This window comes from Vicia villosa, linkage group LG5 (assembly GCF_029867415.1).
Source record: "Vicia villosa cultivar HV-30 ecotype Madison, WI linkage group LG5, Vvil1.0, whole genome shotgun sequence".
NCBI classification, from domain to species: Eukaryota; Viridiplantae; Streptophyta; class Magnoliopsida; order Fabales; family Fabaceae; genus Vicia; species Vicia villosa.
The window spans coordinates 136,881,890-136,953,978 of NC_081184.1; the positions used below are offsets into that span (position 1 = coordinate 136,881,890).

Genomic DNA, 72,089 nt, shown 5'->3' on the forward strand with positions numbered 1-72,089 from the left:
ACCACTCGTTTCGACAATTAACGGTGTCTAAACTTTTGAAGAAAAGCCACTAAGGGCGAAAGATATTTTTAAGAAAAAGGTTTTGAAAAGATTGCAAACATAAGAATATTTTGGAAAAAGGGAGAAGATTTTGAAAATTTAAGAATGGGAGGAGATGAAGAGGCTAACCTAATGCATAAAATAAAAGCTAAGGAAAGAAACGGTCTAACCAAATAAGATGCCAACACTTGACATTAAGAGCCAAGGTAGTTCTCCCATCCTTTGGATTTATCATTACCAACACATTAACACTTGGGGATCCAGATGAACTTATTGTCTTAGCACCATTTTTGCATTAAACACATTAAGATTCTGACGAAAATTGGGCAGAGTAACGGCTGTTTTCGGGTAAAATCCTTATATCAATGCCTTGGAATTAACCATCAAGGGCTTTCAAGGAAATACCTGCACACATAAACATACAACAGAACAATGCCAGACAGACAGAACAATCACAGGATAGTAATAGAATGAGTCCAGAGGTACTAGGTCCATAAGTCCGAATCTCCAAAGCGCTAGGGATAGTAACCGATAGTCCAAAGAGAGCCTTATGTATTTTTTAGATTTTGGTTATTTATTAGTGTTTTAGCGAAAAAATAAAGTATGGTCCAAGTGGACAAAAGAAAAATAACAGAAGCATAAACATATGTCCAAGTGGACAAAGAGAAAATGACGGAAAGTAAATATGATGAAATGATAAAGTAAAGCGATAAAGCGAGAAATATAAAGAGCGGTAATATAAAGAGCGGTATAGTAAAGGTGCGGAAATTAAAGTTAGTTGTTAAATGTTAAAGATAACCATCTTGAAACTTGTCAAGTATGTTATCAAAGTTAGTAGGAAGATCTATGGTGAGTGAATGATGTACTCGGATTTAAAGTCAATGGGGCTTATCAGAAGCTTGATAAAATCATAGCGACTACACGATAAAAACCTCCACAAGTCTTAAATCAACCGCATACAATTCTCTTCCATGTTTGATCTTTTTGATTCGGGACACGAAATAATGCGCTATGTTAAGCAGATCGCCAAGTGATTTATGTAGAAATCACCCTACAACGAGGCCGGTCAAAACTTTATGTGCTAATGTATGCGAGAAGAACGATATGTAGATCGCCTTCCGAAAGCAATACCGCACGAAAAGAAAATAGGTAACGATCTAGTCTTCACTAAGAATCCATAAGAATTCTCAAAGTATTAAGACTTTCATCGATCAAAAGAAAAAAAAAGGAGAAGAAGAAGATAAAATGCATAAAGATAATCAACTCACACTATCATTAATATCATTCATCTAATATTATGGATTTGGTTCTTTCAAACCTATCAACATCCTAGATCCAATGATATTAATGAAATGGAGGAAGAAGAATAAAATTCACAAAAGATAATCAACTCACACTATCATTAATATCATTCATCTAATATTATGGATTAGGTCATTTCAAACCTATCAACATCCTAGATCCAATGATATTAATGAAATGGAGGAAGTAGGAAACCAAAACAAGCATAAAAAGGCAAAAAAACCACATTCTGCCAGCAGGAAATCGATTTCATGCAGAGGGAAATCGATTTCCATAGTGCAGTTTTCAAAAAAAACAAGTCACGCTCAGCAGGAAATCGATTTCAGCCTTAAGGAAATCGATTTCCTCAGTGTAAAAATCAGCAAAAACAGCATTTAGAGGCATAAAACTTGACTTGAACAAATGTACAAACACCTTATGATCAAACATCAATTGGAGCACGAATTTTCCATCAAATCACCATCAAATAGCACCAATATAGCATCAAAGATGCATCACACACAAGCAACAAAGATCTACATCATGATATACAAAAAGGATGAAGAAAATTTACCAAATCTTGAACAAAACTTGGATCTACTTCAAGAATCACCAACACAAATCTTGATCTCTAAACAATTGAAGAAAAAAAATGAAATGGATGGTGGTTTAGCTCAAAGTTTGTGAGGTTCAAGATGTAACTCACAAACTTTATGAAAGAATGGAGAGCTTTGGTGAATTTGGTAGGAATGAGGAGAGAAATTGCAAGAGGTTTTTTGGCTCTCAAAAGCTTGAGAAATGAAAGAGTAGTGGGCTCTATTTATAGGATGAGAGCAAGAGTAGTGGTAATTTGGTCTTTTTGCATTTGGTAATTAGCTTGTGTTTAATTGGTGATTAAAGTGGCAATTAAATGGTAAAAAGTGGTAAAATGGGGTTTAATGAAGAGAATTATTTTGATGAGGTGGGAAATTGGTAAAATGACAAAAATGGTCAAAGAAAATAGGTGCCAAAATCAAATCAAGCTTCCCTCTCTATTTTTTTTGAATTTCGCCTGAAGGAAATCGATTTCCCCAGGAGTGAAATCGATTTCACTCTGTTCCAGAAGAGAATTTGGCGCAAAATACACTAGGGAAATCGATTTACCCAGGAGGGAAATCGATTTCATGCTGTCCAGAATGTGATTTTGTTGAAGATTGCTGCAGGGAAATCGATTTACCCAGTAGGGAAATCGATTTCATCAGTCAAAAATGTGAAAAATGCCTTGCTTAATGCATGTCTTGGCTTGGTACCTACAAAACAAAAGCCTACAAAGAAACAAAGCAATATTTTTGGTATTTGGGTTAGTATAATATGCATAAAAGATAAACAATCATTGGTGCTTGATGGTCCCTCTCATTGATGAGGTGAGTGCAACACCATAAACAAACTTCCAAGTGAAGCTCTTGATTAGTGATTGGGATATGAATGATATAGGATCTTAGGGTCAAAAATTGGGGTATGACAGATGCCCCTATTTAAGTTTCTTCGATTTGGAAATACGATGATTGGAAATCTTCGTTTTGACAAAAATCGAAGAGACTTAAATGTATAAAACACAATTTTTGATCCTAAGATGCAATGCAATGTTAATGAATGCATGTGATGATAATAAAGCATGACAACATTGGGGAGTAACAAGTGATCCACTGGGGAAAACAAATGTCTTGCAAGTAGAGACTCCACTGGGGAAAGCAGGACTTTGTTGGAGAGACGGAACTTTGGTGGGAAAAGAAACTTCTCTGGGGAAAACACTTCGCGTCAGAGAGGTTATAGAATCCTCTTTCACTGGGGATGAGAAAAGGGGAACATCCTCTTTCACTGGGGATGAGAAAGTATGCATCCTGAATCAGAACGCCAATCTTCCGTTAACAGAAATCACACCATCGTACCACTGATGATTGAAGAGATGTTCCGCCGTACCACTGACGATAACACATACCAACGTTCCACTAAAGGCATGAAGAGATATATACCACCATACCACTGATGATATAGAAAGAGATGATTCATCGACGTACCACTGACGATGAAAGAGATGTACCACCGTACCACTGACGATGAAGATAACAAAATACACCAACATTCCACTGAAGGTGAACTACCAACGTCCCACTGGAGGTAGAAAGAGATGTATCGCCGTACCACTAACGATAACATATACCAACGTTCCACTGAAGGTAAGCTACCAACTCAATAGTTGAAGGTAGAAGAGAATTGAATTACCGCCTCAATGGTTGACGATAGGCTACCAACTCAATAGTTGAAGGTAGAAGAGAATTGAATTACCGCCTCAATGGTTGACGATAGGCTACCAACTCAATAGTTGAAGGTAGAAGAGAATTGAATTACCGCCTCAATGGTTGACGATAGGCTACCAACTCAATAGTTGAAGGTAGAAGAGAATTGAATTACCGCCTCAATAGTTGACGATAAACTACCAACTCAATAGTTGAAGGTAGAAGGAAGTTGAATTATCGCCTCAATGGTTGACGATAAACTACCAACTCAATAGTTGAAGGTAGAAGAAGATCGAATTACCGCCTCAATGGTTGACGATAAGCTACCAACTCAATAGTTGAAGGTAGAAGAAAATTGAATTACCGCCTCAATGGTTGACGATAAGCTGCTGAGAACAATGAGTTGCCGCTGAGAATAGGGATCAACTTCTTCTTTAATCAAGGACATGGCTTGAGAAAAGGAACTGGATGCAAACTGTCACTTACACTGAAGCGACTTACCATTAGCTGACTTTGCTGAGGAATCTTTAAGCAAAACGAACTGTCTTCGTGAAGAAGGCTGCCATTCGTTATCTCAAAGGGAACAAACTGTCTTCTGTTGAAAGAAACTGCCATTTGCCGACCCTGTCGAGAAATCCTTAAGCGGAACGAACTGTCTTCTGCTGAAAGAGACTGCCATTCGTTGACCCATCTTAGGAAAAAGTGAGCAAACTGTCTTCTAATGGAGGAGACTGCCATTTGCTGACTTTAAAATTAGAATTCTTAAACGAACTGTCTTCATGAAGAAGACTGCCATCCGTTATCTCAAAGGGAAACAAACTGTCTTCTGCTGAAAGAGACTGCCATTTGCCGATCCTGTCGAGAAATCCTTAAGCGGAACGAACTATCTTCTGCTGAAAGAGACTGCCATTCGTTGACCCATCTTAGGAAAAAGTGAGCAAACTGTCTTCTAATGGAGGAGACTGCCATTTGCTGACTTTAAAATTAGAATTCTTAAACGAACTGTCTTCATGAAGAAGACTGCCATCCGTTATCTCAAAGGGAACAAACTGTCTTCTGCTGAAAGAGACTGCCATTTGCCGACCCTGTCGAGAAATCCTTAAGCGGAACGAACTGTCTTCTGCTGAAAGAGACTGCCATTCGTTGACCCATCTTAGGAAAAAGTGAGCAAACTGTCTTCTAATGGAGGAGACTGCCATTTGCTGACTTTAAAATTAGAATTCTTAAACGAACTGTCTTCATGAAGAAGACTGCCATCCGTTATCCCAAAGGGAACAAACTGTCTTCTGCTGAAAGAGACTGCCATTTGCCGACCCTGTCGAGAAATCCTTAAGCGGAACGAACTGTCTTCTGCTGAAAGAGACTGCCATTCGTTGAGCTTCTTCCATTTGGAATCAAGAAGTTCATAAAGTATGAGAGATTATCACTTGATTTGAAGATAAGATTGATATGTGGAGACGCACAAACTTGCTCAAATAAAGAGGCTTCAATTTGTTGTCAACCAAAGCATGATGGGGATAACACAAGTTGCTCAAAGTCAAAACCTGCCCCTTGCTTTCAAGCACAAATTCCAAGGGAGTGCAATAACATCACTGCCGGAAAATAAATCTTTCGATATCTGATAGGAACATCAATCACAAACAAGTTCTCCATTATAGAGGAAAGCATAATCCTCAAGAGGTGCAAAATAAATGCCTTCTCAATCTAGGTTTCCCAGCCTAGAGAGGTTCAAAATAGTATTGTAAGAGACCAAAGTTCAACTCCAAGAACAAGCTGGATAGAAACGGTCAAACAAAGCTTTGCCCCTTGAGGAATAAACTCAATTGGGGATTAGTTCCATCCTGACAAATGAGCTGAGGAGGAACACTGAAGAAAAATTCTTCCACGAAGAACAAACTCAGTGGGGATTATCAATTTCTGCGAGGAATTTACAGATAATCTTCTTCTTATCAAAAAGGTTGGACAACACATCAAGCTCTATTAGGGGGAATCAGAGAAAATTTCTTTGGAGAAAATCTCCATTCTGAACTTGCAGAGGAAATAAGAAGTTAACATCAAAGCAAACAAGTTAACATGCGGGGGATTTTAGTTCAAAACTCAACACAAGGTGAGAAAGAAAACCCAACAGTCAACCATTGTCTCAAAACTTCTTGGTAGAGAGTGACATACTCTGGACTAATCATGGCAACAACCTTTGTACTTCAAGCTAATGAGGTGATCAAGGTAACTTCTGATTCACAACTTGCCCCAGACTACATAGTCTATGAAAGGAAACTACCTCAAAAAGGTTCATAGAGATCCTTGGCATCATGAAGACTTGGAATAATCTGCCCCAGATCAACAGATTCTTGGAGAGATTTGTCAAATCTCGACGTAGCTGCCCCAGATTGACTAAACTTGGCACATTCTTTTACTCGACAAAGTCTTCGAGATTTGCCCCATGATGGTAATCAAACTTGCAAAAGCATTATACTGGGAAAACAACATGCCCCTGGCAATGTTTTAGTTTTCTACTGAAGATCAGATGTAAACTTCCTGGATGTCAAACAAATGTTTACAAGCAGAAAAATGTTTATTCTGAGAATGATAATGAAAATGCAACAATTATGTAAGTCTTGAAGTTTTATTGAAAAGATGTCACAAAACCTTGTGAATGAATCACTGGTTAAGAGATGACATTGATTTTTTGTATGCATATGATACCAACACAAGTTTTCAGCATAACCGATAGGAGTCAGGAACGCTTTCTTGTTTAAGTATGCTTTCGAAATAAACCCTGCTTCAATTAGGACTTTTGAGGGTTGTAACGTGGCCTGGTTCACGGTTTTCAGAAAAAAAAAGATTTTTAGGCTCAAAGTTTATTTAGCCCATCCCAACTTCGTGATGTTCTCCAGTCCTATGTTCAGTCAACTCAACATGAGTATTCATCTCTCAAAAGGATTTTGTGCCATTGATGATCCAATGAAGCTTTCTTGGAGCTAGCAGTCACCCTTTTGTCTTCGTTTTTGTATTCACACAGATTTGTTCATTTTGGAAGACTTTTGCTTTGTAGACCTTTCTTTTCACTTTTCACTCTTTTCTCTTTTTTTATTTATTTTCCCTAACTTTTGCCTGGACTGATTCTTTTGAATTGGTCGTCCAGCGGGATGCTCTAACTTTTGCCTAAGTCACTTGTTTTCAAGTTTTTGACTTAGCGAGCTTTTTTCTTCTTCTTCTTTTTTTCTTCTCTTTTTTTTTTTATTGTTTTGATTTGAACAAATCATGTGATATTGACTTTGTCTTGACTTATTGAGAGGGTTGTGACTGCCTCATTTCTTGGCGGATGAAGGATAACCATTGTGGTTTCACATTTTCCAGCCTTTTGATGCGCGGGGAATAACCATTGTGGTTTCCCATGATCCATCCTTTGATGTGGATATGACGTGCTTGACCTTTGGATGCACAATCCTTTTTGAAATATGAACACTTGGTCAAATCAACTGAACACTACCCTGCCCCAGGTTAAAAATTAGGGTTTTTTTTTCATTTAGAAAACAAACTCCTACTTCAAGGCTCAAAGGGGTTAACAAAGGATTATCTTCCTTATATCTCCGGTGTTTGGGAATTTGAAACAATGCCTGTACATCATCAGCAGGGTCTTATTCAAAAGCATACAACCAGAAATTTTGCGTTTTCAGATCATCATCCTCCCTCCAATCTTTGCATAAGCAAGAGTTTGGCAAAAGCAATTGGTATCATAATGCATAAAAACAAATAAGCATGAGTGAAACGAATGGATTACTTCAAGACAAACATTATTATTGTGTTAGCATTAACATTCAAAAATAAACAAGTTTCTACATGCAAACAATGCATTGAAAAACAAGAAATATTACAAATGGAAATCAATAAGAATACTAAAAACTGAGAAAAACTCTCTCCATCTGGGCATATGCTGAACGAAACATCTTTCGAGCTTCAGGCTACCATCAATAGTGATTCAATCACGCTTTGGCAAAGCATTGGCTTGAACATCATAACCAACATCTTGGAAAGTCAAAATACCAGCACGGATTAATCTTTGAACTTCATTTTTTAGAGGCCAACAATTCTCTAAGTCATGTCCAGGAGCATTCTGATGAAAAGCACAAGTGACGTTAGCATTGTACCACCAAGGGATCTTCTCGGGAATTGGAGGTGGTGACCTTGTCTGAACCAAATTCTTATGAACTAGAGCAGGGAACAATTCTGCGTAAGTCATGGGGATAGGATCAAAATTCCCCTTTTGAGGTTGATTTTGCTCGTTCGGTGGAGAATCTTGTTGACGAGTGCTCTGCTGATAATCTGGGATTGCATGAACTGAATTGGATACAGGAATGACATAGGAAACATTCTGATGTTGATGATGATTGTTTCCTCCCTTGATTATCTTCTTTGAAAAGTCATTACCAAACTTCTTCACACTACCAGCTGAGTTACCTTCTTCAAGCAAACATTCCTTTCAGACATCTTTTTCTAGAAGCACTTTCATATCCACCTCTCCATGGGAGTCAGTAGGTGTACGGACTACTATCCCCTCAGGAAAGGATGAGTTCAGAGTTTCAAGAAAGACCTTTGCCATCCTTTCTTCCATCATAGAAGGATTGACTTGGGCAGCAACTAGAGCCTCGACCAGAGCAGTCAGATGCTCCATACCAGCCTTCAGAGTAACCACCTCTTCACGGAGCTCAAGAATCTCTTGTTTGATGCTTTCCATTTCTTCTTAGTAAGAGTGTTGTACTGATGATACCAGGAGAAAGGAAATAAGGCTCTGGAGAATTTCTTTAGAAAGCAGGACCAAATGCAGAATGATGCATGCAATGCAAATGATTTGTTTGTTTGTTTTTTATTTTTGAGTTTCAAGGAACTTAAGATATTAACTTGTAAACACTCAACATTGGACTAAAGCTTCGATTAAGTTATCATCAAAATCAATCATCCATTTTGGTGGATTAGAGTTTTTACCCCATCAACACCCAAGATCCATTGAGTTTGATGAAACTTATGATGTTTACAAGGAAAAACCTCTAAGTTCCTTGAAAACTAAAAGAAAAAGAGTTTTCATGGATGCATGAATGCATGGTTTATGCATCAACCACAACCAAGAGCACGCAAGGTCACATAAGATCATAGTTCAAAGGTTCGACGTCACGAGCATGGAGCCATGGGTCTAACCATCCCAAAAGGTATGATCTAAGGAATTTTGTACCTGCCGATCGGGTTCTACAAAGGTTCCCAGAGTTTTCAATCTTCTATCGGATATTACCGGCACGCACAATTGCTCATGGGCGCCAATAATATGCCTAAAAAGACCTCGTCTGAGCGTAGTATCGCATGACAACAAGCTCAAATTGGTACTTGATCTTGTTTCTGCACTACATCCTAAAAAGGCTTAGATGTGTTAAAAAGGTTCTAGGCCATTCAGCTTCTACGGACACTCACTATTGAAAGTAATAGCGTTATCACGATGGTTCGTAACAACCTCTACTACCTTCCATGAGGCCTCCACTGATTGGGGTTCCACCATATGACGCTCATGGTAAGGATTGCTCCTGACATGCGACTATTGGTATTACCACCTCGTATCTCAAGTTGCTCACCAAAGTTCGGGTTAGAACTTTATCTCATCACAGAGGAACCATCGAGCACCAAAAAGAAAAAAAGAAAATAAACATACAAAGCACACAACAATATATACAGATAAAAACACACAGATAAACAAAAATAGGCTTAACACACTTAAAATTGGGTCCCCAGTGAAGTCGCCATTTTTCTGTAGCGGGGAAAATCTGACATCGAAGCCATGGTATTGACTCGAATCAATATTCCGTTTTGAAATCGCCACCACGCTTTATTTTTTCAAAGGAAAAGGGAAAAGAACGTAAAACCCAAAGTTTTGTTTTTAAAACAAGGAAGAGAACTCAGGTTCGGGTGTTGATTATATGAGGGGAAGGTTTGAAGCACCCCTCATATCCGTGGTACTCCACGGGAACCTTTTTGAAAATCTGTGTTGTGTGTGTGTGCTAAAAAACGGTTTGTTTTATTTTTAAAATAAGCTCGGCAAAGCGTTAAGCTTTGGGCCTACATACCTCCTCGGTGCAATGGAGAAGTCAGAGCTAATGTAGTTCCGCTTTTGGGAAAAAAAAAGTTTTAAAACGAATAAACACTTTGTTGTCGTTAGAGAGAAATACTCAGCCATTGATCTTGAGCATGAGAACAAACAAGTTCTTTGCATCGCAAATGAAAGAAGGGCTCCAACTCGGATAAAATCAACGAGTATGCCACTAGCTCTCTCACGCGGAAAAGATCTCGTTATTATCAATCAATTTCAAAATCGTGGGGTATAACCACTCGTTTCGACAATTAACGGTGTCTAAACTTTTGAAGAAAAGCCACTAAGGGCGAAAGATATTTTTAAGAAAAAGGTTTTGAAAAGATTGCAAACATAAGAATATTTTGGAAAAAGGGAGAAGATTTTGAAAATTTAAGAATGGGAGGAGATGAAGAGGCTAACCTAATGCATAAAATAAAAGCTAAGGAAAGAAACGGTCTAACCAAATAAGATGCCAACACTTGACATTAAGAGCCAAGGTAGTTCTCCCATCCTTTGGATTTATCATTACCAACACATTAACACTTGGGGATCCAGATGAACTTATTGTCTTAGCACCATTTTTGCATTAAACACATTAAGATTCTGACGAAAATTGGGCAGAGTAACGGCTGTTTTCGGGTAAAATCCTTATATCAATGCCTTGGAATTAACCATCAAGGGCTTTCAAGGAAATACCTGCACACATAAACATACAACAGAACAATGCCAGACAGACAGAACAATCACAGGATAGTAATAGAATGAGTCCAGAGGTACTAGGTCCATAAGTCCGAATCTCCAAAGCGCTAGGGATAGTAACCGATAGTCCAAAGAGAGCCTTATGTATTTTTTAGATTTTGGTTATTTATTAGTGTTTTAGCGAAAAAATAAAGTATGGTCCAAGTGGACAAAAGAAAAATAACAGAAGCATAAACATATGTCCAAGTGGACAAAGAGAAAATGACGGAAAGTAAATATGATGAAATGATAAAGTAAAGCGATAAAGCGAGAAATATAAAGAGCGGTAATATAAAGAGCGGTATAGTAAAGGTGCGGAAATTAAAGTTAGTTGTTAAATGTTAAAGATAACCATCTTGAAACTTGTCAAGTATGTTATCAAAGTTAGTAGGAAGATCTATGGTGAGTGAATGATGTACTCGGATTTAAAGTCAATGGGGCTTATCAGAAGCTTGATAAAATCATAGCGACTACACGATAAAAACCTCCACAAGTCTTAAATCAACCGCATACAATTCTCTTCCATGTTTGATCTTTTTGATTCGGGACACGAAATATTGCGCTATGTTAAGCAGATCGCCAAGTGATTTATGTAGAAATCACCCTACAACGAGGCCGGTCAAAACTTTATGTGCTAATGTATGCGAGAAGAACGATATGTAGATCGCCTTCCGAAAGCAATACCGCACGAAAAGAAAATAGGTAACGATCTAGTCTTCACTAAGAATCCATAAGAATTCTCAAAGTATTAAGACTTTCATCGATCAAAAGAAAAAAAAAGGAGAAGAAGAAGATAAAATGCATAAAGATAATCAACTCACATTATCATTAATATCATTCATCTAATATTATGGATTTGGTTCTTTCAAACCTATCAACATCCTAGATCCAATGATATTAATGAAATGGAGGAAGAAGAATAAAATTCACAAAAGATAATCAACTCACACTATCATTAATATCATTCATCTAATATTATGGATTAGGTCATTTCAAACCTATCAACATCCTAGATCCAATGATATTAATGAAATGGAGGAAGTAGGAAACCAAAACAAGCATAAAAAGGCAAAAAAACCACATTCTGCCAGCAGGAAATCGATTTCATGCAGAGGGAAATCGATTTCCATAGTGCAGTTTTCAAAAAAAACAAGTCACGCTCAGCAGGAAATCGATTTCAGCCTTAAGGAAATCGATTTCCTCAGTGTAAAAATCAGCAAAAACAGCATTTAGAGGCATAAAACTTGACTTGAACAAATGTACAAACACCTTATGATCAAACATCAATTGGAGCACGAATTTTCCATCAAATCACCATCAAATAGCACCAATATAGCATCAAAGATGCATCACACACAAGCAACAAAGATCTACATCATGATATACAAAAAGGATGAAGAAAATTTACCAAATCTTGAACAAAACTTGGATCTACTTCAAGAATCACCAACACAAATCTTGATCTCTAAACAATTGAAGAAGAAAAAATGAAATGGATGGTGGTTTAGCTCAAAGTTTGTGAGGTTCAAGATGTAACTCACAAACTTTATGAAAGAATGGAGAGCTTTGGTGAATTTGGTAGGAATGAGGAGAGAAATTGCAAGAGGTTTTTTGGCTCTCAAAAGCTTGAGAAATGAAAGAGTAGTGGGCTCTATTTATAGGATGAGAGCAAGAGTAGTGGTAATTTGGTCTTTTTGCATTTGGTAATTAGCTTGTGTTTAATTGGTGATTAAAGTGGCAATTAAATGGTAAAAAGTGGTAAAATGGGGTTTAATGAAGAGAATTATTTTGATGAGGTGGGAAATTGGTAAAATGACAAAAATGGTCAAAGAAAATAGGTGCCAAAATCAAATCAAGCTTCCCTCTCTATTTTTTTTGAATTTCGCCTGAAGGAAATCGATTTCCCCAGGAGTGAAATCGATTTCACTCTGTTCCAGAAGAGAATTTGGCGCAAAATACACTAGGGAAATCGATTTACCCAGGAGGGAAATCGATTTCATGCTGTCCAGAATGTGATTTTGTTGAAGATTGCTGCAGGGAAATCGATTTACCCAGTAGGGAAATCGATTTCATCAGTCAAAAATGTGAAAAATGCCTTGCTTAATGCATGTCTTGGCTTGGTACCTACAAAACAAAAGCCTACAAAGAAACAAAGCAATATTTTTGGTATTTGGGTTAGTATAATATGCATAAAAGATAAACAATCATTGGTGCTTGATGGTCCCTCTCATTGATGAGGTGAGTGCAACACCATAAACAAACTTCCAAGTGAAGCTCTTGATTAGTGATTGGGATATGAATGATATAGGATCTTAGGGTCAAAAATTGGGGTATGACACATATCTCTAAGTATTAGTACCCAATAAGTGATTATATTGAATCTAGTTTTAGGTAGCAAATCTAAAACATACATTAAGATTAAAGACTCATCAATATTAAAGCATTAGCATAATTACATACAACATTATGACATGTTTAATAAATGAATGTAATGACTGCATATAATTTTAGTAAAGAGATTTTAGCTATACTTTTTTTATGGGATTTTAGCTATACTTATTCATGGTAGTTGTTGGTAATCCTACAAAGCAGAGCTTGAAAGTTTATCTTCCTTACCTAAATTTGGAGTTATTAATTACCTGAATCGATAAACGTAGAAACCAAAACATATGTTGATGAATTTATTAACCTTGAATGAGATGTTTCATCATATAAAACACTTAGAACTTCTTTATCCTCGTATCAAGCTGGACCACCTCAACAACTGAACTACAATTTCAACAACCTAAATCATTATACAGTGAACCAGTCATAATTCATTCTACTCGAACACCTTTTCTTCCAATTTATCCCCAGAATTTCTCAATTTGATGAATTTACTATTATTTTTATTTGTAAAATGATGGATATTATTATGTTCCGTCTATAAGTGCTCCTTTTAAGGATCTCATTCCTTAATGTCTCCATCTAGTTACTGAAATGTTCTTACTACCATTTCGTGTTCCCATAGAGATTTTTTACATGGATTATTTTCAGATAGATTTAACAATCATGGAACACTCTGATGGCTTGATTGCATATGGCATAAAGAGTTTCTCTGTACAAGCATCCTAGTTCTCAGGTGCCTATTCTTATTCTCAATAGAAGAATTTGATCAAATAGCTTCTAAGACTAATGCATTTGTTAAAACTTCTACAAAACAACATGGAGATGTCATGAACATCTAAATTCAACAAACTCTTGCGATGATTTTGGAGAATTTTTTATATGTTTATTTTTCTTTTGTGCAATCTTGTTTTGATTTTTTGAATTTGTACTTTATACTTATGTGTTTAATGCAATAAATTATATGCTCTTGTTTGATTTATTACTATTCCAATCTTATCATTGACATAAGAGTTCATTATTCTCTTGCATTTATTTTCTTAGTATTTATTGTCTTTGAAATCTATTTTTTCTATTTTACACCTTTTTATTTGGGGACAAAGAGATAGTACCGGAGAAAGCATTTAAACATTTATTTATGCTGAAATTTTATACATTTGTTTATAAATTACTTCTAATCAAAATAATGTTATTTGTCATCATGAAAAAGAAAGATTGTAAGAACAAAGTTGGTTTGAAGAACAATAAAATTTATTTTTAACTAACAAAGTAGATAATAGAATAAATTATTATCGAATAATTTTTCAATAGTAGGAAATATTTTTGTTAATCAAAACTATGTTAGAAGTTGACTATTTCAGAGAAGCGAAATACAGACTTTGTTCTAATAGTAAACATGCTCATCTAATAAAGGAACAAATCACCACTTTGTCTAATAGAATAATACTCTTGTTAAAAAAAAGTTCGTCTAATCAAGAGAATGAGACACTACTTCATTTGATGCAAAATTGTTATGGAAAAACCATTTTCTTTGTATTAAAGTTACAAGTCGTCACATCTTTTGATGGGTTTTGCATTGTCTGGTGGTCATTTTTGTTAAACATGAAGTATTGCTTTGGATCATCTAGTTTATGAACCAAAAATTAAAATCATCTAAACATCAAAGTTGACATCATCTAAAAATTTAAAGTTGGCATGTCTAGAAGAAAAGATTTCAAAATTTTACTCAAACAAAGTTTTGAAAAAGAAAAAACTTTTAAGTTGGATAATTCAAAGCATGTGTTTTTCACACCGTTAATTTTAATGAAGGTAGTGATGTTCAAAAAACTCATAGGGTCTTTTTAGATTTTTTGATTATGTCAAGCAATTTGAGATATCCAAGAATAACTAAAGTGAGAGACATTTTCATTATGAGTTGTTTCGCAGTGAAATATGAAATATTATATTATGATGTTCGTATTTAATTATGATAAAGATGCCAGAATGACTTCGTTTTGAAAAAAAAAAGAGGGTGAGGTCGGCCTAAAGTTATCAGGAGTGCTTTCAAGGCCAAAAGGTGGACCTAGCTAGAAAGACATAAATTGTCACATTATAAAATTATATTTGATGAAGAACCTTTGAAAATTTTATAAGTAGATATAAATGATATTACAAAGAAGATTTGAGAATTTAATAATCGATGCGAAGATTTTGAGCGAATTCCAGAGATAGTAAACTTAAAACAAGTTAGGATTTTGAAAGATACATTTTAAAATAAAGAACTTAAAAATGTATAATGATGGAGTGACTAGAATTATAATATCCAAAAGATCCATGTAGTCTTATAATTTTTCAAAAATCCATGCATTCAAAAATAGTTAGGATTAGATGCCATTGAAATACGAGAGACTAAGAGACATTTGAATAAACTGTCTAGTAGGGTGAAGATTGTCCCCATTTATAAGTACATTCGAATCACATATTTGAGAAAATCTAAACTCTGTGAAACATTAAATGACTCACAACACAACAATACAAAGTCGTTTAAATTTTTTAATAGGTAAGATAAACTTTGCTATCACTATTGACAATAAGAAATCTAAATCCGACATTTAATTTGAATCGTGACATGTGAGACACACAGACAAACACATCAGATTGTTTATGGCATATGTAGCCTTAAAATCTGGCGAATCATCGACCAACACAATATATAACCGTTTGTATAAAAAAACTTCAGGCATATGTTATTAAAAAAATTAGTGTTATCCACTAGAACAGTAAATCAACATGAAGTTAATATTCTAAAAAACACAAATATTATTCTAATGGTTACAAATCATAACAAAACTTTGTCTACTCACAAAAGTATTTCATTCTTTTGAATGTGCAATATGAGGTCGCTGTTGTAAACTTATTGCACAGTAACCGAAATAGAGCTGTTTAGAACTATGTTTAACATATCCAAGTTACACAAAGTGCCACCCTACCAATTCTACACCATGTGATGCAAATGAAGCTTTTAAGGCACCTGAAAGAGCATAAATTATGAAGTTAAAAAATAATACTACTAGTTTGATTATATATCTACACATTTGTTTTCTCTAGTAGAGTTTCATATATATGAATTTACATTTTTAATTAAACATATATATTTAATAAATGTTGGTATTGAAGTATATCACCTTCTTATTAGGCAGATCCAGTTCTTTTTCAATGTAGGCCAATTCCTAGGAAAGAACATAACCTTGTTGATTTGTTTTTCATTCAAATAAATTATAATTTTCTTATATAGAAGATGCATGCAATTAAGATGTATATCTCACCTGTTTCTCAAACTCGTCAATATTTGGACAAATAAGTTGAATTATAGCATCGAAGGATGGATCATCTCTTACTGACCTTTTGCTAGGACAATGCACACGGCAAGTGGGACATTCTTTGTTACTAGAAAAAAGAAAAAAAAATAATTTAGAGGTAACTAATCAATATAAATCCAAGTGTGAAATAATATATAAAGTAGAGATGGTGGTTAGTTAGTTTGAGGACAAACCCATGTCGCATGCTCTTGTGTATGCATTCTCTGCAAAAGCGATGCAAGCATTCCATTACAGTATTTGTGTTTCGAATTATGCCTACACATATATAATAAAATCAATGCAACCGTCATTATATAAATACAAAATACTCTATTGCATCTTGCATTTCTTTTGAAATAATTTGTGCATAACAATATTTATGAATGGAAATGAATACTGTTCATAAAGCCCAATTCAAACCATCCTATGAATATATTGTTATGAAATATTTTTGAGGCTAAGAGAAATAGAGAGAAACTAAACTAAAAGAAGCTAACAAACCTAAAATTAACTTTTCCATTCATTTTATTGATAATAAATACATTCACCAATCACCTATTTATAATATTGATATACACCAATTACTCACTATCTAGATCCTTCTAAAAGATAGTGACTCAACCCTATTAATTATAACAGACTTATAGACTTGGGCCTAATTCATTACATACATCTATTGGCCCTAAGTAACAGGTAAAAAATTCACTCCATTTTCACGGTTCACAAACTGACTTGGGTGTTAGAGTGTTAATATTGTAGATCCACCCACATTATTTCACCAGAGCAAGGTGTGACGCCACATTGTGGAGCTGGATGCATGTGGGAGTTTGATATTTATACCGACGACCATGCCTCTTAGCCTCGATTGGTGGACAACTGTTCCGAATCGACCGAAATAATCTCAGATTGCTTAGAAATCAAAGTTAAGGATAGTTTATACAATATTCAAATATCTCAACCTAACGAGGAACCTTTTTTAAAAGACAAAGCTGTGAGGGTGCTCACACCCAAAATAGACAATACCGTGTAACTGTAGTGGCGTGTAGTTAAAGTCGACCGATACGAAACAAATATAATGTGAACTTACATATAGAAAAGTTTGTATTAATTATGAGCTCCAAAGAGTGTGTTTACTCTTAGAAATAATTTCCTTCTTCTAATATAAATCTCATAACTTCCATTAAAAACAAATCTATTGCTGGTTATGCAGTAGTTATGTTCCATTAATCACAACATCATCAATTATATATGTTTTATTTATATCTAAATATTATCCTAGATTTGTTCATCAACTAATTAATATATAATCGACACGTTTAACAATTGAAGAGTGTTATCTTTACACTAAAAGTCCAACTTCTTACCTCTACACTGTATATAAATACAACATCAGCATGTGTTGGTGTATTTAAAAAAAAGAAAAAATAATTGTTAAATATTCTAAAAAAGCAAAACCGTATAGATGTACGATGTAAGTGTAATCTATGGTGTACAAATATCATTTTGCTTAACAATTTGATATGTTTCATTTTTTAGCATAACAAAATTAGAGTATTAAAGTAAGCAATGTAGCATGAGTTAAAAATGACATACCAAGACAGATAGGGCATTCGATCTCTTTCCGAAGTGAAGGTAAATCTAACACCACATACCTGCAATGAAATAACAATAATAAATAAATTTACAAACAGTAGAATGTAATACAATTTACACAGATTGATCGGTTAATGATAAATATCAATAATTTCATCTTAAAGAAAAGAACTTTCATTAAGCGAAATTTTGAAAACATAAACAATTAGATTAATAATGAACCTAAACGCACACACATATATGCTAAGTCAATCGAAGTAAACAAGCACAACCAGAAAATAGACCTCACACAACACTCGAGGATCCCTTGGAGAATCATCAATGTATAAAGATTCACTCTATTATCAGATCTAAAAATAATTCGGAATAAATATCTCGTTTTGTTTATACTTAAGATCGAACGGAGTAATCAAGATCCACATTGAAACTTCAAGAAGTAAAATGATATATTACTAATATAATGGAATAAATGAAAAAACTGGAATTAGTTTCACATACTTCATTTTTTCCTCTTCCTCTTTTTCTCCTTCATCAACTTCTTCAACTTCTTCTTCACATTCTTCTCCATTTTCATTGGAATGCTTTTGAGTCAAATCTGATGAAAAAAGGATAAGAGATGATCAATAAGAAATCGATAACAAAATCAAATGATAGGAGCTGATATGAAAATGAAGCAGTGATTAAATACGAAATTGAGATAAGAAAAATAACTCTCACCAAGTTCATGTTTGGGTTTCTCTTCAATCTTAGTCTCCTGGTTCTCTTGGAGAGACTCTTCCACGACGTGAGAATGTTGATGATTATCTGACATTATGGTCAAGCGTAGTGAATTTTTTTAATGTGAAGTTGCTTTTATACTCGTTGTTGCGTATATATGAATGTAAATGCAAATGAAGCGTAATTCACCAATAAAAATTTGACATGATGTAAAGTTTGAAGACAATTTTGTAATTTCAAAGGTGATTTGTTCTTCATACAAGCTATTTCGTGAACACTAGGTGCACCCCTCCTCACCATTTTTTTTTATGGTAAATTCTTTGGTACCATAAAATTAAGTCAGTCGGTATCTTTAGTGTAAATGTATTAAAATTTTAATTTAATTTAAAATAAAATAAATTAAAAAGTGATATGACAATAAATAATAGTGTTTGATTGGTTGAAGGTATCCGTACCTAATTAAATTCAAGGGTATCGGAGTGTTCACCATATTTTTTAATTGTTTACAACTTTATTTGTTTTCCTTTTTTCAGAATATATTAATTATTTTTTATATTATTATTATTACCTAATTATAGTTTTCCATTTTATGTATTTTTTTTTAGACAATATTATTTTTTACATTATTATTATTATTTGAAAATTATAGTTTTCTACTTTATTTATTTTTATTTTTTTAGAAAATATTACTTTTTACATTATTATTATTAATATTATTATTATTACCTATTTATAGTTTTCCACTTTATGTATTTTTCTTTTTTAGACAATATTATTTTTTACATTACAATTATTATTATTATTATTATTATTATTATTATTATTATTATTATTATTATTATTATTTTTAATTATATTTAATGGAGGTAAATAAAAATATAATCCCTGCATTTTAAAGTAAGAGTTATTTAAAAGAATATCATTCTCACATTTTAATATATAAATTATTGTTATTTTATAACTTATGTTTTATATAATAATTACTATGTACTCATCTTTTAACATATTAATAAAGTTATTTTAATAAAATATATACATTTTTATAATTTTATTATATTATATTTTTTAATTTTTGTAAAAAAAACCTTAAACTAATGACTCATTTTATTTATTTTCAACCAAAAACTAATTTATTTCAATAAAGATAAAAAAATAAATAAAATTAGATATATCAAAATAAAACGAGATTTTGTTTTATATATGGCCTCTTTAATAAGGTTGTGAAAAATCATATTTAATTCTTTTTAATTTATTGCTTTTCATTAAATTTTGTTTTTTTTTTCATTCCATTTGATTTTTTTTAATTGTTATTCAATGTATTAACCTTATTAGTTCAAGCAATTACTAATGACTACTTTTATTAATTATTTTTCTTTTTTTAGAAAATATTATTTTTTACATTATTATTAATATTATTATTATCTATTTAAAGTTTTCCACTTTATGTATTTTTCTTTTTTAGACAATATTATTTTTTACATTATTATTATTATTATTATTATTATTATTATTATTATTCTTATTTTAATTATATTTTATGGAGGTAAATAAAAATATAATCCCTGCATTTTAAAATAAGAGTTATTTAAAAGAATATCATTCTCACATTTTAATATATAAATTATTGTTATTTTATAACTTATGTTATATAATAATTACTATGTACTCATCTTTTAACATATTAATAAAGTTAGTTTAATAAATATATATACATTTTTATAATTTTACTATATTATATTTTTTAATTTTTGTAAAAAAAACCTTAAACTAATGACTCATTTTATTTATTTATTTTCAACCAAAAACTAATTTATTTCAATAAAGATAAAAAATAAATAAAATTAGATATATCAAAATAAAACGAGATTTTGTTTTATATATGGCCTCTTTAATAAGGTTTTGAAAAATCATATTTAATTCTTTTTAATTTATTGCTTTTTATTAAATTTTGTTTTTTTTATTCCATTTAATTTTTTTTTAATTGTCATTCAATGTATTAAGTTTATTAGTTCAAGCAATTACTAATGACTACTTTTATAATAAATATATTTTTTTTAATTAGGAATCTTTTTTGGACAAGTCTAAAAACTAGTTTCTATAAGGAGTACAATAAACAACAAAATTCTCTCTCAATTTTTTAAATATATTTGCATTCTAATGACTGAATTTAAATTTAATATTTTCACTTCAGCATGCATTTTTCAAATTACCAATTTTATAAATTAAAATTTGGGGATATTTATTATTATAAATAAAAAGGAACATATAATATTTGATGAGATTATAATATTAAATTTTAACTATTGAGACATCATCTCATTCTTCAAATATATTTTTTTTATGAAAAACTTTTGTAAACTATTCATTAATTAATTGTGGAATTAAAAATTAAATTCATTAAATCATGTGATATATTATAGGGATATTAATTTAAAAATGATAAATATGAAATTTATGTAAAATTAAATTAAAAGTTAAATGTAATGAACTTTATGTAAAATTAAATTAAAAAGTTAAATGTATTTTAGAAAAAAAATCAAAAGTATTTGATTTTAAATTTCTACCTAATACATTTCACTTTTAATTTTGAATTTTTTAATTATAGAAAGTACCATTTTTTATTCATAATTATTCAAGACACGAATTTACCATGACTAGATTTTTGTGGATTGAAATCATGTCACGAGTTAAAATAATTACAAGAATTAACGGTACTTATAGTATTGATTTGTAATATTAAAGTATTTATATTAAATAAAATATATTTTATATACCAAAATTTAATATATTTTTAATATAATAAGTTTTTTAAAAATTAATAATAATAATAATAATAATAGTAATAATAATAATAATAATATAAAATTACTTGAATATAATAAAATTAGAAGATAAGTTTATATATATTGACTGATCATTAAATATTAGTTAATTGATAAGAGTTTGAGCTCGCAACACCATACCCCTTTTGTCACATTAAAAAAAATTAATAAATGAAAGAGAGAATAGTTCTTTTACTTATAGGTTTTATTATCGAATATTGAAAGTTTAGTCGAGATTCAACTAAGGAAAGAATTTTGTTCCACAGTTAAAGATTTTTAACTACTCCATAGAACGTTAACATAGACGTGAGAAATTGAACTACTAGGCTAAAAAATACATAAAAATAAATAAATAAAGTAAAATACATAATATTAATTGTTTGATAGATTGAATGTTGCTAATAATTTACAAAATATGGTATTTGTAGAAGAAACAATCATACTAGTTATAACACCCTGACCTGCAGAAAATATTGCCTTATTGGACTATTTGTGTGTAGTGCAGAATTGTTCCAGAACATTTGGTTGTTGTCTATTGCTTCTCGATATGTTCCTTTGACTTCGTTCATGGGTGCTCATCCTTCCCAAGTTGTTGTTCCACAATCTTAGTCTTCTTCGGTTATGAAGGATAGAAAAACACTTAGAAAAGGGGGGGGGGAGTTGAATAAGTGTGACTTTAAAAACTCTTAAGATAAAAACAATGAACACAATATTTTTATCCTGGTTCGTTGTTAACGAAACTACTCCAGTCCACCCCCTTAGAGTGATTTACCTCAACTGAGGATTTAATCCACTAATCAATCTTGATTACAATGGTTATCCACTTAGAAACACTCTAAGTCTTCTAGAGTATTCTGATCACACCTTGATCACCCTAGGAAAACACCACTTAGAAACTTCTAAGTCTTCTAGAGTCTACTGATCTCACTGATCACTCTAGGAACCTTTTACAAATCAATATAAAAATAAATGTTTACAAGAGTATTCAAATGCTTCTTAGAAAGCTATGATCACAACTGTGATATTTCTCTTAAGTTCTAAGCTTAATTCTCACTAAGATATTACAAGTGAAGTAAGGTTGAAGATGAAGTTCGTAAGAATGAATTCAGCAGCGTTTCAGTATTTTTCAAGAGTTGTTCATTTTGTGCTTCTGATCAGAACTTCATATTTATAGGCGTTTTGAGAAGATGGCCGTTGGGAGCATTTAATGCATTACATGTTCCGTACATCTCTACATTTAATGTTTCACTCTTTTGTCAACTACCTCGAGCCTTGCTTTTGCTGCCTCTACTGACTTTGCCTTTTGTAGCTTCTAACGTTCTTTTTGTCAGTCAGTGTAGTCTGTCATCTTGTACTTGCTTCTGATCTGATGTTTGTAGATACAACGTTTGAATAATCAGAGTCAAACAGCTTGGTGCTGAGCATCTTCTTGTCTTCTGACCTTGAAGTGCTTGAGCGTGATACCATAAGAACTTCAGTGCTTCTGCTTCTGATCTCATGTTCTTCTAATGCTTCATAGAGCATGTTTTGATTCTGCTTGACCATCTTCTGATGTCTTGCGAGAGCATGTTTTGGTGTTGCAATCTTGAACCTTCTGAGTCAGTGCTTCTAGCGCTGAACTGTGCATACTCTTTATATATTTCCTGAAATGGAAAATGTAAAGGATTAGAGTACCACATTATCTTATACAAAATTCATATACATTGTTATCATCAAAACAAGAATATTGATCAGAACAAATCTTGTTCTAACAGGTTAATGGCCTTATGTTCGAAAACAATACCCCATTACTATTGAGGAACATGTTCTCTTTTTAGGAATCCCTGATCTGAGTTGTGTCCTGATATCAGATCCCCTACTATTTCAATAAGGTATACAAAACAACTACCTTTATTTGAAGGGTTTTTATTATAACAATACAATGAAGAACAATTGATATTATGATTTTTTTTGCTTCCATGTAGGGCTGACAATGAACCAAACTAACTCGAAAATAGTTCGAAACTCGATTCGAAAATTAAATCGTTGAACTAGGTTCATGAACCAAATGAGCTGAGTATGAGCTAAAAACTAAGTTCGTTAGCTAAATGAGCTGAACTTGAACTATACATAGTTTGACTCGTTAGGTTCATGAGTTAACTCGATTATATATGAGATAGATTATATTGTCTTTTAAGAGTAGGTTTAAAGGTTTGCTCTACATCTTAGTATCATATTTTATTTTAATCTAACGGTTTTAATTGATAATTTTAATTGATAATATATATATATATATATATATATATATATATATATATATATATATATATATATATATATATATACTTTAAAAAATAATTTTTAAGTCCGTGAAATAAGCGAGTTGAACCTAACAAGATAAACCTAACGAGTTGAATCGAGATCTTCGTGAATTTCTAACAAGTCGAGTTTGAGTTGAAAAAAAGTTCGTGATAAACTCGAACTCGAACTAAAACTCGGCTCATTCTTAACGAGTCGAGTTTGAGCTGAAAAAGAAGTTCGTCATGAACTCGAACTCGAACTCGAACTCGGGCAATTCTTAATGAGTCGAACTGAACTGAGGCGAGTTCGACTCGACTCGACTCATTTCCAGCCCTACTTCCATGTAGCATATTTGCAGTCATATACAAAATTAAAGACGTGATATTCTACAAAAGAAATGATCATCTATACTCCGAAGAAAATAAGTAATCATCTTTATCCATATGATGCTCATCTACCCCAAGAATAAAGGGATTGATCATATATACCAGACGACAAGAAATTATCATGTTCGCTAGAGTCAATTGAATTAACTAAAATGATCATTTGCACTAAGTTATAAAAGAAATAAACATCTAGTCTTAAGAGAATGATCATATATGCTCAAGTCAACAAGATTCACCATATATTCAAGGCTAGATTATCTACACCTAGATTATATTCAGCATATATATGAAATATTTAGCACCCGAATTTTGATAATCCGTTGATCATGGGTGTCATTGTAGGAGGTGTGCTGTATACTAGGTTGAAGAACATTCAGGGAGAAGGTTTCTAAGATTTATGCTTAACCCAAAACTGGAACACCCTCATGAAGGCCTAGGAGTCCGGATGAATTTGAGAGGGGGGAATTTAAGTTCTTTAGTATGACCACTTCAAATTTAGACAACGACACCCGCAGATCTATTCTGGTGAACAGAAACTCATAAAACAGAACTGAACACCCGTCAAAGGGGATGTATATCATTTTTTTCTAAGTCCACAAAAAGGAACGAATAATTTGAAGGATCGTCGACCATGATGTTGATTGCGCCTATAATCGTCTCAATACTTAAAACAGATGGTGGTCCCAACTATTTATGCAACCACCTTGTTGGACTTAATCGCGTCAAAACACTACTAACATCATCCTTTTCAGGGATAACTCGTCAACTTTAAGATGTTCAGTAGTTTTAAGTCAAAAAGTTAGGTTTGGATGATCCTTGTGCTTCATATGGGCCTTGATGTCAGGATCACCGGGATCTTGTTACAAAGAATCAAGGTTTTCCTTGATTGTGATTGGGAGATTCACATAAATCACACATACCGTGAATCAAACAAATGTGCAGATGCATTGATAGACTTGGGGTTGAATGGTTCAAATCTTCAACTTTATGATGTTTTCTCTGTAGAATCAGTTCAATATTTTTTCGGATCTTGTCGAAATTTGTATCCACGTGTTAGTAGAATGTAGTTTTTTTGTTTCTTTAGACTTTTTACCCTCTTGTAACACACACAAAAAAATTATCCAATAATCACTTTTGACCGCAGTAAATTCAAATCTAACTTTTTATTAGACTCGTGACTTGTAAGACACTCAAGAACAAAGATGTTTTAGTTTGTTTAAAACATGCAACCTTAAAATCCTTTGAGTTATCAACCATTTCGATATTTAACCATTTGAAAGAAAAAAAATAGGGGCATGATTACTACAACAGTTTTAATATTTGTCAACAAGGACATGAAATCGACTTAAAGTTAATATTCCAACAAAAACGCAAATATTATTCTAATCATTTCAAACCATATCAAAACCTTGTCCACTTCACAAAAGTATAATTTCATCCTTTGAATGTTGAATATGGTGTGGCTATTGTAAACTAGTGCACAATAACACCCCTTTAGCAATCCTACAACATGTGATGCACCTAAATATTTCAACGGGCCTGAAAGAACATAAATTATAAAGTTATAACAAAAATACTAGTTTGACTATACATCAGGACATTTATTTTCTCTAGTAACATGAAATATATTACCTTCTTATTCTTCTTATTAGGCAGATCGAATTCTTTTTCAATCGAAGCCAATTCCTAGAAAATAATATATATAATCTTGTTAATTTGTTTTTTCATTCAAATAAATTAGAACTTTCTTATATCTAAGATGCATGCAATTAATATGTATATCTTACCTCTTTCTCAGACTTGTCAATATTTGGATATAAAACTTGAATGATAGCATCAAAGGATGGATCATCTCTCAGAGATCTTTTGCTAGGACAATGTACACGACAAGTAGGACATTCTTTTTTACTACAAAAAATGAAAAAGAAATAATTTAGAGGTAACAAATTAATCAATACAAATTCAACTGTGAAATTAAATAAAGCAGAGATAGTGGTTAGTTTGAGGACAAACCCAAGTCGAATGCTCTTGTGTATGCACTCTCTGCAAAAGCGATGCAAGCATTTCATTACAGTAACTGTGTCTCGAATGATGCCTACACATATATATAATGCAATCAATGCATATATATATATATATATATATATATATATATATATATATATATATATATATATATATATATATTGTAAAATGCCATTAAAAACAAATTCATTGTTGGCTATGCAGAAGTTATCTTCCATTAATTTCAGCGTTATTACTTATATAGGTTTTATTTGTATCTAAATATTATCTTAAATTTGTTCATCAACCAATATTAAACAGGCCTGTTTAAAAATATGAATATTTTTTTGTATAACATAATTTTCAACAAAATTATCCTTATTCACAGTAATAAATTAAGCAATCTAGCTTGAGTTATAAATTACATACCAAGACAGATAGGACATTCAACATCTTTGCGAAAGGAAGATGAATCTAGCCTCAGATACCTGAGACTGCAATGAAACAACAAAAAAGAAATTTACAAATGTTAGAAAATACAATTTACAGAGATTGATCACTTAGTCATAAAGTACGAACAGTTTCATTTTAGAGAGAAGGACTTTCATATTATAGTTTCCATCAAGTTAGATCGATTTTCAAAAAATATTTCACGTGATCAAGTGAATTTTCAAATCGTTCATAGATCTATGTACAAAAGTATTTTGTGTTGAAGATCTATATATCTCAAATCCTCATATAAAAATTGAATCAGTAAGAACCTAAAAACATCAAAATCAGATGCAATTCACTTAGAACAATCAAATTTTGACAACATAAACAATTGGAATAATAATGAACCCAAAAACATGTAAGCAAAAAACTATACACAACTAGAAAATAGACCCAATACAAGTAAAAACCAGAGTATAAGACTATGAAGATTCATTTGCTATATCCGATCTAAAATATAATTAAAAAAATACACTCTTTGATTTGAATTTATCCCAAATACATGTTTTGTTTTGTTTATATTTATGGTTGAATGGAGTAGTGAAAATCCACCTTGAAAATTCAACAAGTAAAATGATTGTTTTGAGAATAAAACAGTAAATGATATAGTACTAATTAGATGAGTTAATGAGAAAACTGGAATTAGTTTTACATACTTGTCTTCTTCTTCATCTTCTTCTTCATCATCTTCTTCATCGTCTTCTTCTTCATCTTCTTCTTCTTCTTCATCCGCTTCTTCTTCTTCTTCATCCGCTTCTTCCTCATCAACTTCTTCAATTTCTTTTTCATCAACTTCTTCTTCATTTTCAGAGGACTGCCTTTGAGTCAATCCTGATGAAAACAAATCAGCAATAGATCACAAAATCAAATAATAGGATTTGATACAATGAAGCAATAATTATGAAATTTGAGATGAGAAAAATAACGCTAACCAGATTCATCTTTGGATTTCTCCTCGATGTTCATGACCTCATTTTTAGTCTCATGGTTCTCTTGGAGAGACTCTTCCACCACGGGAGAATGCTGATTTTCTGACATTGTGATCAAGCGTAGTGATTTTTTTTTACGGTGAACTTGCTTTTATACTCGTTAAGCATATGAATGCAAATGCAAATGAAGCATAATTCACCAATAAAAATTTGACAATATGCAAGTTTAAAGATAATTTTGTAATTTCAAAGGTGATTTGTTATTCATGCATGCCATTTCATCATGACTAGGTGCACTCCTCCTGACCAGCTCACACTTAATTATTTACCATTTTATTAATTTGTGTTTTTTTAAGATAATATTAATTGTTTTCTTACAATATTATTATTATTACTATTATATTCTTATTTCTACTACTATTATTATTATTATTATTATTATTATATAAATTACTTTTATTATTATTATTAATAGTATTATTGTTATTATTTGTTAATTATAATTTATGGAGATAAATAAATTATCATTTTAGTAAATAAAGTTTAGTAAATATATTATTGTTCCGTTTGGAAACCAAAAATGAATGTTCTAGTCTTACGAAGGAATTATAAATGATGAGAGACTGATAATTGTCAATATTGAACGGTGGCTCTGATCTCCTTTATGGCGGCGCGAGGAGGAGTTGCGTGGTTAACACTCCAACATGTGAACTATTATTATATTTGAGTCGAATAGAGTGGGCATGAGACGTATTGGGCCTTTGGCCGGTCTAGAATAGTCCTTAAGGCTTGGCCGGACACTAAAATAGTCGGGTAAGCTTTAAGTATCATTGATCGGCCTTCGTGTTGTAGTCCGGTGTGAAGTAGAAATGTATTGCTTGGGATCAATTTTTAAAAAGTAACAGGCCAGAGGCTTATTTAATGTGTGTGGTTCCATCATTGAGATGTTTCATCACCCATGTTTGACACATGTGATGATGTGACACCCTAGGGTATGACGCAGTTCACAGAGTGCTTAAGTGCACTTGAGTTTGGCATGTTTCCATGAGTGGATTTCTAGACTCTAATATTGTGATCCTTCAACTATCATCGCTTATAAACAGGGTGAGTTGGATATTTGAAAGTTTTTACAACCTTTTAGCTTTAAAGCTTCCAGTTAATTTTCTAGACAAACGTCTTTGTTCCTTTTTTCTAAGAGCATCACTAGAAGTGATTCAGAGATTCGCTTAAAAAATTTTCCTTTTTCACTCCTCCCACTCCATCAACCTCCTACCATGAATTACCTTTATGACTCGAGCTTTTTCTTCAGCATTTACTTCTTTTGGGTTGGATGAGTGATAACACTGTCAATTTAGTTAGTGACTATAAAGTGGAAACTTCATATAGGTCATCCCTTGATTCTCCTCCTCCATATATTATTAGCGATTACGTAGGGCCAAAAATCATATCTATATCTGATGACTTAGGATCAGAAAAGATGTTTGCAGATCCCTCGAAGAAAGACACTTCTTCTTGGTTGTTAGATGCACTCATATCAAATGTACGGGGAGAAATAACTCATGCTGAAATCATATGCCCTCATCCCATCCTATCTGAAGAGGAAGTATAATCCAATTTGTAAACGAGGGAACAATTTACCCTTAAATTTGGTAAACAAGCGCTAGTATTCCAAAATGAAAGTGTTTGGTTACTCACATGATCGACTAGATTGATCCTAGGACATGTGCTTTTGTTTTAGATAATTTTCTTTGAAACTAATAACACTTCGACAACATTCATAATTCAGGATATTATTGGTATTAATCTAAGTTAATCTTAAAGTAACTTTGCGGAACTTGTAAAGAAATGCAGTAAAAGCAATTGAAAATAAATTGCAAGAAGTGAACAAATTATGGAAATGTAAATTGAAAACTGAAAAAAGATGGTGTTTTACACATACATTTTTCAAGGATTCTTTCTCCATAGCGCAGCTACTTTGAGTTTATATGAGGTTTTGTACAAATGAATGAACACACAGATTCCTAACATTAAGAATCCTATATATAATAAATTGAAATAACTGTCTTCAATGGCCTTTCTCCCAGAACATGGCACGTTTCGCTCGACATGTCTTTCTTTCATCTTGAAGCTCCACGCGTCTTCTGTTGAAATCGGATAAGAACGAAATTCAGTTATTCCTTTGTTCAAATTAAAAAAGACATGATGCAGAGTTTCAGGTGTAGTAGTGCATAGGCTACATGTGGAATCTTGTATCATACCAAATCGAGTAAGTCTATCCTTAGCAGGTAATCTGCCATGGCACAACATCCATAGTGTAATCAATGCACGAGGCCTAGCAGGATTGTGTTGCATCAGGTATCTCCAAGGCACCCTAATAGTATTCTCAACAAAGATGGTATACACTTTTTTCATTGAGAACTTCTGGCTACAAAGCATCTTGTCTCAAAGCTGTTGGATCTGGTTGAGATTATCTCTCTGCCTCATAATATTTTGAGTAAACCAGGACCAAGTATTACCTACTAAAGCATCCAACACTTGCTTACCCTTCAAGTAGTACATATGAACCCATTGAACCCACAGATTATTAGCTTGTCTACAAACATTCCAATGGCATTTGAGCATAGTCACCTGGTTCCATAAAGTGAGATTGATAATGTTGAGGCCTCTATTACACCTGGGCTTGCAGATGATTTTCCAGATTATGGGACTCTTTCTGCTTTTGTCTTGTTTTCCTGTCCATATAACAGTTCTACAAATAGTATCAATTCTATTCAGAACAAACTTGGGCAGAGGGAAACACTGGAGCCAATATTTTGTTATGGCAAAAGCAACACTTTGGATGAGACGGACTCTACCTGCATAACTGAGTAACCTAGAAGTTCATTTCCTAATCCTCCCAACTATCTTATCAATAAGAGGAAGATAGTGGTTAAGATTAAGCCTTTTACTTGTCAGAGGCACACCAAGATATTTGACTGGAAAATGCCCCTCATCAAAACTAGTGATCTCCTGGATAGCAGCTTTGGTGATATCATCCACTCCACCACAAAACAGTTTACATTTGTGTGGGTTTAAAACAAGACATGTAGACAAAGATAAAGTCTTAACAGTGTTAAGCATCATGTCAATTGATATAATATCCCCCTGCAGAATAAAAGGATGTCATCCGCAAAGGTGAGGTTGGATAGTCCCAAATGCTCACACTTTGCATGATAGTTGAAATTAGGATCTTTTTTCACTTTCACTAGGAGCCTATTCAAATACTCCATCATTATCACAAAGAGCAATGGGGATATGGGATCCCCTTGCCTTATTCCTCTACATGCTTTCATAATATGAGTCAACTTACCATTCACATTGAAAACATAGGAAATTGAGGTAACAGTTGTCGTGATCGACTCAATAAATCTACTTGGCATATCCATCTCCATCTTGATACTTTGAAGGGCCTTCTAATCCACCATATCATAGGCTTTTTGGAGGTCCAACTGCGCATCATACATCTAGGGGTCCCATTTTTCCTACCATAACCCTTTATGAGCTCATAAGCTAACATGATATGGTTATGTATATGCAGGTCGGGAACAAAAGCTGCCTGATAAAGACTAATGGTACCCATAACCTTACCCAACCTAGCAGTGAGAATCCTAGAAATGATTTTTTAGAAGGTTGTGCAACCATCAATATGTCTATAATCCTTGATACTACTAATATTAGAACTCTTACGTATCAAGGTCACCACAGTCTTGTTGAAGTTCCTATGCAACTCACCATGATCAAAGAACTCCTGGATGGTTGCAGCAACACCCTCTTTGATGATACTCCAGCTAGATTTGAAAAATTTAGCTCCATACCCATCAATACCTGGACTCTTCAAATTACCAATCCCCTTAAGGGCATTTTCAATTTCCTGCATAATGATATGGCTTTGGAGAAACTCCCTTTGCTCCCAACTAAGTTGCTTCCCTTTTCTCATGGCTTCAACATCAATATGGGCTAGGTTAGGACTCTCTGCTCCCATGAGGCTGCCATGAAAATCAAGGATTTCCTGCTCAAACTCAATTTGATTGGTAATAGTAGTTCTATCCATTTTCCTTAGCATAGTAATACTCTTGGCTTTTTGTTTGGTTTTGAGATATGCATAGAATAATGCATTATTCCCATCCCTCATCTTCAGCCAGTCAATTTTTGTTCTCTATAGAATAACTCTTTCCTCCATTAGATTCCATTTTAGGACCTCTTCAATAAGCTTTTTAACCCTCTCTATATTCTGGCTATCCATTATGTTCTGCATAAGAGTGGTTTGGGCAGCTTAGAGTTCACTTCTACTTTTGACAAGATTCATCCTAATTTCATTATCAGACTTGTGTAGAGATATTAAGGCATACTTGAGTCTCTGTAATTTATGCCAAAGGACATTCATAGGTCTGCCTCTAGCAGGTTTGCTCCAGCTCTTTCTCACAACCTCCTCATAACCATCAATGTCAGTTAGGTGATTACTCAACTTGAACATTTTATGCTAGGGTCTGTTCTTGGGGATTGATAGGTGAAGTAAGGCATGATCATAAATATTAGGTGGAAGGATGTGTAGAGTGTCTTCACTATTATCTTGGAACCAATCAACATTAGCCATAAGTCTATCAATTCTAGAATAGATAGGGTTTCTACTCTGTTTGTTAAACAATGTGAAGAAGTCCCCAGAGCTATCCATCTCAACAAGGCCATTGGAAATCAACAAATTTTAGAGGTCCTCATATTCTGCCTTAGTAACCAAGTTCCCACCATGCGATCCTGCACAGTAAGCACATTGTTGTAATCACCAATAACACACCAGGGACCCTGTTGGTTTTTATGCAGGCTCTCAATAGTCTTCCTTAATCTCCTTCTAAGGTCTAGTTGATTATGGGCATACACTACATTTAACCAGTACTTAAAATTGCCATTAGTGTCATAGACTCCACAGTGTATATGCTGACTGCTACTACTCAGAAATCTAAGATCAACATTGTCATCATTCCAAATAATCTAGATCCTACCATTACTATGATTATGGTAATTGTCCATGTACTTGCCAGGTAGGTTGAGTTTATTTCTAACACTAGCTACTTTATTACTCTTAACACGGGTCTCAATTAAAATGCAAATATCAGGCCTAAGCTCAAGGAGACGGGAGCTAATCTCCCTCAGCTTGCCTATCTTATTGAGCCCCCTTATGTTCCAGGAAACTATCATGTTATATTCCCTAAGGCTACTAGTGGGTCATTCATAACCTCTAGCACCCCAAACCCATTAAAACAAGGTACGTTAGTATAGGACTCAACATAAGTAATTTTCTTCTTATCTCTATTCCCAGTAGCCTTGTTTAGTAATGTATAGTTATGTTCCTCTTCCACCACATGTAGCCTATCATCCTTTGGAGTAATGGCTTCTATTTCTGGTATTGTCTCAATTCGTTGAGACTTTGGCTTCCATATTTTCTTCTTGACCTCCACCCCATATTGATGCCCCACCTTCTGACATTTCTCACAAAATTTAGGTCACCATTCATACTCGATGGGTTATCTCAGTTTCATTCTTTCCATATCCTTTATGGTGATTTCATCAATCAACTTTTGTGTAATATCAACTTCCACCAAAATCCTAGCATAGGAGACTCGGAGCTTATGCGTCGTGCACTCATCTGTCACCAAAGGGACTCCAATCGTACTCCTAATCTTGTTCAGGCTTCGAGCTCCTCAAATATGAGGAGGGAGCTTAGGCAGTTTCACCCAAATAGTGAGGGTCCTTAGCATATCCTCTTTCACATTGTAGTCAAGCCGCCACTCCTTAAGGATCAGAGGTATGTTGCATAGTGTATACGGCCCTTTCATCATCATCGCATCCATGTCATCGTGAGTTTTGAATCGGAGAAGGAAGTCTCCCTCTTCATGATAGTACATATCAGGGAGCACCATGAAACTCCATGCCTTGGCCATATAATTCTTCAACGCGTTCATGCTGAGATCTTCCCCAATTCCATAGAGAATTAGGGTATTCTCCCATAATCGTAGTTCAGATGTAACATCTTCCTCTTCAATTTCAATATCAAATTCACCCTCAATCATAGCGGGTACCACATACGCCATCATGTCATCCCCTTGGTAGGGTTGCGATTCTCGTTGATCACATCCACCCATAACTTGCGTAGGTCTTTTGTGTCATCTAGGGTTTCTTTTCCACTCAGTCCCAATCTGCTCAGAAACAGATGTTGTAGTGTCACCTTCAATGTTGGTAGGAGTTTTCGCGGGTTGACTCGCCGGCAATTCAAGGTTCTAAGATGACGGAGGCACTGTAACTTTCGGACGCCATCGTCCTTGCTTCGTCATTAGTTAATAAAGATTTCTCTAATTTATTATCTAATTTTTTCATGTGTAGAAAGTATTCTTGATAAACAAAGCTATGTTAGAAGCAGAGAGATCATTTAAGAGACGCATGAGTTTACTCTGATTGTAAACATGTTGATCAAATGAAGGAACAAATCATTGCTTCATCTAATAGAACAATACCCTCGATAAAAATAGTCCATCTAATAGAACGAATGAGACACTACTTCATATGATGCAAAATTGTTATGGAAAAACCATTTTCTTTGTATCGACGGAACAAGCCGTCACATCTTTTGATGGTTTTTGCATTATTTGGTGGTCATTTTTGTTCAACATGAAGTATTTCTTTGGATCATCTAGTTGATCAACCAAAAATTAAAATTTTCTAGAGATCAAAGTTGTTTAGGTCATTTGAAAATTTAAAGTTGTCTTAAAGAAAAGGTTTCTAAATTTTACTCTAACAAAGTTTTGAAAAAGAAAAATATTTTAAGTTGCATAATTTAAAGCATCTGTTTTTCTCACCGTCAATTTCAACAAAGTCAATGAAGTCCAAAAGCTCATAAGGTCTTTTTTGAATTTTTGATTATGTCAAGTCATTTGAGATATTCAAGAATAACTAAAGTTAGAGGCATTCTCATTATGTGTTCTTTTGTTATGAAATACGAGGTATTGTACTATGGTGTTTATATTTAACTACAACAAAGATACTAGAATGACTTCGTTTTTGAAAACAAAAAAAGTTGAGGTCGGCATAAAGTTATCAGGAGTGACTTCAAGGCCAAAATATGAACCTAGCTAGAAATTTAGGCATAAATTGCCACATTAATATGAAATCATATTTAATGAATTTTTTTGAAAACTTTACAAGTAGATATCAATGATGTATTACAAAGAAGATTTAAGAATTTAATAATCAATGTAATGATTTTGAGTGAATTTCAGAGATAGTAAATGCAAAATATAGTTAAGATTTTGGAAGCTACATTTTAAAATAAAAAACTTGGAAATATATAATGATTTTGAGTGAATTTTCAGAAATAGTAAATGCAAAATAAAGTTAGGATTTTGGAAGCTACATTTTAAAATAAAAACCATGTATTCATTGTTCTGCTTTAACGTGGGATTCAAAATAGTTTGGATTACACGCAGTTGTGTTTTCGCACAATCACACATTTGAAAAAAATCTAATCTGTTTGTGAAACATTTAATGACTCACAACACAACAATACAAAGTCGTTTAAATTTTTTAATAGCTAAGATAAATTGTGCTATCACTATTGACAATAGAAAATTTAAGTTTGACATTTTATTTGAATCGTGATATGTAAGACACACAAGGACAAACACTTCAGATTGTTTATGACATGTAACCTTTAAATGCCTAAAAGCTTTCAACGAGTCCTTAATGTGCAAATGGAAATGGCGTTTTCTTATAGATAAAGATGCAATTTGGCGCCCTCTCTTGGAGTTTCGATACGGTGCATTAATTGACTGTGTGTTCAGTAATGCCTCATCCACGACCATATCGAAATCCTCTTTGTGGTGGCGGGACATTGTCACGAACAACATGGAGGCTTTGGATGAAGATTGGTTTCGCACTGGTATTAGTTGCGTTCTGGGCAACGGTGTTGACATAAACTTTTGGCATACCAAGTGGTTCGGCTCTCAACCTTTAAGTCTTTTATTTCCCGCAGTTTATAGTTTCACCCCTAAAAAGGATGCTGCTGTCGCCAATATGGGGATTTTTGTTAATGGCGAATGGTGCTGGCTTCTGCAACCAAGCACTAATGATGATGAGGCCGTTTCAGAGATAACAGCTCTTCAACTATACCTTACCGGCACTGCTCCAAGGAGGGGAGTGGAGGACACCTTCAAATGGTTCAAGAGCATTAGTGGGTCGTATTCGGTAAGTTCCGGCTACAAATTATTTTCTGCATCTTCCTCTAACATCTCGTATGGGGCTGAATCACTAGCAGCCTTTAAAATAATTTGGAAATCCTTTGTCCCCTAAAAAATTCAAGTCTTTGGTTGGAGATGTGTTAGAGATAGGTTGGCCATAAGGGAGCAATTGGCCAAGCGAGGGATTTTGATCGATAGCAGAGACAAAGTTTGCGTCTTCTGCTTCATGGAAAACGAAACCTTGGCCCACCTGCTTCTTTCTTGCCCTCTGTCTAGAGTTGTTTGGAGCAGAATCTTTTCTTGGCTCGGGGTTGTTCCAGTGGTAGCTGTTGGCGTCGTGGACCATATGTTGGCCTTTTGTCGCTCTCTTAATGGTAAAATTCCTCCAAGAAAGAAAATGATTTTCTGGTTGGCCACATGCTGGGCATTATGGTGTATGCGTAACGCAATCCTGTTCAACTCCGATATTTTTAATGAGGGAGAAATCGTGCATAAGATTAAGTTACTTTCTTGGCTTTAATTTTTATTTTTGGGCTCAATGTCTTTCGGAATCTTTGAATTCTTCCCTTCGTATTAACCATGGGTGAGTACCCCTTATACTCGGTTTCGTTATAATATTCCATTGCTTATAAAAAAAATGTAACCTTTAAATCTCGCGAATCATCGACCAACACTATTTAACCGTTTGTAAAGAAAACTTGAGGCATATGTTATTAAACAAATTAGTATTATCAACTATAACAGTAAATCAACATGAAATTAATATTCTAAAAAAACGCAAATATTATCCTAATGATTACAAATCATAACAAAACTTTGTCCAAGGTCGCTGTTGTAAACTTATTTCATAGTAATCGAAATAGAGCTGTTTAGAACTATGTTTAGCATATCCAGTTACACAAAGTGCCACCCTACCAATTCTACACCATGTGATGCAAATGAAGCTTTTAAGGCACCTGAAAGAGTATAAATTATGAAGTTAAAAAATAATACTACTAGTTTGGTTATATATCTACACATTTGTTTTCTCTAGTAGACTTTCATATATATGAACTTAGATTTTTAATTAAACATGTATATTTAATAAATGTTGGTAGTGAAGTATATCACCTTCTTATTAGGCTGATCCAGTTCCTTTTCAATGTAGGCCAATTCCTAGGAAAGAACATAACCTTGTTGATTTGTTTTTCATTCAAATAAATTACAATTTTCTTATATATAAGATGCATGTAATTATTATGTATATCTCACCTGTTTCTCAAACTCGTCAATATTTGGACAAATAAGTTGAATTATAGCATCAAAGGATGGATCATCTCTTACTGATCTTTTGCTAGGACAATGCACACGACAAGTGGGACATTCTTTGTTACTAGAAAAAAGAAAAAGAAATAATTTAGAGGTAACTAATCAACATAAATCCAAGTGTGAAATAATATATAAAGTAGAGATGGTGGTTAGTTAGTTTGAGGACAAACCCATGTCGCATGCTCTTGTGTATGCACTCTCTGCAAAAGCGATGTAAGCATTCCATTACAGTATTTGTGTTTCGAATGATGCCTACACATATATAATGAAATCAATGCAACCATCATATATACGTTAGCTTAGCTATATCTCGGTTTTAAAAAACCGTATACAACTGCAAGAACGATTGTGATAAAACGGTATCGGTAGTTGCCAATACCGATACCGTTACTCACTGCTTTTATATTAGTTAATTCACACAACCATGACCAAAATCTAAGACCAAAATCAATATTGAGACATCTAAGATCAAAATCGTGAAAGCCTTTATGCGACTGTTCCACAACTACGACCGTTTCTTAAAATCTTGGTTATATCTATCGAAAAATCTATATAAAAGTTTGTATTTTTCTCTTAGAAATAATCTCATGAAATCTAACTTAAAACATAAGCTGTGAATGATTTATAACTTTCATTTAAAACAAATCAATTGCAGAAGTTTTGTTCCATTAGATACCGTTACTCACTGTTTTTATATTAGTTAATTCACACAACCATGACCAAAATCTAAGACCAAAATTAATATTGAGACATCTAAGACCAAAATCGTGAAAGCCTTTATGCGACTGTTTCACAACTACGACCGTTTCTTAAAATCTTGGTTATATCTATCGAAAAATCTATATAAAAGTTTGTATTTTTCTCTTAGAAATAATCTCATGAAATCTGACTTAAAACATAAGCTGTGAATGATTTATAACTTTCATTTAAAACAAATCAATTGCAGAAGTTTTGTTCCATTAATCACAACATCATCAATTATATAGGTTTTATTTTTATCTAAATATTATCTTAGATTTGTTCATCAACTAATATTTAACCGGCACGTTTAACAATTTGATATGTTTTCATTTTTTAGCATAACAAAATTACAGTATTAAAGTAAGCAATGTAGCATGAGTTAAAAATTACATACCAAGACAGATAGGGCATTCGATCTCTTTCCGAAGTGAAGGTAAATCTAACACCACATACCTGCAATGAAACAACAATAATAAACAAATTTACAAACAGTAGAGTATTATACAATTTGACAACAAAAACAATTGGATTAATAATGAACCTAAAACTAAAATCACGCACAGATATGCTAAGTCAATAGAAGTTAACAAGCACAACCAGAAAATAGACCTCACACAGCACTTAAGGATGCCTTGGAGAATCATCAATGTATAAAGATTCACTCTATTATCTGATCTAAAATATAATTCGAAAATACATGTCTCGTTTTGTTTATACTTAAGATCGAACGGAGTAATCAAGATCCACGTCGAAATTTTAAGAGGTAAAATGAAATAGTACTTATCTGATGGAATAATGAAAAAACTGAAATTAGTCTCACATACTTTTTTTCTTCTTCTCCTTCTTCTTCATCCTCCTCTCCTTCTTCTTCTTCCTCTTCCTCTTCTTCTTCTTCATCAACTTTTTCAGCTTCTTCTCCATTTTCAGAGGAATGCTTTTGAGTCAAATCTGATGAAATAAGCAGCAATTGATAACAAAATCAAATGATACGAGTTGATATGAAAATGAAGCGGTAATTAATATTACGAAATTGAGATAAGAAAAATAACTCTCACCAAGTTCATCTTCGGGTTTCTCTTCATTGTTAGTCTCCTTGTTCTCTTGGAGAGACTCTTCGACGACGAGAGAATGCTGATTTTCTGACATTGCGGTCAAGCGTAGTGATTTTTTTACTATCAAGTTGCTTTTATACTCCTTGTTGCGTATAAGACTGCAAATGCAAATGAAACGTAATTCACCAATAAAAATTTGACATGATGTAAAGTTTAAAGACAATTTTGTAATTTCAAAGGTGATTTGTTCTTCATGCAAGCTATTCGTGAACACTAAGTGCACCCCTCCTGACCATATCTTTAATTGTTTACCACTTTATTTATTTTCCTTTTTTAGAATATATTAATTGTTTTTTATATTATTATTATTATTATTACCTAATTATAGTTTTCCACTTTATGTATTTTTCTTTTTTAGACAATAACATTTTTTACATCGGACATTCTAATTGCGCTTAATCAAATTTTTTCAGAGATTTGCTTTGGATTGTTCTTTACGTGTTGAATCGTGGTTTTTCAGTCCTTTTGATTTATTTTTAGAAAAGTCTAAACAGATGTTTTCTCACTTTTCATAGATAAATTGAGTTTTTTTTTTGTTTTTGTATTGATTGCTTATAAAATAAGTTAATAAAAGTTTACGTATTTTACTTAAATTTGGAGTTGTCAATTACCTCACCCGATAAACCTAAAAACCGAAATAAACGTTAATGAATTTATTAACCATGGACGTGATATTTCATCATATAAAACACTTGTTAGAACTTCTCTATCCTCGTATCAAACTAAACCACCACAACAACTGAACTACTTAAACAAAAATTTCAACCACGTAAATCATTACTTAGTGAACCAACCATAAATCATTCTACTCTAACACCTTTCATTCCAACTCATCCCTTTGAACTTCTCAATTTGATGAATTTACTATTCTTTTTATTTGTAAAATAAATAGAATTTGAAACTAAAAGCACTCAAGTATCTATAAAGTGTAATGAATTTCTAGGGGGTGACAATTAGATAAGGCAAAATTCATCCAATCATCCATCCATTAAAAAATGCATCCAATCTATCCACCATATACAAAATAAGTTAATGAAGTAGATTAAATTAATCCATTTAAATATAGAGATGGATCTAATCCATCCAACTATTTTAGTGATTCAATAGATTATTTTTATCATATACTTTAGATTTAGATCTACTTTTGAAAAACAATAAAAATCAAATAAATATAATATAAAAAATTCAAATTTTCAAAAATAAAAAATTGAATTTATTAAAAAAAGGAATTTTTTTCCAAAAATTAAAAAATTATTGACTTTTTCATAAAAAAATTGATTTTTTCCAAGGATTTATTTTTTTGAAAATAAAAAATAGAATTGATATTTTAAGGATTTGTTTTTCAAAAATAGAAAATAGAATTTTTTTAGAATATTAAAAAGTGATTTTTTTTCATTTTTTTCCCAAATTTAAAATATTTTTGTTAACTAAAAAATTCTTTTTTTTTTAATTTCAAAAAATGTAAAAAAAATTCTATAAAATTATGTTTACAAAATTAATGGATATATCTAATTTTATTTTTGGTTTGGATTGATATCCATCTATTAAAAAGATATTATTTGATGTATTTTATCGTTAATAGATTGGATGAATTTTATTTTTAATAAAAGGATTGGAATGAATATTTTAAAAAAAGTTTTAGTGGATTGTTAATGGACTAATGGATTGTTTTGATTGATTCATTTGCGATTCAATTCATATTCATCAAATCCACTCATTTTTGTAATAAATATGGATTGTTTTAATGGACTAATAAATTGTTTAGTGGACTAATGAATTTTTTTGATTTTTGTAAAAAAATACCTTAAACTAATGACTCATTTTATTTATTTATTTTCAACCAAAAACTAATTCATTTCAATAAAGATAATAAATAAATAAAATTAGATATATCAAAATAAAACGGGAATTTGTTTTATATATGACCCCTTTGATAAGGTTATGAAAAATCATATTTAATTCTTTTTAATTTATTACTTTTTATTAAATTTTGTTTTTTTCATTCCATTTGATTTTTTTTTAATTGTCATTCAATGTATTAAGCTTATAACTTAGTTCAAGCAATTACTAATGACTACTTTTATAATTAATAATTTCACTTTTTTTGAATTAGAAATCTTTTTTGCACAACTCTAAAAAGAGTACCATAAACAACAAAATTCTCTCTCAATTTTTTTTAACATATAATTTGCATTCTAATGGCTGAATTTAAATTTAATATTTTCACTTCGGCAAGCATTTCTCAAATTACCAATTTTATAAATAAAAATTTGGGGAAATTTATTATTATAAATAAAAAGGAACAAATAATATATTTGATGAGATTATAATATCAAATTTTAACTATTGAGACGTCATCTCATTCTTCAAATATATTTTTTTATGAAAAACTTCTATAAACTATTAATTAATTAATGGTGGAATTAAAAATTAAATTCATTAAATCATGTGATATATTATAGGGATATTACTTTTAAAATGATAAATATGAAATTTATGTAAAATTAAATTAAAAAGTTAAATGTAATGAACTTTATGTAAAATTAAATTAAAAAGTTAAATGTATTTTAGAAAGAAAAAAATCAAATGTATTTGATTTTAAATTTTTACCTAATACATTTCACTTTTAAATTTTGAATTTTTTATATATAGAAAGTACCTTTTTTTTATTCATAATTTTTCAAGACAGGAACTTATCCTGACTTGATTTTTGTAGATTGAAATCATGTCACGAGTTAAAATAATTACAAGAATTAATGGTACTTATAGTTTTAATTTGTAATATTAAAGTATTTATATTAAATAAAATTTATTTTATATACCAAAATTTAATATATTTTTAATAAAGTAAGTTTTTGAAAACCAATAATAATGATAGTAATAATAATAATATTAATATAAAATTATTTGAATATAATAGAATTAGAAGATAAATTAATATATGTTGACTGATCATTAAATATTAGCTAATTGATAAGAGTTTGACCTCGTAACGCCATACCTCTTTCGGTCTAAAATAAGTGATTTGGTTGATAATACATCACATTAAAAAAGTTGTATAGAGGATGATCGTTAGGGGTCTCTATCCCTAGATTGATTCTAGGATAGTTCTTTTCCTTTGGGCTTAGGCCCCCTTTATTTCCAAAAAAAAAAGTTGTATAAATAAAAGAGAAAATAGTTCTTTTACTAATAGGTTTTTATGGTTGAATATTGAAAGTTTAGTCGAGATTCAACTTAGGAAAGAATTTTGTTCCTCATTTGAAGATTTTTAACTACTCCCATAGAGCGTTAACATAGACATGAGAAGTTGAACTACTAGGCTAAAAAATACATTAAAAAAATAAAATACATAATATTAATTGTTTGATAGGTTGAATGTTGTTAATTATTTACAGAATATGGTATTTATAGAGAAAACTATCATACTAGTTATAACACCGTGACCTGCAGAAAAATAAAAATATAACTATCTAAGTCCACACAAAGCAACAAACAATTTGAAGTATCGTCGACCATGATGTTGGTTGCGCCTATAATCGTCCTAGTACTTAAAACAGATGGGGTTCCCAACTATTTCTGCAGCCACCTTGTTGTACTTAATCGCGTGAAAAGACTACTAACGTCATCCTTTTCAACGATAGCTCGTCAACTTTTAAATGCTCGGTAGGTTTAAGCCAAAAAGATACGTATGGATGATCCTTGTGCTCCATATGGGCCTTGATGTCAGGATCACCAGATCTTTATTATAAATTCTCCAATAAACTTGAATAAAATCTCTAACATGTTCTCTCTCAATCTAGCATCCTGTATTTTCGAGGTTGACAATACAAGGGAAATCGCAACCTAATGATCATGTTCAACATCATCATCATACAAGAGGACATCGAAAGAATAATCCCTAGAGGAGGCTCCCTCGTCCTGAGAATCCACCGAAAGCCTCTTTGAATAGGAATCATCGGTCAGGGATATAACCTTAGGTCCCATACGGTCATAGATGAAGAGGGAAGGGTTTGAGCCATTAGATACAAAACCAAACTTAGCAAAACAAATGGATACCTCCGAAAAATGGATGAGTCTGACTTAATATAAATGAGGCATTAAAGGAGAAGGTGAAACATGATGTGGAGGGATGCCCAGAGATAACAATGGAGAGTGAATATGTGGTTTTCCCAAAGCACATTGGCATTTGTAATATAGGGGCCGTAGAACTTTAGGCAGACTTTAAAGGTTTTATGTCATATGATTGGCAAAGAGCATATGCAAAGATCTTCATATTGATAACTCAAAAGTTTTCAAGGCTCTCACTACATCTTCAAACAAAATGAGAGTTGGTTGAGGATTGTTACAAAGAATCAAGGTTTTGCTTGATTGTGATTGAAAGATTTACATCAATCACACATACCGAGAATCAAACAAATGTGCAGATGGACTGATAGACGTGGGGTTGAAGCGTGGTTCAAATCTTCAACTTTATGATGTTTGCTTTGTAGAATCAGTTTAATATTTTTTTGGATCTTATCGAAATTTGTATCCAGGTGTTAGTAGAATGTAGTTTTTTGTTGTTGTTTCTTTATACTTTTTACCCTCTTGTAACACACACACACACACACAAATTAATCCAATAATCACTTTTGACCGCAATAAATTCAAATCTCACTTTTTATTAGACTCGTGACTTGTAAGACACTCAAGAAGAAATATGCTTTAGTTTGTTTAAAACATGTAACCTTAAAATCCATTGAGTCATCAACGATTTCAATATTTAACCATTTGAAAAAGAAAAAAAAATAGGGGCATGGTTACTACAACAGTTTTAATATTTGTCAACAAGGACATGAAATCGACTTAAAGTTAATATTCCAACAAAAACGCAAATATTATTCTAATCATTTCAAACCATATCAAAACTTTATCCACTGTACAAAAGTATTTCATCCTTTGAATGTTGAATATGGTGTGGTTGTTGTAAACTAGTGCACAATAACACCCCTTAGCAATCCTACTACATGTGATGCACCTGAATATTTTAACGCGCCTGAAAGAACATAATTATAAAGTTATAACAAAAATACTAGTTTAACTATATATCAGGACATTTATTTTCTCTAGTAAAATTTCATATAATAACTCACATGAAATATATTACCTTCTTATTCTTCTTATTAGGCAGATCGAATTCTTTTTTAATGGAAGCCAATTCCTAAAAAATAATATATATATATATATATATATATATATATATATATATATATATATAATCTTATTGATTAGTTTTTCATTCAAATGAATTACAATTTTCTTATATTTAAGATGCATCAATCAATATGTATATCTTACCTCTTTCTCTGACTTGTCAATATTTGGATATAGAACTTCAATGATAGCATCAAAGGATGGATCATCTCTCATAGATCTTTTGCTAGGACAATGTACACGACAAGTAGGACATTCTTTCTTACTACAAAAATGAAAAAGAAATAATTTAGAGATAACTAATCAATACAAATCCAACTATGAAATTATATAAAGCATAGATGGTGGCTAGTTTGAGGACAAACCCAAGTCGAATGCTCTTGTGTATGCACTCTCTGCAAAAGCGATGCAAACATTTCATTGCAGTAACTGTGTTTTGAATGATGCCTACACATATATAATTAATGAAATCAATCATCATATATATCATTATTATGAAAGTAAATACAAAATACTTGCATCTTGCATATCTTGTAAAATGCCATTAAAAACAAATCCATTGTTGGCTATGCAGAAGTTATCTTCCATTAATTTTAGCATTATTAATTATATAGGTTTTATATGTATCTAAATATTATCTTAAATTTGTTCATCAACGAATATTAAACAGGCCTGTTTAACAATTTGAACATTTTTTTATAACAAAATTTTGAATAAAATTTCCCTTATCCACATTAATAAATTAAATTACATACCAAGACAGATAGGACATTCAACATCTTTGCGAAAGGAAGATGAATCTAGCCTCAGATACCTGCGATTGCAATGAAACAACAAAAAAGAAATTTACAAATGCTAGAAAATACAATTCACAGAGATTGATCACTTAGTAATAAAGTACGAACAATTTCATTTTAGAGAGAAGGACTTTCAAATTATAGTTTCCATCAAGTAAGATCGATTTTTAAAAAATATTTCATGTGATCAAGTGAATTTTCAAATCGCTCATAGATCTATATACAAAAGTATTTTGTGTTGAAGATCTATATATCTCAAATCCTCATATAAAAATTGAATCAGTAAGAACCTAAAAACATCAAAACAATCAAATTTTGACAGCATAAACAATTGGAATAATAATGAACCCAAAAACACGCAAGCAAAAAACTATACATAACCAGAAAATAGACCTGATACAAGTAAAAACCATAGTATAAGACTATGAAGATTCATTTTCTATATCCGATCTAAAATATAATTAAAAAATACACTCTTTGATTTAAATTTACACCAAATACATGTTTTGTTTTGTTTATATTTATGATTGAATGGAGTAGTCAAAATCCACCTTGAAATTTCAACAAGTAAAATGATTGATTTGAGAATAAAACAGTAAATGATATAGTACTAATTAGATGAATTAATGAGAAAACTGGAATTAGTTTCACATACTTGTCTTCTTCTTCATCTTCTTCTTCATCGTTTTCTTCTTCATCCACTTCTTCTTCTTCTTCATCCACTTCATCCTCATCAACTTCTTCAATTTCTTTTTCATCAACTTCTTCTTCATTTTTAGAGGACTGCCTTTGAGTCAATCCTGATAAAAACAAATCAGCAATCGATCACAAAATCAAATAATAGGATTTGATACAATGAAGCACTAATTATGAAATTTGAGATGAGAAAAATAACACTAACCAGATTCATTTTTGGATTTCTCCTCGATGTTCATGACCTCATTTTTAGTCTCATGGATCTCTTGGAGAGACTCTTCGACGACGTGAGAATGCTGATTTTTTGACATTGTGATCAAGCATAGTGATTTTTTTACTGTGAACTTGCTTTTATACTCGTTGAGCATATGAATGCAAATGCAAATGAAGCGTAATTCACCAATAAAAATTTGACAAGATGCAAGTTTAAAGAAAATTTTGTAATTTCAAAGGTGATTTGTTATTCATGCATGCCATTTCATCTTGACTAGGTGCACCCGTCCTGACCAGCTCACACTTAATTATTTACCATTTTATTAATTTGTGTTTTTTTAAGACAATATTATTTGTTTTCTTACAATATTATTATTACTATTATATTCTTATTTCTACTATTATTATTGTTATTATTATTATTATATAAATTACTTTATTATTATTATTATTAATAGTATTATTGTTATTATTTGTTAAATAAATTATCATTTTAGTAAATAAAGTTTAGTAAATATATTATTGTTTCGTTTGGAAACCAAAAATGAATGTTCTAGTCTTACGAAGGAATTAGAAATGATGAGAGGCTGATAATTGTCAATATTGAACGATGGCTCTGATCTCCTTTACGGCGGCGCGAGATGGAGTTGCATGGTTAACACTCCAACATGTGAACTATTATTATATTTGAGTTGAATAGAGTGGGCATGAGACGTATTGGGCCTTTGGCCAGGCTAGAACAGTCCTTAAGGCTTGGTCGGACACTTAAATAGTCAGGTAAGCTTTAAGTATCATTGACCGGCCTCCGTGTCGTAGTCCATTGTGAAGTAGAACTGTATCGCTTGGGATCAATTTTTTAAAAGTAACGGGCCATAGGCTCATTTAATGCACGCGGTTCCATCATTAAGACGTTTCATCACCCATGCTTGACACATGTGATGACGTGACACCTAGGGTATGGCGTAATTCATAGAGTGCTTAAGTGCACTTGAGTTTGGCATGTTTCCATGAGTGGATTTCTAGACTTTGATATTGTGATCCCTGTTTGTGGTTGATTGTGATCCTTCAACTATCATCGCTTATAAATAGGGTGAGTTGGATATTTGAAAGTTTTTGCAACCTTTTAACTTTAAAGCCTCCAGTTACTTTTATAAAGAAACGTCTTTGTTCCTTTTTCCTAATAGCATCACTAGATTCAGAGCTTCGCTTAAAACTTTTTCCTTTTTCACTCTTCTCGCTCCATCAACCTCTTACCATCAAGTACCTTTCTAACTCGAGCTTTTTCTTCAGCATTTCCTTCTTTTGGTTAGGATGAGTGATAACACCGTCAATTTAGTTAGTGACTATAAAGTGGAAACTTCATATGGGTCATCCCTTAATTCTCCTCCTCCCTATATTATTAGTGATTACGTAAGGCCAAAAATCATATTTATATCTACTGACTTCGGGTCAGAAAAGATGTTTGCAGATCCCTCGGAGAAAGACACTTCTTCTGGGTTGTTAGATGCACTCATATCAAATGTACGGGGAGAAACAACTCATGCTGAAATCCAATGCCCTCATCCTATCCTATATGAAGAGGAAGTATAATCCAATTTGTAAAAGAGGGAACTATTTACCCTGAAATTTGGTAATCAAGCACTAGTCTTCCAAAATGAAAGTGTTTGGTTACTCACATGATCAACTAGATTTATCCTAGAACATGTGCTTTTGTTTTAGATGATTTTCTTTGAAACTACTAACACTTCGACAACATTCATAATTCTGGCTATTATTGGTATTAATATAAGTTAATCTTAAAATAACTTTGCGAAACTTGTAAAGAAATGCAGTAAAAGCAATTGAAAATAAATTTCAAGAAGTGAACAAATTCTGGAAATGTAAATTGAAAATTGAATAAAGATTGTATTTTACACGTAAATTTCTCAAGGATTCTTTCTCAATAACGCAAATACTTTGAGTTTATATGAGGTTTTGTATAAATGAATGAACACACGGATTCCTAACATTAAGACCCCTATATATAATAAATTGAAATAACTGTCTTCAACGGCCTTTCTCCCAGAACACGGCATGTTTCGCTCGACATGTCTTCCTTTCATCCTGAACCTCCACGCGTCTTCTGTTGAAATCGGATAAGAAAGAAATTCAGTTATTCCTTTGTTCAAATTCAAACCTCTGTCGAATACCATATGCTATTACGTCGAACTCATCTAACACTTAGAAAATATTCCTAAGTCCCATGTAACATATCCCTCTTGTGCAGAGGTGGCTTCGAATGGACTTCTCCAATAAAGTTTTCTCATCGAAAAGTTCACAATATCTCCAAATATATTTTCTCCTCCTTATTAATATAACATGGTGTCGAAAACTTCAGCTAACAAGAACGTGTTAGAGATTTTGTTTGGGTTCATCTGCGGAGTGTAAGTTGTGAGCCTAGCGACATTGAGGTGCTAGAACATTTAAATCTTCGACGTCAGTCTGGCGTGCTAATGTTTGATTGGATAGATGTAAGAGTAGCATGAACTTATTCACCATTGAGCACTGAGGTTTCCCTGCACGATGCTGACATATGGTCGGCTATCCTTCAAAGTGATTTGTCCTTTCGCTGCTAGAGAAGAAGAGGGTATGCAGCTCTTTTAACAAGTACATGGTCCCATTCAATGAGTGCTTGTTTACCGGGATAGGATTTCAACTTCCCTTTCTGAATTTGAGCTATTTGTCCCGAAACATTTGAAGATTTCCTCTTTCCAGTTTCATCAAGGGTCATGGGCATATGTGAGGGTCTTAAAAATGTGTGCCGAGTGCAAATCCTGGAAGCTCTCTTTTGGATTATTTTTCAATATTGTTCGTCTAAGGCGTACATCCCAGATAACTTTTGTAACCAAGGGCTCATTCAGCTTCACCCAATCTTTCCTTGGTTTGGCTCCTTTATTTCGGATGAGGACGATTTCTTGAGACGTTTCACATTGGTGAAGCCCCTAATCTCTACACACACTCTACTTTCTATTATATCCCTGTCGATTCTCCTCACTACTGCCATTTTTTGTATCTCAAGTATAGTTCCAAGCTTCACTTTAACCAGACTACTTACCCTTATTGTACCAAGTCGGGCTCTCTTTCTCTGGATAAGGTGACAATGAAAGAGGAGATGCAATCTTTGTTTTATCGACTTGGTTCGGCCCTAGCGAGGTTCCCCCTACCGAAGTTAGGAAAAGGAAGATTGATACTTGTGCTATTTTGAATGCTATTAATTTTGAGGAGAGGAGAAAAGTCTTTGGAGAGAACAAAGTCTTCATACTTTTTTCTTGAAAAGTGTGATTGTATTTTGCATATAGTGTTGATAAAATAAGCAAGTTAAATATGTTCCACAACCTTGCCGAAACCCAAGGCATTCGGGCTATGGTGAGGGCTGGTACTTCATAATCGGCCCATCTCTTTTGGCAGCTAATGCACTGGCTTTAACACCTTCTCGTACCCCGACTAGAGAAGCTCTGGCTCTTATGCTCAAGGTGGCTCTGACAATTGTTTACTATGACAAGGATTACGAAACAAACTTCCAAGCCATGGATTATGAAAAGTTTCTAAAATTCTCAACTCATCCTATTTTAGGTGAAGATATTTGAACAACCCAGACCAGAGAAGATGACTAGTTACGATATCAACAACTATATTCCTCCTTGAGAATACATGCAAACTCTAGTGCACTCAATTACATTATAATCTACATCATGCCTTAACTTGTCGCATCAACACACATGTCAATAGAAGGCGATGAAACATTTCAATGATGGAAATACGTTGAATGAACTTGTTCTCTACAAAAAATTTATTTAACTCCAAAAGTTTCAGTTCTAACTCATGTCAGACAATGTCTTGGAGGCCAACCAAAATTTCTGAAGGCTTCCCCAACTCACTCAGTGCCTGTTAATGTCTTGGGGAATACTATTCTGGGCCATCCAAAGGCCCAAATAGCTAAGGCCTATTTCACCTCAAATTCACTCCACTCGAACCAAGGTATAAAGTCAATCCACACAGAAAATAAGGTATAATTTCTAATCTCCACTTTTCACTTTACTCATATTGAATCTTGGACTGAATTCGGCGTCAAATTCCTAACCATGCAGGTCCACTCTATTACCATAACAGATATCAACCCCACCGATTCAAGATATCCTGTTCACCAGCCGTGTCTATTTTTGATTCATGAATTGAACATTTTTTCGATGCGGTGGATGAAGCTAACAAGCAAGATTAGCACTCTAATGCTCAAGTTAGTGTGTGAAGTGAACAAGAAAATTTCAAATGGAAGTGAAGTTACCTGAAAATGGTGCACTTTTCTTCCTTTTATAGAGGAGTTTGTTTGTAGCTAAAATGTGAAGGGAGTTTGAGAAATGTGGATGACTATAAGATGGATCTAATGTATCTGATTGTTTCATTCAAGGAGTCACGAATAACCATTTGTCTATATTGGAAATGCTTTAATTCCCTAATGTATTGGGCCCTGCTTCCAACTAGGCCTTTGCGATCGGCCGGAAACAGTTTCCCCAAAGCCCTTGCCTTTTGATTTAAAAAGGGAAGGTCTTTGCAATTATTGGTGATGCATGTCGAAGGGAAAGGTAATAATTGACACTTTCCCCCTACTATGGTCATTGGCATGATAACCATAAGGTGTTATAGTGTCACCTCAACAATCGTAAAAAGATTTTGACCATTGGTAATGGGGTATGATCGTGTAGCTTTGATTTGTTAAGCAAATTTCAATGGGTGTTCGAAGAGACTTCAACCTTTTTCCATTCTGCATATCGAATATCATGGAAAGCTTTTTCTTTTTATCCTTTCAGTCTTGAGTATTATGGGCATGTAACCTAATCATATGTACGAGTAAGTTTTCTTAGTTAGTTTGACTTGTGTGTGTTTGACTTATTATTCACACTTTTGAGACTTGGCTTTTGAGTTTTTATCCTTCCTTTTTCTTCTTCGTCGCTTTTAGGGTTTACCTGTACCTTGAAGTTCATTCTCCAAGCTAATACTTTGTTGTCTTGGGTATTTGTACTTGTCAAAAAGAATAGAATACGTGGCACCCCTATGCTAGTAATTCAAATCCCTAGGCATGAACACTGGAGGTATTGGCCAGAAAGTAAAGTCACCGGAAGCGGCTCTAAAAGATAAAGAAACCCCTCCCTAGGATATTTATTTTGTTTGTTATTATTTTTGGTTTAGGTGAATATTATACCTCTGTCGTTTGTAAGGACACGTTATCTTTTTTGGGGAAGCACTTTTTCCCTAGCACCTCACATGGGGGAAAGGAATTTTAATGAGGCTTCTCATGTTGCTATTTTGAATTATTTGCATTACAATCACCCCCCTTTAATGGAATTTAGAGAAAATAAATCTACGTGAAGCCGCCCCTCATGTCGACTAAAATATGTTAGATTCTAATAAGTAATCCTTGCCTCCCTTTGAGGCGATAAACACGTTGGATTCTTATAAGGAATCCTTGTTACCTCTTGAGGCGATAAACATGTTGGATTCTTATAAGGAGTCCTTGTCACCCCTTGAGGCGATAAAATATGTTGGATTCTTATAAGGAAACCTTGTCACCCCTTGAGGAGATAAAACGTGTTGGGGTGGATTCTTGTTTTGCAGGTTATTAATCAAGGAAGTTCCATTGAAGATGAATATGCTTTTGATGATGACAACTATTAAAGATGAACATGCCTTTGATAATGACAATAAGTCTTTGATAACAAAAGAACGATTAAAGATGAAACCTGATCATTAGGGTTTGATGAACTTGAATAATTGATTATAGTACCTAGATGGAATATAAGTCAAGCCTCATCTAAAGCTCAAGCAAGTGTTTACAAGAAGGAAGCATCTGACAAGTTTTGAAGTATACGAAAATTTGCCACGATACGTTTGAATGAATTTATTGTAAAAGCATAAGGACTTTCTTGTAAAGTGCATTGCTAATCACACACAAACACAAACCAGTTTTCAAACTTATTTTTCCTAATAAAATATTTCTAAAAATGCATTGAAGTCGTGCTAGATGATTTGGGAACTCTCCTAATAGTTACGTGCAAGTTTTTGTTCTTGCCAATCGATTGACATCATGTGGGAATCGATTGGACCAGTTCATAAATGGGCTCTAATTGATTAGGACAATGACTTAATGAATGGTAATGGCTAAATATCTTTACCTTTTTGAACTTAATAATCAATTAATTATAGGCCTACCAATCGATTGGTGCATGATACCAATCGATTGGCTCATATTATTGGCCATAAAAAATTTCCTTTTTTGAGCCAACCTCTAGCCTATAAATAGAGACCCTTTCTTACATATTTTCACATCCAAAAATGTGAGCTCTCATTCCTCACTTCTCTCTCTCTCTCTCTCTCTCTCTCTCTCTCTAAAATTATTATTTTTTTACTTTCTCTCACTAAAGTTTAGCCATAACATTTTCAAGAATGTCATTTTGCGAGTGAGGAAATTGTAATTATGGAAGGGTAGATTTGTAAGTTCACCAAGAAAGTTTTGTTTTTAACTTGGTTGATCAATTTAACAATTTAGGGAATATTTGATTGAGTTTGAAGCTAAACTCGTGAAAAGCTTGGGTTTGGGGATTGTGTGATCAAATCTCCATTTAGGTTTGAGATTAGCCCACTGTTAAAATCTCATAGGTTCTTGGTTAGCTCGGTATAAAACCAAGATTCAGTTCAAGCTTACCCAGGTGCTAAAAGCTTATTTGTGTTTGAGATCAACCTAGTGGTAAAATGTCACAGGTACTTGGTTAGCCTGGTATAAAACAAATTTTTGGTTTGCAAGCTTAAACCGGTGTTAAAAGCTCTCCAAGGTTCAAGATCAACCCGTGCAAAATCTTAGTTTGAAGCTTGACGACTAACCGCTCCAAGTTTCTTTTGGAAAGGAGACTAACCACTTCGATCCATCATTTGAAAGGAAGACTTATCGCTTCTCTCCGTGTTTACTGTTTTGTTGGAAGTTAGACAATAACTGTTGAACAAGTGACTTCAAGTACAAGAGGGGTTGAATTTTGGTATTTAAAATTCGTGATTAATTTTATTTCTTTCTCGATTAAGATCGTATTAGTAATTTTGGTTGAGTAATTTGTAGCAGAAATAAAGTACTAAAAATAAATTGCATAAATTAAAAGTATAAGTTTAGAGAAATTGTACCAGAGATTTATACAGGTTTGGTCAAACGTTGGCCTAGTCATGTCCCTAAGAGGTCTTCTTGAAATTTTGACTATAAACTATCAGCTTTTGAAGGTTATGTCCATGAACCTTAATATAATATCATCTTAAATTTTTTACATGTTTATCCCCAACCAATGATAGTTTTTACTCTAGGCTAAGCTAATGAACTGTTTAGAGATTTATGGCTTATCTCAATAACCAAAACAAAGCTTTTTCTGGAAAAGCTTAAGAAACCAAATACAAAGATTTTATGGCAGGTTTATCTCAAGAACCAAACTCGATATCTTAAGAGTATCACACCCTTAAGAATACAAATGACCAGCACGAAAAATGTTGGCAATTGACGTGATTTGAAGTGAGGGTGTGCCTCCCTTATATAGTAGTTGGAAAAACAAAAAATAAAAATAATTCATGGGCCGAATTAATGATCTAATTGATTGACAAAAAGCTCCAATCCATTAGACAACTCATTTATAATCAATTAGCAAGCCTAAATAGGAAGGTTTTGCTCTAGAGTCGTTGTAAGTCATTAATGTGTTGTCGTTATTTTTTATGTAATCGATTGACACTCTTCTAATTGATTAGCATAGTGTTCCAATTGATTGGCAGGTTAGAATAGTTTTTTCAATATATTAACACATCTTACCAATTGATTAACTAGTTAAAAAATAGTTTGAAAAGGTTTAGAACAACAATTTAATCACTTGGTTCTGGCTTATAAAAATCATTTTCAAGATAGAGACATTTTGAAAAGGATTTGTGTGTGTGTGTGTGAGTTGCCTCAGTACTTTAAAGTTACTTCCTTACTTTTACAAAAATTGTGTCACTCAGAAAGACAAACAAACACGACTAAGCAAGCTCTCACACTTCTTCTCTTTTATTACTAAGGCTCCCAAGAATTTTGCTAGATTCATTTATCAAATAAGAACTTTAATCTTGATTCTCTTTCGGTTGATGAGGCATGAGATGCTTGTCTGGTTAGGTCACCATCATCATAGGGTTGAAAGCTATGGCCACCAACTCCACCATGATTGTTGACATTATCATCATCAAAACATCAGAGAGGATCTTTTGCGAGATGGTCAACTTTATACCTGCAAGCACATAGATCCACCCAAACTTCATTTTCCTTGTATACAGGGATTATAGAGTTTAACCTATTTCAAGCTCTTAAGTTTAATTGGATACTCTCAAGATCAAATTTTAGGGACATGACTAAAGCTCATTGGCCATATTCTAGGGTTACCTTCTCTAGGAGCACTCTATATAGGTGAGGAGTCACCGACTTACCTCCCCCTGTGCATCTCAATTGGGGTCATCCTGAGCACCCATGGTTGAGGGAGATCATGGCTGTGTGGAAGGGGACGCCTCATTATTATCCATCAGCTTCCTATCAAGGATAACTTTGAAGATATCCAAGAATATGATCTAGTGTAGGGTAGAAGAAGGACACTTGCTCCTTCGCGCGCCTGAAATAGATATCAGAGTTTTCCACCATCTCATCTTTGAGCTCTGACACCTCCTCCTCCAAATCCTTCTTTGAACAAAAAGTATCTTTCAAAGATGACTTCAAAGCCTTTTTTTAGGCGGCCAACTCCATAAATTTAGTTTCTATCGCACCAAACTTAGTCTTTCAGGACACTTTCTCCTCTTGCAAGGACTCAAGCAGCTCCTGGACCTTGGTATAAATCTCCTCACAACTTTTTAGCTTTACTTTCAAATCATTTTTGACTTGATATCGTTTCTCTAGTTCAACACGCTCCAACATCAAACCACTCACCAAGTGATTCTCCTTCAGATCAGATATCTTAGGGACGGTTAGGCACCGAGACCCCTCTAATCACTTGCAAACACTTTAGAGTATAGGAGGCGAGAGCCGGTAAACTTGACATCATCGAATTCGGGGTCACTCCATGTATAAAACTTGGGATGCAGAACCTCACCACCAGGGGACTTCTATATTCACGCCTCCTAAGGAGTAGGAGAAACCACTTTACTCTAAGTAACAAGTGAAGGATCTCCCTCGAACTTCTTGGCCTTAGAACTTGGTGAGTCAGGGGTTGGCCTCCGGCCTGTTTTTTCCCCTCTTGATGGTCATGCCCTCAACGTGGTTGCGAGGGCTGCTAGTTTCCCCGTGCACTACCTTGATTTTTCCAATCTTTTATTCCCCTACTCTAAGAAAATATTGGCCATTTGACTTGCAATACAATAAGTAAAGATCACACACCGCCAAAGGATACCTATAAAAGCATCAAAGTATCCAAGCCTACTAAACTATTCATTGAGAAAGTCATCACTCTCTTTCCACCAGTCAATTACCACACGAGACTCCATTAAGTTGAATATTTCCAATAGAACCATCTCGGCCTTTCTAGATGCAAGGTACTTATAGTCGTACTCGGCGATCGCCAAAGGGTATCCATCCAAACTAGAGGGAAGAAAGGGGTTCCATCTACCCTTACAATGACTTGGGATCCCTTCCTCCCTTTCACTCGTACAAACTTGGCTTTTCAATTTTTGTAATGTTTGGAGTAGGGTTTAAAAAGGATTTTCCTAATAGGGAACCTAGGGTTACCTAGCTCCCTTTGGCAAAAGATCTCATGGCATAAAATGAAAATAACATCCATGCGGTGGGAGTCACCTCTAACCCTAGATGCACAATCTCAAATTCCATAACAAAGCTCCAACTGTTGGGCGCCAACTGAGAAGGCTCAATGTTGAGCACTCTCTTAATTTCCACCTCAAAGAAAGAAAAAGGGATAAGAACTTAAAGTTGCATGTCTCCAATACATTCAAGGGGAGAACCCTAATACGATTTTGTATCTTGTCTTTTAGGCTTTTGTTTCGCTGCTATTGTTTATTGAGTCTCCTCTTTAATTGTACATTTTTTTAATTAAGTTTTAAATCCATTCATTTTAGCATGCATAGTTCAAGTGTTTGTATTTGAGTATGATCATTGTGTTTTAAGTCAATTGGTTAAGTTAATGGAACAAGAATCATATTTGATTTGTTTCAACTTATATGAGAAGTGGGATCTCAAACTATCTTGAAAAACTTGAAATATTGAGATTTCTTGTGTGTGACTTGAGTCACTCACAAGTTATGACTCAAATCAAATCAAACAGAGGAGAATATGAATTTCTTTGCATTTGTGACTCGAATAACAGTTTTCACTTTGTTCGAATCATGCAGCACTATGACTCGAATCACAAGTTTCACATGATTCGAATCATACAAGTCCTGTTAACCACTACCTAGTTTGCTTCGAATCACACTTTACACATGACTCGAATCACAACGTTTTTCACTTTTTCCTGTTTGGCTTTGTCCAAATTGATTCAAATCAGGGTTTGTACATGACTTAAATCACGACCTTTAATGACTCGAATATGAGATACAACTTAACTCAAATCAAAGGAAATATTTCACTTCTTTTATGTTAATCTTGTTCCACTCTAATTGCTTATTTGGCTCAAATCAACAAATGTTCTTGACACGAATCTAACAACCATTTTCACCTATTTTTGTGCATAATCTCCAACACATATACTTTTTTTTGTCATCTCATAGCCAAGTGTGAATGAGTGTGTGTGACAAAACACATAACAACAACAACTTCCATTTTTTTAAAAACTTGAAATCTATTGCAAACATAATTTCTTTCATATTCAACCTCTAGTTTGGATTCAGATCTTGAGTATGAAGATTTGTAATTGTTGAGGGAGACATATCTTGAAACTAACATTTCTTGAATAATCTGTAAAGATTTTCAGGAGGCTTGCAATATTGTAGTTGTGGTGACTGGTGGTGACAAATTCCATTGAAAAGAAGGAGGTTATTCTTTCCAGGTTGACCTTGGTAGTATTGTGTGGAAGCCTACAGACAAGGTAGGAGTTCTTCTTAATCTTCAGACAGTTCGTCGCTCAAGAAATCAGTGAGATCAAAGGTGATTGTCACATACGAAGACTTGGAGCAGATTGGTGAAGCTGGAAGATTCAAGAATGGATAATCGGGTAAAGATTTCGCAGAGAGTTTGACATAAAGGCTATATACAAGTCAAGATCCAAATAGGATATTTACTTTCTTAGCATTATTATGGTTAATGTGATTGTATGAACTCATCTAATATTCATTAAAACATAGTGGAATAAACTTTCAATGGGAAACCATTGGAGAGTGGAGTAGGCTTCTACGAGGATGATAAAATCGGACCACTATACATCCTGATATACTCTCTCTCTCTCTCTCTGTCTGTCTTTCTCTCTCTTGCATTTTAATTTTCGTAGGTTATTGCATGTTTAGGTAATCATTTCTTAGTGTAGTTTTTAGTTAATTCCTTTTGGTAGCAATTAATTACATAAGTTTAGTTTTTGCGAGAACCATAACCTATTTGAGTTTTAGTGCTGAATAAAATCTGCAGACTGTGGTGTTAGAATCCTATAACAATTGTTATTTTGTAAAGAACATATCTTGTGTAATTTGCAAAGTGTCAATGCGTTTTAGTTTGTAACTCCTTGGACACAATCTCTAATAAATCTGAGATAGTTATTAATTGTGTAAGTGTATTCGTGATTAATTTCCAATTCAAGCATAAAGTCTCTGTTATTAGCTATAAGACTTCCTCATTGAAAAAAATCTGATATTTCATTTTGAAAATCGGTAAAAAAAAATTAAAAAAGGGTCTATTCCCCCTCTAGGCCGTTCCTTTACTCCATATTCCTATCCAACAATTGGCCTCAAAGCTGGTCGTTTGATCAAGTCTAAGCGACTCAAAAGTTTGGGAATATGAGTGACAACGACGATTTAAAGGAAGCGTATATTCGAGCACTAATTTTTAATGGCGAGACGAAGGGCAAAAGTGTAAAAGGTCGTAGAGCCTGTATCACGTGGGAAGAAGAGAATTGTTGAAAGTGCCAAAGGTATACAATTGTGATCCTGAAGATGAACTTTGATAATTGTCGAAAGCTTTTAATGAAATGTATGAGGATTTGATAGACGCTTTTAAGAAAATTTATCTCCAAAAGAAAACCATTTTAAAACTTGAAAAGGAGATTAATGATCTTAATAGTGCTTTTGATTCCTTAAAGGAAGCGCATACATCTCTAGTTGATGAGCGTTTTAATGTTTCTAGCACTAAAGTTGAAAAGGTAAAAAATTAGATTGTGTTACTTGTCCAACGTTAAAACTTGAAATTGTAAATCTCAAAGGATAATTAACACATGCTATTTCACTATCCACTACTAGCTCTACTTCTTCAAGTGATAGAAATACTGTTTTTAAGAAAAACCCTCACGTTGCTAGAAGAAACAGAAAAAGTATTTCATAAAAAGCTATTTATCAATATTATGGTGATAAGGGTCACATTAGACCTCTTTGTCATATTAGGAATGCCCATGTTCCTAATGGTAAAATGACATGAATACATAAGTGCTCCTCAACTAACCCTAAAGGACCCACTAGTTGGGTAACTAAATTGCCTATTTGATTGTCTACAGGAAAATCTTGTCTCCTTGAAAAGGTTATAGTTTCCAGATAGCGAATACTCAAGACATATGAGGGGAAACACTTTGATGTTCATCAAGTTCGATGATAAAAAAATCAGTCACATCACTTATAGGGACACCACAAGAGGTAAAATTTTATGAGAAGGTGTTGTGAAAAATATTTCCATAATCACCATAGAAGGCGTGCTTTTAGTTAAAAGGTTTAAACACAACTTACTTAGCATTAGTCAATTATGTGACAAAGGGTATTATATGGTTTTCAATAGCCTAAGCTTCCTAATAGAACATAAGGCAAATAAAGACCCTATATTTAAGTTTGATGATTGATAATATCTATATGCTTGATTTGGATGATTGCCAAATAGGAAAGCAAACGAGAGTATCATTTAAATAAGATTATTTCGACATCAAAATCTCTCGAGCTTCTCCATCTAGACTTGTTTGGTCCTTCAAGGACAAGAAGTCTATGAGGTAATTATTACTGGTTTGCAATTGTGGATGACTATTCTTGATTCACTTAGACGTTATTTCTAACCCATAAGGATGAAACTTTTAAGGCTTTCGTTATTTTTGCTAAGTTTGTCCAAATCTTTTTTATTTCAAAATTATCACACTCCGTAGTGAACAAGATTGCTCATAACTTTTCATGTCCAAAAATTCCAAAAAAATAAACGGTGTTGTTGAGCGTAAAAACCGTGTTTTAGTAGAATTGGCTCGGACCATGATAAGCGAAATGAGCTTGCCTAAATACTTTTGAGCCTATGTGATTAATACCGCATGTCATGTCTTAAATAGGATGTCATTAGATCAATCTTAGAAAAGACACCCTATGAGTTACTTAAAGGTAGGAAACCAAGCATTTCTTACTTTCGTGTTTTCGGTTGCAATTGTTTCATTTTAAATAATAGAAAAGACAATCTTGGTAAGTATCATGCTAATTCTGATGAAGGAATATTCCTAGGAAAATTATCTTCGAGTAAAGCTTATAGAGTTTATAATCATAGAATATCATTGGTTAAAGAATCTATTCATGTTGCTTTTGATGAATGGTTAAAGAATCTATTCATGTTGCTTTTGATGAATCTAATCATAGACATAGGAATCCTTTTATAGGAGAGTTAAAGCTACGAACACTCAAAGGCCTTTTAGGCTTTATCTCAAACGTCAAAGAGCTTAAAACGTCGCTGACACGTGTGAAAGCCAAGTCTATTTAGCGTCTCAAGAATAAATAAATCATTGCTTACATTAAATGTAATTGAGTGCTTCCATCAATTGACAGATGATTTATATACTTTAGCTGACATACAAGCCACGCATGGAACACTTGATAAGGACTTTGTGACTCACCCCTGCATAAAGTAATAGATGGAGTAATGAAACATGAATAAATTCATTTCATCAAATCCTCCATTTTTTATTACATCCAATTTGTGAGTGTATGCAATGGAATGCGACATTTTAAACAAAATATTCAAATAATAAAGTAAAATTTATATTTCATTTCGCCTAGCTCTATTTCACTTCTGTTAAGTTATCCATCAATCCAAACATAGTAAAAAACTATTTTTAAATGGACTAGAATTCAATAAAAAAATTGGTGAACAGTCTGGCACCCTTGAATTTAGTTGGGGACCGATACCCTCGTACAATCAAATTTTATTAATCAATGACACATGACTTTTTATAATTATTTAATTTTTAAATAAATTCAAATTTTAAATTAATTTATACTCAAGGTGCCGGTACCCAATTGCTTATCATGGGTACCTAAGAATTTACCTAAAAAATTGAAAAAAATTCAAATAACCAACTTTTAAAAAAAATTACAAAAAAGATCACCTTTTGAAAAAAATTATCTGATAATCAGGTTTAGGGGTGCCCTACACATAGGTGCCACCCCCATGGTGCCAAAGAAGAAAAATAAACATGTATGCACCATCCCAGGTGGCGCCTTAGTTTAAGAAAAAACTAGGGTTTGCTTCTAGTGGCGCCTATGTACATATTTTGTACATAGAAGCCATATCGGGTGGCTCTTATGTGTAAGGGTTTTTTTCTATAAATTTACCTCCAATTCCTCTTCATTTTTCAATACTTTTTCTCCAATGTTTTCTCACATTCTCTATGTTTTTTTGTCATGGCAGCCTTGCCGATTTTTAAGAGAGATGATCATGTTTGTTTCTCAGTTGTGAAACCTCCGATTAAAATGAAATTTTGGAACAGTCATTCCATGGACCATCTGAAGAGGACGTTGATTCGCTGGTTAGACGGGGAGTACGCAACTAGTGAAAGCATCAGACGAATTCAGAGGCAGAGAACGAGGACGTCAATCATTACGGAAAAACCGAATGTTAGTTGGTTGAAGTTAAGAACGACGGCCACTACATGTTCCCTTATGCAACAAATAAGTTTATAACTACATTTCAATGTTCTCACTATCTTCTAGAAAAAAATTGGAAATAACACGTTCCCTCTTTTTTTGTTTAAGGTTTTGTGGTACATGGTTGGAATACAGCAAGAACTCGAGGGGGAATATCTTGCTGTATCGACAACTTTTGGATCACTTACGACCTCAGGATGTATTACCACTAAACTTTCTATGAATCATATTTATATTATCAACCATCTTCATAATAATATATAGTATTCTTTTTTCCATGCAGTTTTATTGGAGACCACATCTAGGTCTCCAGCATGAGCCGAACCCTAAGGACGAAGACGTTTCAAATGCGACAATGCCTATCATAAGGTTCAACATTGTGGAGATGCACCAGACTGACCGTGTGAAACTCCAGTTTGGCATGCGTCAAGAGATCCTGGCTCACCCAACGTCTTTGGGCGAACAACATCTCAAAAGAGTGAATCACCAATGGGATGTCCAAGATTGGAAAGAATTCACACCCGAATGCTGTCAAATGTGGAAGGAACGTCGCCACCATGTTCTCCGGTTCCCCGTTGCCCCATTTCCAATGCATCCAACTGAAGAATACATGAGTTGGTATAGATCGGTTGCAACCCCTAAACCGTATGTGTCAGACCAACAAATATACAACCAACAACCATCCCAATAACACCAACAAATTCAATAACACTAACAATGCCAACAAAGCCAACACCAAACTCAGTACCAACACCATCAGACCTCCGAACACCAAGTAGATTATCAAACACCCTACCAATAGCAACCATATGGCTACACCCAACTACAACAAAGTCAATAGTCCCAACGCCACAGGCGGGCCCCTCCACATCCCATCCTAGCCCCGACTTGAGCCCAGATGAGGAATACGACCCAAGCGACCCAATAAATCACGCAATCGTCACTTTATCGTCGCACCCAACAACAACCATATGGCTGCACCACACCTCAAGCAACAATGCCTTTTTACCAAGGCAATTCAAGTGCGGGGTTCTACTAGCCATATATGGCTACCCCATAACCCCCCACCACCACGACAAAACTTTGAAGGCATAGGGAACCGACTCTTTGACATTAGGATCGAAGAGTACATGGACAACGAGCGCACGAAGGGGCTAATATAAGGCCCACATACTCAAACACAACAAGAACCTCAAAGGGGTAAGAGTCGACAACATGTTCAACGAAATCGGGTAGCGCCTAGGTGCGGAATTGACGGTCGTTACGGTGACAATAAGCATTAAAATATTTGTAATTTTTTTAAAAAAATTGTAATGCATGTTTTATCATTAATATATATTTCCGTATTTCTAATTATTTCTTAAATATTTAATTTTATATAAAAACAAAATTAAAAAAAATAAATATGGACATGGGCGCCATCTTACATGGCACCCCATTTTGGACTTGCACATAGGCGCTATAGGAGTGGCATATTGGTTTAAAATAATGGACATAGGCGCCATAGGGGTGACTCTTATGTGTAGGGCACCCCAAACCTGATTATCCAGTAATTTTTTCTAAAAGATAATTTTTTTGTAATTTTTTAAAAAAATTGGTTATTTGAATTTTTTTCTAAAAAATTTACATGAATTAAATAAAAAATGTCCAAATTTTTAAACATAAAAAATGTAATTTGATATTTATTTTGAAATGAATGATATTTATAAAAAAAAAAAACTTCTTTTTCTTTGTTTATTGAAAGAATAAAAGACATAGATTGTTGTTGTTGAGGAATGTTGATCGATTTGTTTGTTCAATGCATAATTTTTAACTTTTAATTTCACCTCATTCCGGCGACGGCGGCACTAACGGTTTCACCTCATTCCGGCGACGGCGGCACTAACGATTTCACCTCAATCCGTCGGCACTAACGATTTCACACTGCGTAGGGCAACGATTGAACCAAAAATTGCACCACAACACAGTTCATATGTTGTTGACAACTTCAATTCAAGCGAGTGAGTGAAATGGGCGAGATTTCAAGTTCAGGTTACAAGGATTACGTCGCTGGCTTGCTCGCTGGAGTTTCCGCTGTAGCCACTGGTCACCCCTTTGATACCGTTAAGGTTCGCACTCTTTTCTTTCACTAACCACTCTTTCATTGCAATTGTCGCATGTATTTGCTTTACACTGTTTTGAACAATTTTCCATGATCATGGTATTTTAGGTTTAGTGAGATATCACTTGATGCAGTAATGTGCCCCTAATAATGATTTCACTGATCATTGTTAATCAGGTGAAGCTGCAGAAGCACAACGCCGAACCACATCTAGTTCAGTACAGAAATGGATTGCATTGCACTGCTAGGATATTCAAGACTGAAGGAGTATGTGTTTTGATCTGTTATCAAATATTTTTATATACTATATAGAGTTATCTAATGAGATAATATATGATGCTCTAAGAGAAGATCAAGTTAGTATAAGAATTATTAATATCTTCTTTCAAGAATTAAGAATGTCAAATAGAAGATAAGTTTGCGTTTATAAAAGCGGGAATTCTTGTCAATTGTAGTTTTCATAATGTAGGTAACTAGGTATGCTACGGGATCATTTACTCTATTGATATTTGTTCCATACTGGAACCAGAGATAGGTGTAGATCAAACGGGCTTGAGCTCCGATGTGTTGGAGTGAACTTCCGCTACAACAGAGCCGGGGTGGACTTGCGAGGTTAGCACTCCAATGCCTAAGTTAGTGAATGAGTGAGAAAGTCGTTTGAGTGTGTGAATGAGAGAATACCTGAAATGACGCGCGTTGTGTTTTATATAAGACAAATGATTAAAACCGTCTTAATGAGATCCAACGCCTTACGTGGGTGACCGTTCAACCAGATCCAATGGTGGGAAGTGTGTTGGAGGCCGGAATCCCGTGCCCTCAACTTGGGTGAAGTCTCACCTGTTCCGCGCGCCTTTCCGGGCGATGCTTGCTATTGGGCCTTTCGTCGCGGGCCTTGCGAGCGGTCCAGAACAATATTGTTTTATGTTGTATGGGAATCGAACATTCTATTAATTATGAGACTATTGCGTCATTCAGTAAAGTAATAATAAAGTTGTTTGGCCATCTGATTTTTATCTTCAGTTTTTAGAGTCTAATTAGGTTCACATTAAGTTTCTGTTTGATAAACATTTGAAATTGATTTGGTTAAAATTGGGTTTGAAGTGAAGCAATTTAGGTTTGAAATATGCGTAAATTGTGTGTAACTGAATATAGAATATTTTTTTCAGCCTTATCTTATAGTTTTTAGTCAAATTGGGATTTCGGAAGCAAAATCAATTATGATTTGATGAAACTAATCATCTAATCTCTTGCTAAATAATGTGAAGTTTGAACTGCAAATTATATTTCAAGGAAGTTGATCATTGTACTTATATTTGTTATTATTTGTAAAATCTGTATGCTCCTATGCTTTACATCAGTTATGCGGAGCAACTTTCACATTCATATTTCCTTTCTGTTGTGATGCTTTCCTTTGTGAACCTGTTTCTTTCTTTCCAGCTCTCACATCTTGCTTTTTGAATGTTGATTGATAAAATAAATTAGGAAAATACTAATCCTACGTCACTTTTTTCTGTCACGTTGATTATCCCTCCAACGTAGTAGAAGAAAGAGAGATAATATTGGTCATCTCAAAGGAAAATTTTGTAAAAGTGAATTTTATCTGTTTCTTATAAATATATATCGCATGATTGAACTTGTGAAGAGAAGACATGGGTGACTCGAGAGGTGTATGACCAAAAGTACTCTTATCTTCAATATTCATGATATCATCTATATTGAATCATCATGTGTATAGGATTACTTCTCGTAAAAGTTTAAGTCGTTAGATTGAGACCCACAAATGATTTTCTGTCTATAATACTCCCCTCAACCATGAACGCACCAGATTTAAGCGTAGGAAATGAATACACTCATTTTACCAGGAAACATTCAATTAAATCATGAAGAATGAGAGTGGTAATTATTGAACTCTTAAACCCACAGCTATGATACTATGTCAAAGGCTAACTATCCTAAAAGTATCAACTATTAGGACATATAGGTGGAGGTCTATGCCTGATTTTATATCTCTCTCTTTTGGTGCTAATGATTGTATATCTCTTAATTGTAGGCAAAGCCATGCTTTTATTTTCTTATTTATTTTTAGTAAGAGATTTTAAGGGAAATGGTTTGAGATTCCCAAATAATAGTACCAACTCTATTTCAGATCAAAGGATTTTATAGAGGAGCAACGTCATCTTTTGCTGGGATGGCTTTGGAAGGATCTCTCTTTTTTGGCATTTATTCCCAGACAAAACAGTACCTTCAGGTGTGCATGAAAATTATATAAATGAGGTTGTTCAATAGAGTATTATGATATTTTTAGTGGTTTTCAGGATATGTCTCTTGCGGTGTATCATATGCCTCATAGCATGCTTTGCTTCATGACTTCTACTTTTGGTTCTTTCCACTAATCTAGGGGGGCGTTCAAAACGGTGCGCCACGGCCTCAAGTGATAATACCATCTGCAGCTCTTAGTGGTGCCATCAATAGTTTTGTGTTGGGTCCAACAGAACTGATAAAGGTAAAGTGAACTTAAGGTTTGTGTATATGCTGCAGTTTCTTTGGTCTATTGTCTATATAACCGTTCCATTAATAAAATTTGAACTTCTACAGTGTAGGATGCAGATCCAAGGCCCTGACTCTTTAGTTCTGATGTCGAGTAGATACAGTAGTCCTCTTGATTGTGCCACTAAAACTTTAAAAACTGAAGGGGTGAGGAAACTCTGCAACATTATGGTTATTGATTAATGTGTTATATAGCTACTGATGGCATTCCTTTCAGGTAAAAGGAATTTTTCGTGGAAGTGTTACGACATTGCTTAGAGAATCTATAGGGAATGCTACTTTTTTCAGTGTATATGAATATACGCGTTATCACATGCATTCACATATCAAACCCGCTTCATCCAATTATGGCAACCTGATTGAAATGGGGATCGGGGTTGTTACGGGTGGCGTTAGCGGCGTGGCTGTAAGTATCTTGAGAATTAAGCATGTATTTACTTTTGTAGTTTAAATCTAAACATTCTATTAACCTTATTAAACTTTTTTTGGTTGTGATTTTGCTTGATTGTTCTACCAGTTTTGGTTGGTAGCTATGCCTATCGACGTGGCAAAGACTCTAATTCAGACAAATCCTGATAAAAACTGTCAGACAAATCCGTTTATGGTTTTGAGTTCTGTAAGCTCTCTTGAACCTTTCTTCATCTGTTTCTTAATTGGCAAGCATTAAAACAAACTTGAGAATAGAGGCGCTAATTGTTTTTGTTTTTATGTTGTAGATCTACAAGAGGACTGGTTTTAAGGGGTGCTATACAGGTCTGGGCCCCACATTAAGTCGGGCGTTTCCGGCTAATGCAGCAACAATTGTCACCTGGGAGCTAGCAATGAAAATGCTAGGCATCAGGCAGGACTAAGGTTAGTTCCTTTCAATTGTAATGTCATCACTTTTTAGTTATCACTCATAATTACAATGGTTCATGAAAATGCTAGGCATTAGGCAGGACTAAGGTTAGTTCCTTTCAATTGTAATGTCATCACTTTTTAGTTATTTCTCATAATTACAATGGTTCATGTCGTTGTATTATATTTTTAGCACCAACACCTCTGGAAAAAAAAGGTGTGTCAGTGTTCGTGTCGTTGTTGGATACCGACACTTGTGATTACAATAAATTTATTCATTTTTTAAAATTATTATCGGTGTCAACGTGTCTGTGTCGGTGTCGTGTCCGTATACGTATTAGATAGGATCCGTATTTCATAGCTTAAGTTTGCTTCATTTCTATTGCAGATAATACAATAAAGCTAGAACAAAGTTGGATGAAGAGAGGAATGTTTATAATGAATTGCATTTGAAGATCTTCAAATTTTGATTTATTTTTGTCTTAATTATTTTACATGTGGACAGCATTCATTATTGCATTTGAAGCAGTTTGTTGCTGCTGAATTTTGATACTAGGGAGCTTGGTTAAGGAACTTGGAAGTTGGAACAAGAGGCTTTATCAACGGTCACTTCTGCATGTATTTTTTTTGTCCGTCATTCTTATAGATAGATAATTTCTTTTAGTGGACTGAATTTATTTTTAATTCGTATATATGAATCACACATTATCTAAAAGACCACTCATTATCTGTTTCGGTTGTAAAACATATATAAATCAGTGAAATTTTCTAGTAAAATTCAAGGGTTTTAGGCTTTGATTTATAGCTGATAGTGGGTAGCTGATGACTTATAGCTGATAGTTGGTAACTGATAGTGATAGTTGATAGCTGATAGTTTATAATTGATAGTCGGTAGCTGATGACTTATGGCTGATAGTTGGTAGCTGATAGTTTATAACTGATGATTGATAGCTGACAAGTTAATTTGAGTATTTGATAAATTACCTGTTACACTAGTTGATAGATACAAAATGATATAAAAGGATATTTTTAATTAAAAATTGGTGGTTCATTATCTTATTAAATTAATTTTTATTCGATAAAAATAAAAAAATTATTAAAAATATCCAAAACAGTTTTAATATATATATAAAAAAATTAAAGATAACATCAAAATATATTAATTTTGTATATAAATTTATAATAAATTTAAGGAATCTGGCGATTTTCAGTCCTTTGGTGAAAATGTTGGCCAATTGTGTTTTACTCGAGCAATACCTCACTTCAAGTTCACCCTGGTTTACCTTCTCCCTCATTAAATGAAACCCCACCTCAATGTGCTTACTCATTCCAAGTAGAACTGGATGTTTTGCAAGATTTATGGCTGACTTGTTGTCGATCTACATCACCAGAGGTTTCTTTACTTTGACCTTCATCTCTTTCAGCACAGATCTCATCCAAAATGCTTGACATGCAACATATGATCCTGTTATATATTCAGCCTCACATGATGACAATGTCACCACAGGTTGCTTTCTTGAGCACCATGAGATTGGGCACCACATACTTGAAATAAATAACCAGTTGTGCTTCTCCGATCTTCCTTATATCCACACTAATCAACATCTGAATTGTAATTAATCACAACTTCTTTGCCTTCAGAACTTTGTGGAAACAAAATTCCACAGTTTATCGATCCTTTTAAGTATCTCAAGATTCTTCTTGCAGCCTTCATGTGCGACACCCTAAGTTCACTCATGTATTTATTCACCAATTTGACTGAGAAACCTATATCAGTTCGACTGTTGCACACATATCTCTGAGATTCGACAATTTGTTTGAACAGAGTGACATCGACCTTGTCTTCCTCTCCTTGTTTCTCCGGCTTCAAATTTGGTTCGACAAGTGAGGTTGCAGGATTCAAATTATTCATTATGAATCTCTTGAGTATTTCTTTGACATTCTTTCTTTGATGTAGTATCATACCTTGCTTCGACATTTGAAATTCCATACCTAGAAAATACGACAATTTTCCCATATCTGACATTTCAAATTCCCCTATCATCAGCTCTCTGAACTTTGACAAGTTCTCCATGCTATTTCTAGTTACTAGAAAGTCATCGACATATTAGAATATGATGTTTATATCTTGTGTCACAACCTAAACATAGACACCATACTCAGGTTTACATTTGATGAATCTCAATTTGACTAATTATAAATCGATCTTCTTGTTCCATGCCCTAGGTTCCTACTTGAGGCCATAGAGCGTTTTATGCAATTTGTACACTTTCCTTGCTTATTCCTGTACCACAAACCCAAGAGGTTGTGTGACATACACCTTTTAATCTAAAGGACCATTCAAAAATGGTGATTTGACATCTAAGTGAAATGTCGACCAACCTTGCTTACATGCCAAGGCTACCATCAATCTGACAGTCTCCAATCTTGCGAATGTAGCATATACTTTAGAGTAGTCGAGTCATGCTCTCTAAAGAAATCTTCGAGCTACTAATCTTGCATTATGTCTTGCTATCGACCCATCAACATTGTGCTTTAACTTGAACACCCATTTCACTTCGGTAGCTTTTGTGTGTGTTGGCAATTCGATTAACTCTCATGTGTTGTTTCTTTCTATTGCTTGTAACTCTTTGACCATAGCTGACTTTTATTGTTTATTCTTTAAAGCCTCTTTATAGTTTATTGATTTAACACATGCAAGTAAAGCAAAATGGACTAACTCTCCATCTGGTGCGACTTCATCATCACTATATACTTCATAGTCTTGAAGCCTTGCTGGAGGAACTCTAGTTCTTTGAGGTATTTGGCTTGTGCTAGCCATGCCCTATTCGACTTCAAATATGTTGGGAATGTCAGCAACTACTTCAACTTCGACTGGAATATCATCAATTTCTTCGCCTTCGACCTCATTGCTTTCTTTTTCGAAGCCATAGCTCACTAGTGGCTTGTCAATTCCTTCACCGAAATTCTAATCTTAGGCATAATTTTCATCAATCACAATACCTAAACTCATCATGATCTTCTCACTAATTGGATTGAATAGCCTATGCACCAAATTTATGATATCATACCAGAATCATAGGTTCACCCCATAAGGATTTTGGCAGATTCTTTTGCTTCAGCATGCATCTCGCTATAGCCAATATCTTTAACAGAGGAGATTTTAAGACCAGATTATTCTAAGTGTTGAACAGTTCCAAAGATCCATCTTTCATAACCATAGAGAAATATTTTTCGACCAGTTGTCCAACACTTAGCAAGTTGCACTTCATTCCAGGTCTATAGAGTACACCTTTGATAATAACTTTTGCTCAATTTCTCCTTTAAATAACTATGTTGCCAGTATCTTATGCCTCCAACGAGCTATTATTTGCAAATTTGACCTTGCTCTTCTTCGACTCGTCGAAAACTTTCAACCATACTTTCTACCAGTCACATGATTCGAGCAGCTTGTGTCGATGACCAGATCTTGGAGTCGACATGGTCATTAGTAACTGCAACAATAACCACCATATCTTCAGAGTAATATGAATCTTGGCGTGCAGGGTTTTCTCCTTCGTCCTTGCCTTTTGTCGCCCCCTTGTCTTTCTTGTACCAATAATTCTTGGTCAAGTTTCATAGTTATAACATTACACAACTTTTTTCTCTTCGTTGTGTTTTTGATAGGAGTTTCCTTCTACTCTTTTCGAGGATTTAGAAGCCTTATCATCGACCTTATACTTTTGAGGGTTCGTCCAAGACTTCTTGCCCCACGTCTTGTCTTCTTTTCCTTTGAATGTGAAGGAACCACCATGCTTCTTCCATGTATGAACCTACATGGCTTGTATCGAATCTTGAACCCCTTTCCTCTCGACAATCCTAACTCATGCGCCTCCAACAAACCAACCAAATCTTCCAGTTTCATGGTTTCAAGATTGTTGGATTCTTGAATAGCTACAATAACGTGATCAAAATGAGAGGTCAGTGTACGCATTACCTTCTTAACTATCATCTTGTTATTAAGGGTTTCACCACAACTTTTCATTAGATGAACAAGATTCTCCACCTTCGACACATAGTTTGCAATATTTTCTTCTTATCCCATCTGCAGTAATTCATACTGCCTTCGCCGTATCTGCAACTTGACACTTTTAACCTTCTCACCTCCTTTGTAATACTTGACAAAAATAGCTCATGCCTCCTTTGCCGATTCAGCATGAGAAATCCGATCAAAGTTTGCCGCATCTATCGCCAACTGAATACAATATGCAACCTTGCATTCTTTCTTCTTTGCATCCTTGTAACTGACTCTCTGAGCATCGGTTGCATTGTCAGCAAGCTCGGGAATGTCATTGTTGACCACTTTAAGGGTTTTATGAAAATTGGACAAAGACTTCATCTGGTTGCTTCATCGGTTCTAATTTTTTCCGTCAAGGATTGGAAGAGGATTTGGAATGCTATTAGTACCATTCATCTCTGCAGCGAATGATTAACAACCCACGATCCGGAACACACGATCACTGACTTGTGATTCTTGAAAACACAATCAAGAATCTAACTGGAACTCTGTATACCAATTTGTTAGGGCGTGAGACACTTTTAGTGAGGAGGGAAAGATGAGAAAATAAAAAATAAAAGATTGATATTATTGAATGATTAAAAACTGAGTTACATGGTCTCTATTTATAACTAACTAACTAACTAACTAACTAACTAACTAACTAACTGGTATACTAAGTAACAAACCCTAACTCTAATTAACTTTGAGCTTAAACTGCACAATTTGGATTATATCACAACAACACCAAATAAATAACACATGAGACATAAACAACTCAAAGACTAATAGACAAAGAAAACCCTGAAGTACTCATGCAATAAGCAAAGTGTATAATAATTTTGCACTGTCATCTAATAAAAACTATTAATTTGGCCATATCGTTAAAGTTTTTTTAAAATTAAAATATGGTTTAATTAAATACATGGTGGTGATTGGTTGAGAACAATACATCACCCCTTTTTTCAAATAATTTCGTTTATAAACATATATTTTTAAGTTATATTTGATCACATATGAGACTTTTAATATCTAGTAAGCAAAAGAAACAAATACTTTCAAAAGTCACGTATTTAATGAGGAATCTAAGTGAAAATATCACATGATATAGAAGTAACTAGCAACAAAAGTAGTCTTTGCATACATAGAGAAAAGATTGACAGAAGATAGAGAGCATATCTATCCTTAGAGACAAGCAACATATATTGTCCGAATGGGATATTTTTATTTCAATCATATGCTTTGTGCCTCTGTTCCTTATTAATGTCCATCTAATGATGAAATCATTCTCCTTGATAGTCACTTGCATTTTTGCGACGTCTCTCATTATGCCCGGCAAGACGCCTTCTACAACTCCTTTTTGTGTCATCAAATTCAGATAGCTCATGAAATCTGAAAAACAAAATATTGACTAGATTGAAGTTTCATATTAGAAATAATTTTAAATAGATTAATTTAGACTCCAAATCTCTAATTGATTGATCAAGAATTGAAGGAAAATATATATCCATATATGTATTTGGTGTGTAAAAAATATTTATTCAATTAATTATAACTATTAGATTATTAAAATTAATTGGCTAATTATTGACATAGTTACACTGTGTTTCTGATTTATCCATGACATAAAAGGATTATATTCAGTGTATGAAAGTTAATCTTTATTAAAGATTTTATAGCAATCACTCTTTTTAATAAGCATGTCACATCATTATATATCAACTTCTTAAATGTATTGTTACTTGGG

General features: G+C 33.6%; 6 protein-coding genes and 1 long non-coding RNA gene across 7 annotated transcripts in view; 1 reads left to right on the forward strand and 6 right to left on the reverse strand.

The window, feature by feature from the left end:
• Nucleotides 1-15,648: 15,648 nt before the first annotated feature.
• On the reverse strand, nt 15,649-18,607 carry LOC131607468 (putative E3 ubiquitin-protein ligase RING1a). The gene is made up of 7 exons (XM_058879472.1): nt 18,480-18,607; nt 18,261-18,357; nt 17,763-17,821; nt 16,364-16,445; nt 16,137-16,257; nt 15,996-16,040; nt 15,649-15,841 (listed from the first exon to the last, which is right to left on the reverse strand). The coding sequence occupies exons 1-7, from the start codon at nt 18,571-18,573 to the stop codon at nt 15,833-15,835; spliced, it is 507 nt and encodes a 168-aa protein (XP_058735455.1). The 5' UTR covers nt 18,574-18,607; the 3' UTR covers nt 15,649-15,832.
• Nucleotides 18,608-25,378: 6,771 nt separating this feature from the next.
• Nucleotides 25,379-25,847, reverse strand: LOC131607469 (uncharacterized). Its single transcript, XR_009285315.1, has 3 exons — nt 25,755-25,847; nt 25,600-25,653; nt 25,379-25,506 (listed from the first exon to the last, which is right to left on the reverse strand). It is a non-coding gene; the product is annotated as an uncharacterized LOC131607469 (long non-coding RNA).
• A 5,206-nt stretch (nt 25,848-31,053) lies between these two features.
• Nucleotides 31,054-31,563, reverse strand: LOC131605536 (uncharacterized). Its single transcript, XM_058877883.1, has one exon. It carries the CDS (start codon nt 31,561-31,563, stop codon nt 31,054-31,056), a length of 510 nt encoding a protein of 169 aa, XP_058733866.1.
• Nucleotides 31,564-36,387: 4,824 nt separating this feature from the next.
• Nucleotides 36,388-38,851, reverse strand: LOC131607470 (putative E3 ubiquitin-protein ligase RING1a). Its single transcript, XM_058879473.1, has 7 exons — nt 38,761-38,851; nt 38,530-38,653; nt 38,100-38,158; nt 37,135-37,216; nt 36,908-37,028; nt 36,767-36,811; nt 36,388-36,612 (listed from the first exon to the last, which is right to left on the reverse strand). Exons 1-7 carry the CDS (start codon nt 38,849-38,851, stop codon nt 36,604-36,606), a joined length of 531 nt encoding a protein of 176 aa, XP_058735456.1. The 3' UTR covers nt 36,388-36,603.
• Nucleotides 38,852-44,136: 5,285 nt separating this feature from the next.
• Nucleotides 44,137-45,814, reverse strand: LOC131605537 (putative E3 ubiquitin-protein ligase RING1a). Its single transcript, XM_058877884.1, has 6 exons — nt 45,709-45,814; nt 45,510-45,607; nt 45,184-45,200; nt 44,766-44,824; nt 44,376-44,457; nt 44,137-44,275 (listed from the first exon to the last, which is right to left on the reverse strand). The coding sequence occupies exons 1-6, from the start codon at nt 45,812-45,814 to the stop codon at nt 44,137-44,139; spliced, it is 501 nt and encodes a 166-aa protein (XP_058733867.1).
• Nucleotides 45,815-62,566: 16,752 nt separating this feature from the next.
• On the forward strand, nt 62,567-67,365 carry LOC131607471 (mitochondrial arginine transporter BAC1). The gene is made up of 9 exons (XM_058879474.1): nt 62,567-62,929; nt 63,100-63,189; nt 65,069-65,170; nt 65,321-65,425; nt 65,518-65,616; nt 65,687-65,875; nt 65,987-66,085; nt 66,186-66,321; nt 66,695-67,365. The coding sequence occupies exons 1-8, from the start codon at nt 62,831-62,833 to the stop codon at nt 66,318-66,320; spliced, it is 918 nt and encodes a 305-aa protein (XP_058735457.1). The 5' UTR covers nt 62,567-62,830; the 3' UTR covers nt 66,321; nt 66,695-67,365.
• A 4,016-nt stretch (nt 67,366-71,381) lies between these two features.
• LOC131607473 (squamosa promoter-binding-like protein 3) overlaps nt 71,382-72,089 on the reverse strand; it is a 4,207-nt gene continuing 3,499 nt past the window's right edge. Inside the window, exon 2 of the mRNA XM_058879475.1 lies at nt 71,382-71,734. Coding sequence (XP_058735458.1) covers nt 71,626-71,734 — 109 coding nt within the window. The 3' untranslated portion in view covers nt 71,382-71,625. The remainder of the gene's footprint in view (nt 71,735-72,089) is intronic.

Coding starts and splice junctions, on each gene's coding strand:
- LOC131607468 (XM_058879472.1), bottom strand. CDS start 18,573: ATGTCAGATAATCATCAACATTCTCACGTCGTGGAAGAGTCTCTCCAA. Junction 17,822..18,260: donor GAGGAAGAGGAAAAAATGAA/GTATGTGAAACT, acceptor ATTTCATTGCAG/GTATGTGGTGTTAGATTTAC. Junction 16,041..16,136: donor TTGACGAGTTTGAGAAACAG/GTGAGATATACA, acceptor GTTCTTTCCTAG/GAATTGGCCTACATTGAAAA.
- LOC131607470 (XM_058879473.1), bottom strand. CDS start 38,851: ATGTCAGAAAATCAGCATTCTCTCGTCGTCGAAGAGTCTCTCCAAGAG. Junction 38,654..38,760: donor GAAACCCGAAGATGAACTTG/GTGAGAGTTATT, acceptor TTATTTCATCAG/ATTTGACTCAAAAGCATTCC. Junction 38,159..38,529: donor GAAGGAGAAGAAGAAAAAAA/GTATGTGAGACT, acceptor GTTTCATTGCAG/GTATGTGGTGTTAGATTTAC.
- LOC131605536 (XM_058877883.1), bottom strand. CDS start 31,563: ATGAGGGATGGGAATAATGCATTATTCTATGCATATCTCAAAACCAAA.
- LOC131605537 (XM_058877884.1), bottom strand. CDS start 45,814: ATGTCAAAAAATCAGCATTCTCACGTCGTCGAAGAGTCTCTCCAAGAG. Junction 45,608..45,708: donor GAAATCCAAAAATGAATCTG/GTTAGTGTTATT, acceptor TGTTTTTATCAG/GATTGACTCAAAGGCAGTCC. Junction 44,458..44,765: donor TGAATGTCCTATCTGTCTTG/GTATGTAATTTA, acceptor ATATATGTGTAG/GCATCATTCAAAACACAGTT.
- LOC131607471 (XM_058879474.1), top strand. CDS start 62,831: ATGGGCGAGATTTCAAGTTCAGGTTACAAGGATTACGTCGCTGGCTTG. Junction 63,190..65,068: donor GGATATTCAAGACTGAAGGA/GTATGTGTTTTG, acceptor ACTCTATTTCAG/ATCAAAGGATTTTATAGAGG. Junction 65,171..65,320: donor AGACAAAACAGTACCTTCAG/GTGTGCATGAAA, acceptor CCACTAATCTAG/GGGGGCGTTCAAAACGGTGC.